Source organism: Anarhichas minor, unplaced genomic scaffold (assembly GCF_050575085.1).
Source record: "Anarhichas minor isolate MPS153535 unplaced genomic scaffold, ASM5057508v1 ptg000043l, whole genome shotgun sequence".
Lineage (NCBI taxonomy): Eukaryota > Metazoa > Chordata > Actinopteri > Perciformes > Anarhichadidae > Anarhichas > Anarhichas minor.
The window spans coordinates 7,909,907-7,960,672 of record NW_027466489.1 but is presented as its reverse complement, the minus strand read 5'-3'; the positions used below and the strand labels follow the sequence as shown (position 1 = coordinate 7,960,672).

The following is a 50,766-nucleotide window of genomic DNA, read 5'->3' as shown; positions in this document are numbered from 1 at the left end:
CTTTTAAATGTTGCACAAAAAAAATTTGCAAATTAGGCACGTTTCTATCAACTGGCTTGTGGCGAACAAACCCGGCTACAGCAGAGTCTGGTCACAAGTTGGCAGTATCGGCTGCGCATGGCTGGAATCCACCGGTAAACAGAATAGAAGGAGTAGAGAAAACAAATCGCCTTGGCCAATCCGTGAGAGAAAAATGGGGATGTCTTAAGGAATTTGCTTCAATTGGTCAGAGTTTTAATTGCTCTAAGCAACCTTTCTTTCTTTCCCAAATGTGATCATCAGAAAGGTACTCATGGCCACTTTCACATATTCAAGGGTCTCTTGCAGCACTTTGAAGCATATTGGCCTTAGTGTCTGAGCTGCTTCTGTCAAGACAGTTCCCAAACAAGGAGCGTAAACAATACCCTGCATACAATACTATGTATGCATACTGTATGGATTCCTTTTTACTGTAGCTGCTGAAGCCTCACGCAGCTGTTTGCCATTGTGTGTATGTGAGCGAGATAAAGAGCGGGAGAGAGAGAGAGAGAGAGAGAGAGAGAGAGAGAGAGAGAGAGAGAGAGAGAGAGAGAGTCTACAGCATCTGGTTCTGTTCACACGCTCCCTCGCCAAACTTCCACTTTTAGAAAAAGTAAACAGCATTTTTTAGAGAGGACAGAAAAAGAAAAAAAAGCGAGAGAAGGACAAGAAGGAATAGGGGATGTTAAGACTTGGGGATTGAGTAAAGGAGATATAGGAGTCACCAAAGTCAGAGCATGAGTTTTACAGGTTTCTAGGTTCAGTGTATTATGTGTGGATCTCCCCATTTAAATGCATTTGCATTGATTTGTCCCACTATGTAATTTGTGTAAAATGTGTAAATTGTTATTCAATGTTTTTTAGTTTTTTCATACCGGTAAGTAAAAAGTATAGTGGCCTCAGCCTAATGATATTTCACGCAACAAAAAAAGTAAATTTGAATTGACAACAAACTTACCACTGTCTTTACGCTCCTGAATCTCTGAGGCATGTGCCTCTAGTTAAATCTGTGTTTTCTAAGGGACCATTATCATGACAATGGACCCTGCCCATGGCTGCATGGACGGCACACAGAAGTGTTGCATGTGCTGAGAATGGGAGTTGCCTCTGTAAAAGGGGGTGTCATTAACTCTGGATAGCTTGGGCTTCCACACCATCAACAGCGACATAGCAAAACAACAACAAGGGGCTCTACTGACGTGGGCGTGTTGCAACAGGTAAACAGGATAAATTACCAACAAGTAATTTACCAACGCAAAATTAATCACAAGCGCCAAGGGAAGCAGCAAATCCTCGCAATAAAAGAAGGTGCACGTTTCAAGGGTTTTTGGGTATACTTTGTATGCATGCAAATATTAGATTGGGTAACATCATGCATTCCCAGATGACTGCAAAAACCGCCAACTGGTCCATTGAAAACGAACCCTGAGTTTATGGCCACCGCCAACAAGACTGTCGGGTTTTCACAATCTGCCCCGATGAGGCTGGTCCCGTCCGGACATCTCAATCCAAGCTCGATATTTCCATCAGCAGTCCTGGAAATCAGGAAGTGTGAGATATCCTCTGATGAAACTCGGTCTCCTTGGCAAAAGGCCACATCATATGACAATACAACTCACACATGGCGAGAGAGAGAGCTTCAGTGTAAAACGATGACGGAGATCTAAAAGAAATCCTGTGCTGCTGCTTTTGTATTCTTTTCCCAGCCACAGCTTTTCCACAGTCAGAAGCTTTCCCACTTCACTCAGTTGAGTCAATCTTTGTGACATTTTGTGAATGCGGCCTTATCAGCTATCAAGCGTCTCTATGGTCTTACAGTGTTGAAAGGGAGCCAGAACAGCTAATTCTGGTCCAACTCTCCCTCCGACCTCGATTTCACTGCACTGGCCACAGATCTCTGGAGGATCCGCCGAGCTCAGAGAACTAGCACACATAAAGACAGACTTGGCTTTGTATTGCCTCACGATGACCTATGTTTTATGATAAAGTTCAAACCACCACAAAGACAAATGATGGACAGACGGCTGCCACATGTATGCATGGAGAAAATGTAGAGCCGAAAAATAAGAAGAAACCACACCAAATGGGTTGAATCAGTTTTGCTGGGTTTAACAACCAATAAAATTGCTGAATAGGATAAATGGCTGCCAATAAATGCAGACTGGAGTCAACAGTGGTGGACGCACAGCAATAAATATCGCTTCCGATGCCTGGAAATGCCGAAAAATGGCAAAACAACATTGGTTTTGTGTGTCAGGGCCCCTTATAATATTGTCACTTACCCAGACGCCTCTCTCCCACTCTCTTTCTGACCATCGAATAGAAAGTTCTCGTTTGGTTAATTATCCACATTTTTGCTATTATTCCCACCAAGGCGCATCATTGTTGCCCCCCCCCCCCCCCCCCCCCCCTCTCTAACCATCTTACCAGCATGGCTCCCCTCCCTCTCCTTCCCCGCTTTCCCTGCATCGCTGTTCAGACTCCTGATGTTCCCTAATCTGATGCAGCCATAGATCTCCCTGTCTGATCACGCATGGCCACATTTTCCATTACATCTTCTACAGCATATTTATCTGATAGGGACTCGTCATATTCCAGGTCCATGTCTGTCTGGAGGACCGTTTACTGTAACAAAAAAAAAAAAAGACAAAAGAACGACTTAAAATTGGTCAAATGAGATGCTTCTCGGTAGCGATGAGGGCTAAAGGGAGGGCTATTTTCTCTTTGCAGGGTCAGATAAATGATAGGCCATATAGGCCAAAAGCGGTTTTACTGTATGTGTTGCCTCTGGACAGTGGACTTTAATAACCATTACTGGCGGATGGCGAGGGGGAAATATGAGGTTTCCTAGAACATGACCCACCCACACTTCTTCTTCATCGTTCTGAAATACCGACGTAAAAGTAACATTTAAATCAACTTTTATTCAAAGCGGCCTTGTGGAGTTCGCTTGTAAACAAACAAAAGTTGCTCACGATAAAACAAATTGGGAACCGCTCGTCAAAAAAAGAAAAAACAGCTCCGTAGAGCTACTGGAGGTCTAAAACTCCACAGGGAATCTTTTAAAAGCAGTCGGCAAACCACGAAATGGTTCTGGTAAGCAGTGTGGCTGAATGGATAAACAGATCTCACAAACATGCCTGGTGACACAGGCTTAGTTTTCAGGGCGAAGCCTCTAATTCTGGGCCTCTTTCTGTCGTCGCTTAGTCTGTGGTTCAAAGTAGCCAATCATGGGTGTGTTGAGAAATACGACAAGATGCATCTATGGCGCTGCATTAAATACATTTGCATTACCTTGTGTAATCCTGTGACGTAACAATAAACACAGACATGGATGGAGACGGCAGGAGGTTCGCTTCTTAAGGGAAATCCACACCGCCAGCGTTTTTTGTTTTGACATTGGTCTCTCGAAATAATTATGGAGAAAACACACCTGAGCGGTGGCGATGCGGCGGCCTGTGTTACAAAGAAATCCTTCCTATGAACACATGAACACGCCTCCAGACCGCAGAAAAATGTAATCATTGAGACAAGCCACACTTGGGCCGCTGCCTGTTGTGTATCAGTGTTACGCTTCCATTTCTGGCATTAGCTGATGTTCTAGCCAGTTATGTTGATGATGTTGAACAGATTGATGCTGATGGCTCACGTAGTGTGTGAGTTTTTGGGTAAAACATTTGCTATACTATTCTTTTGAATATTTAAGCTGTTGCCATTCCACATTTCTTGGCACATCAAAGCCACCAACTGTACAAATTATCTTTGCATCCTCATGCCCATGCAGCACAAGAACGAGAACAAAACAGGCTCATCAAAGCGCGAGTACTAGTCGTAAAAAAAGGTTACTTAGGTGACAGATGATAGTACGCCAGCCATGATTCCCTTTTTATGGCACATCCTACAGGACGCATGTTTTTGTTGCTCAACAACGCTTACGTAGTTAAGATGGAGGTCCATAAAGCAGGAAAAAACATTTAAATCATCTCCATAAGTTTGGACATGGCCTCAGTTCAAACCTTTACTAATTTCTTCAAGACTCCTTCACAACTCATTCTAAGGACAAAAACAAATGGGTGGCTGGCCAGAGGAGGGTCCCCACGGTGCTCTGACACAAAACAACCACTGACTGGTACTTTACCCCCCTCCTGACATCCCACAAGCCCAAACACGCCTCTCCCCTCCCCTCTTTCCCCACAGTCCACCGACCCGCCCTTGCCCCCCTCCGTCCATCCATTCCACGACTATTGTGCCCTCCTTTTCAGGCATCCTCATATCACCCAAAACAAACGGGTCCCGTCTTTTCCCTTCTCTCCTCCTCCTCCCCCTTTCGCTCTCGTATTTACTCCCTCTCGTTCTCTCCCTCACTCTGTGCCGATGAAAGGCAGGCATTGAGCCGGCGGTGGCATTCCAAAACCTCAGGCCTCGGCTCCAGTGTGTCTGGCTATTCAACACTGCTGGGAGCCATTAGTTTAAGCAAGGTCTGACCCGCCTACTCACCCACGGAAAAACCCTCAGATCTCCTGTTACACTCGGCGCACGGAGGGGAGACACACGGCTGCTCTCGGGGCGCAGCGAGTGTGTGTATGTGTGTAAACACAAGACAGGGACAAATAGAGACGGGTAAATATAAGAAGGAGAGAAGGAGAGAGAGATGCATGTGTGAGTGTGTGTTTATGAGCGAGAGGGAAAGTGAGTGTTAGTGTGTTGGTATGAGAGAGAGAGCGAGAGAGAGAGCGAGAGCGAGAGAGAGAGCGAGAGAGAGAGAGAGAGAGAGAGAGAGAGAGAGAGAGGCTGCATGTGTGCTTAAAATTTATGAGCAGTGGGTCTCATGCTCACTTGGCTGCATCTCCCTAAAGTTTCCACACAGGGAGGCCAAGTGCGTAGCCAGACGCCAAACCCTCCTCACCAATAACTCCCCTTAAACGATATTCAACAACCAACGCACTTTTCAAAGTCCCTCCAGCCGCTCTCTCTTGTTTAACTTATGTACCAGATACGCTGTAAGGGATATCCATCTGTGGCACTCACAGTTTAAACCTTAAATGCTGCAATTTCACTAATTGGAAAATGATGCCGCGGATCACAACTTGCCAGCCTCACCCGGTTGTTGGCACATAACAAATGGATAGTGCTCATAAACAACTCTATGTTTGGGAGAAGTTTTGTGTTAAAAGAGAGCGTGCTCGCTAAGATGTGGACAAGCCCACACGCATACAGTGAGTAACTACGCACTGGACATTCCTCTCAGTACAACAGGCTTTAATTTAATGACAGTAGGCCTACTGTGTATTGTTCCCAGCAGGCCAGTAAAAGAGTTGTGACTTTGCCACCTTTGTTATAGGGAATTAATCATAGTCCAAAACATGACATTTTAATTACATCACTTACATGTTATTCAAGTCTTGTTAGAGGGTGTCACCTTATGAAGACAAGCCATAGACTGCATAAGAAGTGGACGTTGTCACCCATTGGTTCGTTCGTTAACTACGGTTTTGAGTCCTTGAGTTCGGCATTTTGGCCGTCATCCTCTTGGTTTTTGGCCGTCGCCATATTGTTTTTTTGCAACCTGAAGCGAGGTGAGAGGATGGAGCTAAGTAGAATAAGACATTTTTAGGTGATCAAAATGTTACAATTAACTTTCATGAACTGACATGAAAGGGTTAAAGTTCTTCGTTGAAAACACGGAGAAAACCCAAACCGGACAACGCCGTGAAACCGACCTGTCAATCACAAGGTAGCCACGCCCCGGAGCATATCTTGCTTTATTGTCTATTTCACTCTAAATAGGATCATAATTTACTAAATGAACATCACGCTATATTGAAGAAGACTTGTGATTGAGACCATAAACTCACGTTTACAATGTGTATAAAGGTAATAAATGAAGTGAGAAAAAGAGTAATTATCTCATAAACTTTTATACAATCAGACTTCTTTTTGCAACCTTAGGAGTCGCCCCCTGATGGCAATTTGAAAGAATGCAAGTTTAATAAAGCACATCTGCATTGGCTTCACTTTTCATTACCAGAGAACTGCTCAATTTTAGCAGCTCGACTGCGTCTTGCACTTGTGGACAGAAAAGTCGAGCCTTAAAAGAGTGGACCCACAAAAATAAATCATAGAACGCAATAGCATGGATGTCTTTCTAATTTCAATTTAGCTATAATAACATGCTGTGTCAAGGTTCACAACAAAGCCCACTCTTGTCAAAGCCATCACACCGAGCTGCTTCAAGGAAAAGCACATGGCCAGCAGGCTAAGAGAGGGAAAGTCGTCTTCACTGAACGGCAGGCGATGACAACACCACCTACGATATAATGTAACTTTATACTTTGTACTTTTGCCTGTTGTGTGCGTGAAGCTTCATGCTACCAGCGGTTGGTTCTATATAAACCTTCCGAATCTCTTTGTTTTTCTCTCCCTGAGGCTGTAGGAGCAGCTGTGTTGTTCTCTTCCCTGACGATAGCCACACCTGTGATCTGCAGGTGGTTCATCTGGCAGCGGAGCCGGGAACACCTGGCCCGGCACAGTTAGAGCCTCCAGGCTTTACTTGCATGTGTGTGTTTATGTGTGCGTGTAATACTTTCTGAGGTTTCTGAAGGGCTCAATTAAAGCTGAAGGAAGATAACGGCTGGATCTGCTCACACACACACACACACACACACACACACACACACACACACACACACACACATACATTCAGAGGCATGTGTTGGCATTTCCCAAGGTGAAGCCTCAGGGATGTTTGGGCTTGTCAATGTTGCAATACAATCCTCAACCTGTGTGTGATGGAGAGGGGGTGTATTTACAGTTTCACTTGTTCTGGTTCTTTTTCCATTTCAAGACATAACAAACCGCCTCCTTTCTTCAAAATGGTCTCCGTCTGGTTTTTAGCGGACCAAATCGTACAAAACATCTCCAACCCGAACAACAGGAGACCGTGGCAGCACCTGCTTTGTTGTTGCTCTGCAGACCCACCACAGGCATGACATGCCGCTGCAGTCCTCTGCTGGAACAAACCAGGCAAAGACAACAAACAGAGACACCAGCTGAGGACAAGACACATAAACAACAGCACACAGAACACATTCCACCCTGGGAGCAAGAGCAGACGGGAGTGCACCACGAGTTTATGTGCGTAGCAAGAGAGCAGGTCCCGTTCTGTGACAGCACGAGGCCCAGCAGGAGTGAAATCAGAGACGGGACAGATGAGGTGAACATGACAAGAGCCATAAAAATCATAAAACTGACTCTTCAGAGCCCGGGACTGATATTGGCTCAGTCTGTCACAGTCACTGTGTGTTTGTGTTTGTGCTTGTCTGATAAAGCGAGACTATAGGCCAAGGCCACACATTATCTTCATTGTTATCCGTCTGGATGTGAAGCAGTCATTATCTGGGTCAGACTTTGCTGCTTGTTACATGTGCTTCACACAAACACGACATGTGTTTCGGCTCATAATTAGAGAAATATTACTGGCAAAAGAAAAGGCAAATGACATTTTCTTTCCTAACTTTAAAAACAAAATATAACAAATAAATATAGATATGAATTTACTGAATTGTTATTTATTATCAAACCAAAAATATGTTCACAAGCAACTTGGTAAAAAGTCTTCAAAGTTAACCGGGATTACAATTCAAGAGTAAACCTTTTCAATACATGTTATGAAACATTCTAAAAATAAGGGGGGGGGGGGGGGGAATGACAAACGGCATTTTTTAATAAGCGTGATATTGACTATATCTTGTTAAACCGTGAACTGAAACTCCTTTTACTGAGCCTTCGATAAGAGCTCACACGCAGCTGGATGTCAGCCATCCTCTGCGCGCTGACCGGCCGGCCAGCTGCAGTTGGACTCTCCGCGTGGCGGCCGAGGCGAGGTGAGCGGGGATGGAGAGAGAGGGTGTTCGGGGCGGATGAATGGAGACGGAAAAGGAACGAGGACGTGGGGGACAAAGAGGGATGGGCGGAGGGAGGCCGGACGTCAGACAGAAGCAGGAGGCCAGAAAGAAGCGCTTGAGAAACCGAAGGCGTGGAGAAAAGGGGGAACCAATGCTAACTCCTCTTTGTCTGAGCCAAGTGGGAAATGATGGAAGAGGGGGGTGAGGGGGTGAAAGGCCCTTTTTTTTTTTTTTGCCTGATCATTCTGATTCACTCTGAAGTGACTGGGCCCTTTTGTTCCCAGCCAATAACCCCTCCACTTAGAGTAGAAGACCGAATAAATGCCTGCACACAATCCTGGGACCTGCATGCCCCCATCCGGATAAAGGATACATGATTATTTATTTATTTTTTTACTTTCCCCGTGATGATTTAAATGAAACACAGAAGAGGCTTTTATCCCATTTGGCTGAATTTTTTCAAAAGCCATGTGACAAATATGCAAAACCACTCTCAAACCGTGCGAGACGTCTTTTTGGAATAGTCAAATGTGTCAAAGCGATGTTTACGCTACCAACTGACACCTGAATACAGGGGCCAATGGCGGTGGCTGGCAGTGGGACAAAATGACAGTGTTAACAGCGCCGGGGAGCCGAGACCTGCAATCACGAGTGAAAAGCGCCGAGCTGGGTTTATCTTTAAGAGGCGGAGAAGTGATGTTTTGTCAGGAGGTGGGCGAGCGCGGACACTCTAATAGCCCTCGTCTCCTGCACGGCTGGTATTTCTGAGGATTGCTTATTGGCGGGCGATCCTCAGCGCAAGATCACATCTGGATCCCATCCTCCCAGCCGCTGCGTGCAGTGCCGCACAGCAACAAGAAACAGCTGTGCAAAACTGGCTTCAATTAGCCTCACATTCTCCCTGACAGTTAATCCCTTTCTACTCCCCTTCTCCCCCCCCCCCCCCCCCTTCCTTGAACTGTTCGGTCACTCATCTCTTTTTTCTTTTTTTTTTTTTAAAGCTTTGCTTCAGGTTGCCACACTGTCTGCAGTAACAGACAGGGGAACACTGTGTGCTGAATTAGAAACAGACAATGGGACAGAAAGCTCAGATGTCTCACGAAACACGGAACATGACAAATCCTATCTGTTTGAAACGACTGATGATGCTGTTTGCAGTGGGTTTGGGCTTCAACACAAGGGAGCTTGATAATAGGATGCCGAGATAATATATTTCCTCTTCCCGTCATTGGGTAGTAAACGTTTCATTACAATTAAGGGTTCGTTTAAATCTCAGACTTTCACAGCATGCAATCCTCAACAGAAGATGTGCGGCACATGCAGGCTGTTTGAATAGCCTCTTGGGTCACACATTATTATTACTCGAACAGAAGATGCCGGATTCTTTGTTGTGGTTCTCACATGTGGAGCACGGCAACAAAGTGACCCCGTCAATTCGGCACTAAAAGATCTCCTTTCCCACTAAGACCACATTTTGCAAACTCTAAAGTGCTATCCATGCTATGCAATAAAAAAATGTTGTCGCTCCTGAGTCATAAATCAAACTCGGCTCAAACAAATTCATCGGCACACCGTCTTGACTCGGTTAAACTGCACCGAGGACGTTGGTCCTTGCGATGGGAAATGGGAGCCTGGATTGAGGTAACGGGAGCCGATCTTGATGAGCTTGATGAGCAAATCTGGAAGGTTCTGCAGTCATTGTGGCCCTTGGGCCCCGAGTAAAACACTAACAGGTTGTAGTGCTGGTGGAAAAGACCCACGCAAAGACCAGAGGGAGCGAGAAGAATACTGGGCGTGCAGCCTGACGCACATAAAAACACACACGAGCGCGCGCATATTACAAAAACACAGCCAAGCGCATGCATGACACGTATAGCTACGCACAGAGACAAGAAGAGAACTGTCAAACTGAGTACATTTTCAACAGACATACCTGAAACGACATTTGACATGCATACACACACATCCACGTACCCACACACACACACACACACACACACACACACACGCATCCAAACAGCCCACAAAGGCAAGAAACTGTGCCGGGATGACTCAGAGAAGATCTGTGGGCTCCTCTCATCTCTACCTCCAGCACGGGCACATTCTCCCACATGGCAAAACACAAAGGGCCCACGTCTGGCAGCGCTAACAGCCCACTCAAGCCAAAACCAATTAGATCTCTAATGCGAACCTGCAGGGCCCCTTTGTCGTTTATTTCCCCTTTTAATGTCAGAGGATTGGAATCTGACTCCATAACCCACCCCAAAGAAAAGACGGGAAAATGATCGGGGCTTCCAAATTATCCACATGTTTTCGAGTGGGGCTAATTGAATCAGTGGTGAATGGAAATGATTGACTAGTGTGAGTAATGTTGAGCCGACATGCTCTTTAACACATTTTCTCCCAGTGTGTGTACACACAGCATCTCAGCTTCCCAGAGGGCTATTTAGCTTTCTGCAAGGGCATCAAATTACCCCCGACTAAACAACGATTACGGTAAAAACAGAGGAGCGCACATATTCCTTTTGCGGGTTGAAGTCGGAACCAAGTTTCCCAAAACAGGAATTGCTTTCAAACCCAGAATCCATCATGTTTACAGTTTCATATTACAGTAACACACTCTGCTGCTCCCTGGTGGCAACTGCAGCCCAATCATCATCACCACTATCATCATCATCAGCATTACAGTCTTTTGTCATGCGATTATATATTTCTCCGTGGGGAATTGGGGACCGATTGGAGTCCCGAGGGGAGTCGCAGTGACACAGGGGGAGCCTGCAGTCATGCACCCGGGGCCCTGCTGACCCCACTTGTGTTGCAGGACTGTACTATTGAACCCCGATGTAAAGCAGGCAACAAAAACATGCAGACAAAAAGGGAGAAAACCTCCTCCTGGCATCAAGCAGCAGCTCCAGCCTGGTTTCACACCGCCTGGTGTTTTTGTCTTAAAAAAAAAGTCCAGATGGTGGAGAGAGAGAGAGAGAGAGAAAGAGAGAGAGAGAGAGAGAGAGAGATAAACTTTGCCTGGTGGATTAAGGGCTCCAAATCCTCTACTGAATAGACACACAAACCCGAAAGCTACTTTTCAATCAAATGGGAGCATAATAGCTGTCTTGTGGGGGCTATATAAGGGATAATGCATCCAATAGAGTGTGTGTTATGCATAGTTTATTCTCACTCTTCAATGGGTCCTAATGAGCGTAGGATCTAAGCGGACAAAGGGATGGCTGAGTTTTTGTTTGGTCATTATAATGATTGGATATGATCTGAAGTAACACATTCAAAAGGTCTTCTCTGGGAGAGGAACCTGAATGTAATGGGGTCCACATTATGTAGCCTACATATCTATAGGCTCATTACGAGCGCTTAACATTTAAAAACAAAAATGAGATCACGCGCATATGGTTTGTGTTGACTCGGCATGGTGCGTCGCTGCGCGCAGGTGCTACATAGCCCACCTGTGCATACATGATGTCAGGTAAAAGCAACTCAAGTCGCTGTGGTGCTTCATTTTACACATCGTGTTAAGGCAGAATTTAAAGTCTACTTACAATTTAATAAAGCACTGGGCATTCCGACCATGCACCTCGTATTTATGAGTCGTCTTCCCCTCTCTGCACAATAATGGCTGACACGATCAGTCTCTTTAATAACTCCTGCAGTTTCTCTCCGACAGGGTGGTTTGCAAGAAAAAACTAAAAACTTGTTAAAAACTCTTTAGAAATGAATAGAGTGGAACAGGAATCTGCCCGACACGATCGATCCGGTTCACCGCGAGGCATCCGGTAATCTATTCTCTTTAGCGCGAGCGTGAATATTTGAGTGGGCGGTACTAATTGTCAGCATTTAAAGCAGAAAGCCAATAACGCTCCGTGTACAGCAGGGAGACGTTGTCTCTGCGATGATTAACTCCGAGCGGCAACAATAGCTCAGCTCGCATAATCCTCACAGCAGACGCACTTCCATTTCCTTGAGCAAAGTCGTTTATGACCTCGACTTGTTGTCACCGTATTGATTTTGTTCCCCCCCCCCCCCCCGTAGCCTCAGTCTGAACGCCTCCTGCAATTGTCATTGCGACAAAGCAAAGACGGGGAGAGCCCGTGAAACTAAACAAATGATGGATTGAATTTGATAATTCGAGGCCAGGGGATACATTAGGATTTAAAATGTTGCACAATGTGACCACGCATGAAGTTAACAAAGAAAAGTTGAATATTTGGTGTGCGTCATCTGTTGAGCCCCCAGCCCCCCCCCCCACACACACACACACACACACACTCACACGTATCTGGACTCCATCCAGAGTCTCACGTGTTACTCTTCTTTACAAGCATCATATTTGGTCGCTGGTTGAGAAGATTGTGAGCTATACCACCCCCAACACACACACATCCGCCATCATCTCCCCCCCCCCACACACACACATACATGCCACACGCTCCTGTCAACCCCTCCCCCTCCAGCCCCCCCATCCTCCACTCCTGCCAGGCTGCCACCTGCTCTCTGCAGCATGCCGCACAGCTGCTCTGCTACAATAACAAATTAAGGTCCACCGTGGCAGGCAGGAGTCATTACCTACTGCTCCTGCTATAGAAGAGCCAAGGAGAGCCATCAGCTACCGCCTCTGTGCCTGTGGAGAACACGCCCCCCCCCCCCCCCCCCCCTTCACCCCATTTTTTTGGGGGTAAAGCTAGAGGACCAAGGGCCACTAATTGTTTTGATGTGGAGCACACGATCAGGGAGTGCTACAGTTTGAGTCACCACTTGCTGTGTCAGTGTCAGGAAGCAAGTCCCACGGTGCTGACTGTGCTGTTTTCACAATCAATGGACGAGGGAGATAATTAAACGATATTTCCAACAACACATGGTCAGGTACCTGCTTAAAACGGACTCATTTATTCATCATAATCCATTCTTGAGTGACTGTTTCAGCACTTAGAAACACCGATGCACTTCCTCAAATTTAATTTGACAAGCAACAAATGACTCAATAAATGCTAACCCTTCAAATTCATATTGTTTTCCTCTGGGTTAGTTATTTTGTCACATATGAAACGGAACTGGTTTTGAGGATTGAGCCCATCCCCGCTTTAATATCTTGCGATAAATGTGTCGTCTTGAGCATTAATTGAAATGCAAAGCGTTTTGATTCGTCAGTGACTAGACAAAAAGTGTGAAGGTGCAACCCAGAGATGAGGTATTAAAGTTAACGAGAAGTGCTAATGGAAGAAAAACATGTTACCGTTTTTTCTTTGGAGAAACATCCTAAAAATGCTGTATGCAGTGACACTAGGGCTACTCTCTCCATGAAAGGAGGAGACTCTGTAGTTCTGCAGATCAACCACCCACATAGTCTCCGGCAGGTGCAGGCAGTGCATTTACTGGCCGCACAGACACAACAAAGTGAAGGAGATAATGTTACTGCGATACCTTGAATACGCTGTAATGACAATGATAATGATAATAGAGGACACGCTACTTCATCAAGGTACCTTCAGAGCTTGGGACACAAAATGGTAAAATGAACAGAAAACATGCTGAAATCCCACATATTTAATGCAAGCGAAGGATAGGAGTGTGGGGGGGGGAGTTAAGGTAAGCACAACAACAAAGAACCAACAGGGATGTATGCATGAAGAACAAACACCAGAACCTATTTATATGGCTCACCTGGCTTGGAGTTACATTACGGTTTTACATAATTGGAAAGTGTATAGAACATGTGACTTTTAAATGACCTCTGTGGGCGCATAAACTACCAGCGCACTCTAATTCAGACCCAATTCTTAATTCAAATAACCATATTTTTTTGTATCACAGCATGATTTTTTTTTTATTTGTGTAAATCCATCAATCGGTGTAATTTAAATCTCCATGTATTCATCCAATCGCTGATACAATGAATCAATTCAGACCAAACCTTTGATTGTGACAACAATGTCCCATCTAACTCATCGTGTCAACAAGCTCGGTGACAGGTTAACAAAGAGACGACTAGTCAGTTAGGAGGCTGAAGTCAAAGAAGAAACGGGCTCAGACGGTGGTGGGATTTTGCCCTGGCTATTATGGTCTCTCTGTGTGACAGCTGGCCATTGCCCCCCCCCCTTCGTCGCCCTTCAGCATCTTTGTCATAGCTCCTTTAATCACACACCAGCAGGACTCTTACGCAGCAAATCAGCTGACCTGACCTACTGGCTGACTGACTGAACGTATAACCTACGCTGAGTTGCAGCAGAGTTTTATTACAAGATGTAACCCTCTCCCATAATCCTCCAAGAATTCGCACCATGACGTGCAAGCTTTGAGCCATTTTCAAGCAAAAGTTCCGGCCATAATAACGGAAGATGTCCCGTGTATATGGAAAGTCACTGGGCAACAGTATACTTCTTCAAGAGGACAAATGGAAGCAGTTTAATCCATTGTGAACCAGCTGCCCAGCACCGCACAGCCAGACAGACAAAGTTTGCAACTACGAAAACCAAAAACAGAGCTAAACAAAAAGTGAATATTGTATTTTGTTGTCTGCGGAGAACCTGCAGATCTTTCTACCCATCCGCCGTGGGACTCCCCAGCCTCAGGAGGAACTGGCTACTCCTCCTCTCTGCTCAGTGTGTTGAGTTAATCACTGCCTTGGAGAGATCCGCACGGTGCCAACAATACCGTGAAAAGATGCCATGAATACATGAGCCCACACATGTACCCTTTTGCGAGCTCGACGCGGCCCGCTTACCCTCTGCACCGTACCAGCGGTTTAACCCGACATATTCTTAATCCCCAGGAGGGAATGTTTTTCTCCGGTTATTTGCTCTTTCACTTCACTGTACCGAGTCAAGAGGGGGCAACTCATTAGCTGGGACTGTTTACCCTACTTTCCCAGCAGTCATGCCATCTGTGTGAGCTCTGTAGGTTGCATAAGGCCTGGCAGATACGACACCTCCACAAAACCTGTTCCCTTTTATCCATTGTTCCAGTCTGCTCATCTTGTGTGTCCGCTGTGCCTACCTTCGTATTCCCTCTGTTGGCTTTTCATGATTTCACTCTCCTCGCCAATTTTTTATTTTTTTTGATCATTTACTCCTCCTCACCTATCTCGTACATCTTCCTCGCCCTCTGTGCTACTACGTACATCTCTCCTCTGCTCTCCCCTCCTCTCCTCCTGTCATCCCCAACAGCTGACAGACCAGACACTGCCTGGTGGTGACACTTCACCCAGGCTGACCCGAGCCAGATCGCGAGTCCACGTGGGAGCCACAGCCAGGGCCAAGGCCAGGGTTTTCTGCATGAGAGGGGGGGGTGGGGGGGTGGCTGAGGCCAGCAAGATGGCCCTAGTCATCATAATCATTCATCGCCTGCTGGTCCTTCTGTCCTCGGCCTCCTCCTACTCCTCCTGCGTTTTTGTCCCCCTCATGTCGGGGCCACGCGGCACGCGTATCAGCTGAGCCCAGGATGGTCGGAGTCAACGGGGTCACGCGGCAGACGCCTGGTTAATTCTCCCGAGGCTGCAGAGTGCTCACGTCAGCTCATGCAAACGGACACTGACAATGCGCAGATAGAGACCAACACACGTGCATTCTCACTGATACACATTCACAGTCTTCCAAATGGGACGGGCTGTGCAGACTGTAGATAGATAATAGCGAGGGCAAAATTGTTTTGGGACGTTTTGACGATGGGGCATTGGGTCCGTCAGACAAACACATAGATTGGTATTAAGGAGGAGGAAGGGGAGATTATAGACACATGACCAGATGGAGGGAGAGATAGCCCTATTATGTAGATCCTTCCATCCCTCAGCCCCTGTGTCCTCTCCCTTCGCTCGGATCCCTCATGCATATATACCTTTACATTATTCAGTAGGTTATAATGAGAGTAACTGAACGTGGTGGGGGTGAAAACAAAAATGATCGCTGGGCGGTTTCGATGGCAGAAGGTGGGCCACAGGTGTACAAGCCTGGGACTTATTCCTCTGTTTGACCCCTCATTATCACCCCCCCAGAGTACTCATTCATTATTATCCTGTGTCCTCGGGTGTTTGGGGAGCATCGTGGTGTGTCTGTCTACCGCAGTCTGTTCGCTGCACAGTCTGTCATTCATATTTTGAGAATAAATTATTCCAAAAAATGTTTAATCCGGTATCGTCCGCTCATCTCTTTGTCTGTCAATGTGAAGTCTATCCGTCCGTGTTCATATCTTTTTGACCCCGATCTCCTTCTCCCCTATCTCATCATTTTGACCCCATTTCCGGGGACTCTTCTAATGGCTTGGCAGGTGCTTATCAATGATATGACTTGCAGCTGCTCGTCGCTCAATGTGACTGTCACGTTTGATTGAAATCTTTTCAAAACCCTACTGTCACATCTGCATATCTCTCCTCAGCTTCCTCTCAATCTATTTATCTTTTTTTATCCGCGGTCTGTTCATCCATCCATCCAGCAGCCTGTCCTGGACGGCCTGAAGTGGAGAGGGTCTGGTCTGTTGTTACAGAGGAACAGGTGGGGCAGACTAACAGTCAGGACAGGCTTGACACACACACACACACACACACATACACACATACACACATGCAAGCTGCAGGCAGTCAGCCGCTCAGACACTGGCCCATATGGTAGACCTCTGGAGCTGTTGCCCTTTGCAGAGTAGGGGAGGGATAGATGGAGGGATGCAGTGATGGTTGGAGGATGGCAGGAGGACGCAGAGGGAAGCGGGGGGGGGGGGGGGGGGGGGGGGTTGAAATTAATCAGCAGGCCACCCCAACTGTCCACTGTCTTTAGGGAGTTGAGACATGCATATATGTGGCTGATTGAACCCGGGGTGAGGACGACAAGTGGGGGTTGGAGTGTGTTCAGTTGTGTGAGTGTCTGTGAGTTACTGTTTATGGACCTTAACATAAGTGGGGTTTTTCACTTGATATAATTTAGTAGAATATAGAAATACAAAGACATTATTCTGATTTTTTTTACTTTTAAACACCCATTGCAATAACCTGAGCATATCCCGTTAACGCTATGTATTTCCACAAATAAAAATAAAGATCTTGTTTTTTTTTTATGGTAAAAGGCAAATAGATAAATATTAAATACATGTAATGTATAATGTTTTCTCGGGGAATCAAATTATTTGTTTCTAAACCTTATGATTATCCTTTGCATTCTTTGTCATCTGTTTTCTGTTATATTTCATTTACATTTTCATTTAATTCAATCATAGCTTTCTGCACTGGTGGAAGATGTATTCAGATGAAGTACCTCACTGGTGGAAGAAGTATTCAGATGAAGTACCTCACTGGTGGAAGAAGTATTCAGATGCAGTACCTCACTGGTGGAAGAAGTATTCAGATGAAGTACCTCACTGCAGAATATTCTGTTTCACGTAAAAGTCCTGCATTGAGTACTAAAAATACTTGGATAAAATTGTCCCAATAAGAATATCATATTATATGTTTTATATTATTGGATTAATATTATCAATGCAGTAATGTGTAAGTAGCATTTTAATGTTGTTATTTGTGGTGGAGGTCATTTTATAATGTCATATGCTGCTGGGTAGTCAAATGTCTAACTGTGCCTCATTTGATGAGATTCTGGTTTTGAATGTAAAATCTAGCGACAACATGTTTACAATACATTAAATGTGCTGGAGTAAAGCCCAAAACAAAGTATCACTGTGTCCACACACTTACGGTACATATGTTTCAATATGACAAGCAACCTTTCAGTGCATTACATCAACCCCAAACTCTAAATGTGTTACTGTGAGATGACATTCTATTCTTTTGTCTGTGAGAGATCCTTACAAATCCTGTTGTTCCATTCACTGAAGCTTTGAAAAAAAATATATATATATGACGGCCTGGTACTGTGAAAATTAGGCTGGCCACCTGCCATTCACATCACAAAGGAATAGACCGACAGATGTACAGACAGGAGGTCAGATGGTCAAACGCTTGGTCGTAATGCTAAACATCATTAGATGCACTGCTTAAGGCAAGCACCGTCGCTGAAGCCCTCGGGTTCATTACTGCTGAGCTGTTTGTTCGTCTTGTTCTACTGATATGCTAAATACTACATGCAAGTGGTTCTGTCTGAACAAAGAGTTTTACAACAATGGTGAAATTTTATGGGGAGACGTAAAACAAATGCATTTATATTGATTTGCCATCATGTTTAACGTCATTTGTACCCATCTTGCATATTTAAATGAGACGGTCTGCCTGAATCTTACATGTGCTTTTATGGCGCCAGGGGGCCACAAAACCTCCACAACTAGCTGTTATGTTGTTATTTTAGCAAAACCTTACCTGCCTACACATTGATTGTTTTTCTACCAACTCCCTATCTGGCTAGTTAGCTAAATGTCAGCTGGAAGTGAGTTGAATGCTTCACTGTGTTCACTAGCTGTCGCTATAACTTTTGTCTGCCGTTTTCTGCAGGGCAGGTAGCAAACAGTGGATTTACCGTTGGTGTTTTTTGTTGTTGTTGTTGCTGAAAACAGCCGCCTGCTGTGTCTGGGGAGAAGGTTGATAAGAGCGCTGAAACTAAACCATTCAGTACATTTGTGGATTAGAACTAAAATGCTGAGGTAAAACAGGCTCAGCAGGCAGGATCAAATAGATTATACATATATTACGCTTTATATCTTAATTTGAGTCTGAAAAAAAATTCCGTGTTCTCTTTGAAGCTGCTAGACAATATTCATCCCAACATTTTCATCCGAAGTGTTCTTTTTGTGTCTTGCCAAAGGGTTGAATATAGTCTATGAAGCATTATGAACAGTATCCCATGTGTAAACCTGCTTTTGGTGAAGAACATCATTGTTGTGGCTTGAGTAGATGTGTTCTGAATGTAAAAAAAAGGTTAATTAAAAACAAGGCCTCTGTAACTCATTGAGTAAAAAATGTTTTCATTTATGTTTTCAAAATGAATAATTCTTTAAGACCTACATGACATGACTTCTATGCAGAGCTGTTTGTTTAAAATGCATGCATTTTTCTCTGGACATATGGTTGAACGTATGAATGTAATAACTGTGGTGCATTTAATCCTGGAACAGATTACTGCGGTGCGATGTAGTTTTAGTTGATTGCAGAGTAATTGTATTTAAGCTATGCTTAAGAGATTAATCTATAAATGACGTGTATTAAAATCAGTGAGTGAAAAAGGCGTCTGCAAGGTCGGATAAATGGCAATCCTTCAGTCTGGTTTTAGAGAAAAGAGAATTGTTTTTGCCATTTAGCTGTTTTTTTTTAATTTCTATTGTTTTTTATTACAATAAAACAGGCATTACACAATAACTAACATATGCTCCTAAGAGATTTTCAAACAAAAAAAAGGCAGAAAATATTGAATATCCCTTTCCAAATTCAAAAAGATGCCCTTGTGTCGCATCAAGCCATTTTAATTTGTATCCGTCTTGAAGTAATGCAGCCATTCGACCACTAGAGGGAGACAAAGGATTTAGAAACAAAGCCTGTGCTGAGCAGGACATTCAGTTTGTCTGTGCAGTATCAACGGATGCATGAAATTCAGCTCAGAGAAATAAAACAACCTCTCAATATTAAAAGTAGCCACTTATAAATGGATGCAGAAGTTCTGATAGGAGCGTAGTGTGTCTGCTCAGCTGCTTTTATAAGGAGGTTTAGTTAATAGATGAGCATCTTCAAACCATCTGTGTGGGCTGAGAGCTATTTTCACTTACTTGTTTTCATTAAGGAAGCAATAGCCCCTGTGTTTTCTAAAATTGGATGCTGGAACTTCTTTGCTTTTTCACCTGCTGCGAAGCAGATGCATCACAGGCTGCCACACACACACACACACACACACACACACACACACACACACACACACACACACACACACACACACACACACACACACACACACACACACACACACACACACACACAGCTGATGGCTGCAGGCAGATGACTTGCAGATGCACTACTAGAGCATGGGGAATGTGGACTGCTTCATCAGCTTTTTTCGGTGACTCACGCATGTGTGTTAATGTCTACTTTGCGCAATTAAGTGCACCTCTGCTGAGTCACAGAAGCAGTGCAGTGCTTATCCGTGTTGAGTTGGAGTCAGGACCAAGACCAAATGGATTTGTCATCGCGTATTACTGCTGAAATCATTGGCTCACTACAAATTAGTTTCAAACCTATATATTAGACAGCATTTGCTGTGTTTTAAATATATATATCATTGTGGAAATCTCTAGTTGTAACCTTTCAGTTTTTCTTTCAAAGTTCATTCATGCATGAAAAAGAAATATTGCAAATTAAATTGTGGACTGAAAATAAATGGAATTGCTTGATAGATCAGACTGATGGAAGAAAATAAAGGAAATAAACAAATAAGAACTGGCTCGAGGAAGTTATTTAATGTGTATTTTTCAAATAATCACAAAATAATGCCATGTGATTTGGAGGACTTTTTTTTGTTGCCAAAGCTCTGTGCCGTGAGTTCGGCCTACATGCATGTGTTTCTCAGATGAGTAGCTCTGATGTGCACCAAACTACTGACCTAAACAGTGATGGCACCAATTCAAAGAGTACCAACAGCCAACTAACTTATTAGCCAATAACTACAAAGTATATGTATTGTTTTGTCTCTTGAAGTCTTTCTCCTTACTCTTATGCAACTCCGTCCGACACACCAGGTCCTTTTGGTTTGTGACTGTGGCCAGTATTGATTCAGGGCTCATACACTGCACTGCCAACTCATTTGGTCCCTATATGGAGGAAAGCTTTGGGGCTAACCACCCTTTAAAGAACACCATGCTTGACCTTTGGCTACCTTATATTAAGATGTTGCTGTGTGTTGGTTGGAGGGTTTACTTTCCACAAGCAGTTTAACTCAGGAGAAGTCTATGCCACAGCCCAGGATTGTCATGGTCCGTACATACGAGTTGTTTTCTTTACATGCTGAACAAGAACAACTAAAGCATGGCGTCCTGTCTTTCAAGATGAGAGATTTGTGGAGCAATGTGGTATAATTAGGTTAAGCATGTTTCCTGTCTGCACAGTTCGAACTGAAGATGAATGTGTGGATCTCATGCCTGATGTGAGCTCTATCTACTGGAGCAGTATATCTGGCTTTGGAAGCACTATTCATTTTATTTTTCCTCATGACAGACCGCCTGTATAGGCCTATATTTTATATATATATATATATATACAGTATATATCAGCAATTTTGTGTCTGTTGGGCACATTGCAAATTAGATCTGTGATCTGAGCCCGGGTGGTTCAATGCACTTAAATAAATAAATAATAAAAATTATCAAAACTTAATTATGTGCGACTCAACCGCACACAGTTCATTAATGGAGGGACTCAACAAGAAGCTCTTTGAACTTTGAGTGTGTGTGTCAACACCGTTGCTAATCGTATCACCCTCAATTAACTTTACTTCTTACTGCTGGATAAACCTCTTTGCAGTGGGACAAAGTCGGGGAAGAGAGAATTTGTGTGTGCGCGCGCGAGTGTGTGTTCCCCCTACTCCATCCCTCCACCCCCCCCTATCTCTTTACAGGACTGCCAGCCCGTCTCGAGTTATTCCAGGAATGCGTTGAACATGGCTGCCGCGATGAAGGCGCAGAAAACGGGACTGCTGGAACTCCGAGTGACCGTGGACCGCTGGATCCGGGTGTTGGCCACTCTTACCGAGGACACGCTCACGGTTAACCCCGGGGAGGGCGTCGAGCAGCCCGCCAAGCCCAGCCCGAGTCCCGCCGGCGCGATCAACGGAGACCCCCCGAACCTAAGCTCGTCCCCGGTCCCAGAAACCATCACCAACGTGAAGCGCACCGTGCGAGTTACCAAGCAAGATGTTGGGGGACTCGGAATCAGTATCAAAGGTAAGACACTTTCAAATAAAACCTTTCCAAGCGGCTAACTCCATGGACGGCGAGCCAGCGCCAGTTAGCACAAGTTACCGCTAGTTAGGAGTTTGAGTGCAGTTTGACAACGACGGCGAAAACACATCCGTCGCCTGTTAACGTTAGCTAACTTCAGACTGACCGTGGAGCTAAACCCTCACATACGTGCGATACATTTCACGTGTCTGTGACGTTTAGTCAAGACAAATATCTTATTAGTATGTTAGCTCAGCCGTAAGACAATTCAGGGCTGTTGTTTGCGCTGAGAAAAGTTGACAGCTGTGATTATCTCACGCTGTGACTCACCTGAACGGGGAACCATTTCAAGAGTCACCGCCGGAGATGGCATTTCAGCTGCTGTGGTGTAACGTCGGGTTTGGTCTTTGACAGCGTGGCTCCCCACACACACACACACACACAAACTAACAGAGAGTCATGTTGAAGTTGAGAAAAGACCTAAGCTAACTCCAACAGGGTCCCAAGACAAACACACATCAACTGCTTTGTGTTATAACACTTATAGTTTACATTTTCAGCCACATTTCTTAAGGGTGCTTACTTATTAAAGCACTATATGAAAGTGTAGTCACGGAAAAAAATAGAAAATACATCACTGTTTTTACAGAATATAAACTATTTCGGTTGCTTATTAACTTAGCCTGTCAACGAGCACAGATGCATCTGCCCCACACTGCCGCTGGGTCACAGTCAGACCAGCATTGCTTCTATTACCTCTCAATAGGAAAAGGTGGCGACCTCTCCATATCTTACAATCCAGGTTTACATACTTGCGCTATACTGTTCAGCAGCAGATTAAAGCCTTTTCCTTCGACTTGCAGCAACAGGCTGCTATCTCAGTGAAAATATACGTGTGAGGAAGACTAGGAGGGCTGAGCACAGGGAGCCATGCAAATAGATACAAAAGATAAAATGGACAGCACAGTGATAATGCAGTCTGAGCAATATAGTCTAACATTATTTTTGAGTATTGTGTATTGACGGGTTACCACTTGCCTTGCACACAGTCCATTTGATGGACAGCCTTGAACTAGCACCGTTGTCATGTTGCAAAGATGGTGACATGTTCATTTTTACCCCCCCCCCCCCACTCCCACTGCTGCCGCCAACAACAACAACAACAAAGCCAGCCCCTAATGACTTAAATGTTACGTCCATCTTTGTGGAAACGGGTGGCTTTTGAAAATCAGACAGCATGTTATTAAAACAAAATCATTGCTGGCACCCTGCCGGCTTGACATTGTTGTGATGCCCGTTGTTCAAAGGCAGTGAAGAAGAGAGAGGGTCTAGCAGAGGGAAAGAAGAAGAGAAAGGCACCAACAAAGCAAGCCATATCTGAAGAAAAATGAGCCTGAAGCAAGCCAGCGAGAGGTCAAATGAGTAGAAAGGAAGAAAACAATAAATAATGAACGGAGTAATAAATAGTACAGTGTCAAAGAGAAACGGGGTGAAGCAAATGAAAGAACAGGGCAAAGTTGTTGTGGGCTAGCTGACACCACATTGTGAACAGCTGAGAGGAGCTACCCGCACGCAGCAAGCAGTTGTCATTGGCCAAAGATGAAAGCTATATGGCTGGGAATGGACCACTCCACTCGTGTTAATTTTAGGGAGCCCACCCCGACGTGCAGAAAAAAGCATGGAGGCAGTCGACCTCTCCTCTCACATGTCTAAATTTAAGAGGAGAGGCCAGGAAGTGAGGCTCCAGATCTCTGTCGACAGGCCCACTGGTGAGAGTGAAGCAGAGCTGGGTGTAACACTTTGGTGTGAGTTTGGTGGGTTTTTACCGCAGCGACAGTACCCCCAAAACAGGATTTGGATTAAATAGCTTCCCTCACATTGTTTAAATAATCCCAGTGTGTTTTTTGTTTTCTAAATTTCAGATAGGTGTGACGTAATGACTTCAACTTCAAATCAATGCTAGGATTTTTAGGGCAAACATATTTTGATAACCTCTCTTGTCACAGAACACCTCAGATGTGCAAATAGACAACATTGGTGCATTGTTATGTAACAAATCTATTATTAAAAAAAGCTATTCTCCCTCTAAGTGGCTCTGCGCGCTCATCAAGAATACTTAACCACCGTATTGTGAAGGTTTGTAGTAGGTCTTTTTTGCTCATTAGCCCTGCACGCATATCAGCTGATGAAGTCTGTTGAAGTAAAGTGCTGAGCGTGCTGAATTCTTTGAAAGGAGCGTTATCACAACAAACCCATCGTTAGCACACAGAGTTACCTAATTGGGTACATGTCAGTGTACCGTTCATTTACCTGTCACAGGGAGCTCCGGTGGCTCCGCCCCTCCCCCGCCCGCCACCAGCTCCTGTCAGCGGAGTGACGGGCTGCCCAGCCGGAGGGTGCTGAACTGTGTTTGACACGAAAAAAGTTGTGAGGAAAAAAAGAAGAAAGGCAGGCATCATGGGTGGATTCAGGGCTGTGTAGCAGTGGCAGACGTGTTGACCGTGTTTTTTCCTACAGTATGTCAACAATGTTTATCCAGCTGCCTTGTCAGTACACGGTGTTTCAAGTAAACCTGAAGGTATGCCAAGAGAGGAAGACAACTAGAAAGGACATATATAGGTGGAAGAGGGGTACTGTGTGCAGTACTTGTCACTGGTGTTGGCCCTCTTTGGCAAAGCAGGAGGTGGAAAAAAAAAAATCAAGTCATTTAGTCTCCTCATTGATTTATTTATCTCCTATCTATGTGTCATGTTGGTGCCAATAGCGTCCTCTCGTCACTTTGACACCAATGTCACTATCGTCCTTTCAAATGACGAGACCGCTCTTTGGCCCGCTTGTCCGACCATTCACTTTAAATAGATCCTTCACATCAACTTCCACCTTTCATGGGTTTGCTACGTGAGGTATTAGCATGTCGTGTTTTAATGGGCACGTTCCTTCACTGGCACTGACTGTTCAAGTCGGCAAGACCCCACATCTACCCTGCATTTGTGAGCCTCACTTAACAGTAATGTACTGTAGTGTGTGCTGTAGTTTTTACTACAGATACTTTGTGTGGTTCACTACAGTGTCTGTTTACCACTTGAGTTTGAAAGTCTCTTTTGCTGACCTACTGGGAGATGATTTGCTCCAAAAGGCCCGCATGGCGTCACTGCATACGTCTACTTTATCCCCGGTAATGTAACTTGTTCCTCAGGGTGCATCGTGTTGACAGTATGTGGCCAAATCAGAAAACTTGAGTTTTCCTCACAGCTGCGGAATGTGTGATTTATCACCCATAAAAACATTTGGACTTTGCTTGTTTCACAGGATCAATTGCTGCTTCAGGATTTCAGAGAGCGCGGATCTGACCAACAGTTCCTCAGCAAAACAATTCCACAGGAAGTCCACAGTAGTAGAGTTGCAATTACTCCCCGAGGGCGTTGTAAATAAATACACAGTCTACCGCTTCTTCCTACAGAGCCAAATAGTTAAGCTCTGCTTACGAAGCGAACAAAACAATCTCCCTTTGTTACAAACAATTCTACAAGGTACCACAAGGCAACTTTATTTCTACAGCACATATAGTATAGTTCAAAGTGCTTTACCTAAGATATAGTGACGACAACAACAACGGACAAACAAATAACTTAATAACAACCACTAACATCTGGCTTTTGCCTTCAGTGGGAAAGGTTACAATCAGCTTTTATTCCAGAGAAAAAGGACTGCAGTAGTCACAGGTATTTATCGGCTAACGATCACCAACTTTTGCAGATCTGAAAATAGCCTAAAACTAAAATATATTATATATATATATATATAATATATATATAATATATTGCTCTATCCAAATGGAAGCCTCCTCACAAACCACTATGCCGCAGAATATAAAGGGAAATGTAGTTCATAGGATTGGTTAGCGGTGTTCTGGCTAGGGCTGCTTCATCTTAGTCGATCAGTCAACTAATCGGTTGTTTTGGTGTTTCTTCTGTCGATTAGTCGTTTTTTATGTTTTTGCTATGCTGACTTACTTTTTGGTGCATTTGTGTGATTCTTTGTGGAAAAAGTCAGTTTTACAGATCTTTCGATTAAACCAACTAATCGATTAGCGTCGGTCGACTCAGGATGTCTTTGGTAGAGGACCGCCCCAGCTGTGTCAAAAACGCTGTGCTCATTCCTTTTTGGTCCTTCTGCAGGTTCATCCATGCCGAGCAGTCAGAATCACAATGAGGTCCCTCTAGAGGGTTTCAGTTAGGCATGGCCAGACCTCTCTCCCTCACTGATTAGCAGTATTCAGTTTGGAGGTTCAGGTCCCTCTCGGGTGCTGAGCAGTTTCCAAAAATTGCTCTTTTTTAGTAGTTCAGTTCCCGTCCGACAGTTCCAGCTAACTGTGTGCTACGTTATTTGAACAGAGTCCGAATATTGGTGCTTGACAGATTGCAGTGAAGTATGCAATGTACGGACTACTGTCCATTGCAAGACATGTGCACTGTGCAGAACTTTATATGGTCGTATTCATCGTGGGACATTCTGCAGATCGCCCTCATGTCCCTGTGCCAAATTCCAGTACATCTACTGTATTTAATGATCCAGAACTGTTTTTCAAGTTCATGATTTTAGTCGATATTCTGATTCAAGTTTTGACGACATATATATTGGTGACCACCAATATTGCCGAAGGTCCCTTTCACCTCATCTCCACTTTAAAAACAACATCTGATGTCACAGAGCGGTGGAGTAGCTCGTAAATCCCTCTTTCTCTAACCTGATCAGCATAGTGACTGCCATGCATAATACGAGTGTGTGGTTTTAAAAAAAAAAATGTATGAAGAGCACCAGGCAGTGGCCTCCGAAAGAAGATACAATGAGTCAAATCCAAAGTAATCACCCGGAGGAAGCAACCTGTGGAAGATGTATTTCAAATTAATTAAACGTAATCCTCTTTCAGATCATTTCTCAGTAGCCTGAAGGCCGGAGTCCAACTGCCGGCTGACATTAATGGCGATATTTCTTATGGAGAGTGGAAGCCCACAGCAAAAGGCAGATCCATCAGCTTACCAGCTGACCTTCATGTAACGAGAGAGAGAGAGAGAAAGAGGGAGAGACGGGAAACTGCGGAAGTTAGTACCACGGGGTAATCGCTGCTGTCGGTGTTTGTCCTCTCTGTCGTCACTTGAGGATTGCAGTGGTTGGAATCAAAACAAGTGTGCAGTGTTCTCGCTGCAGAGCAACGTTGTGTATCTATGACGTGCAGTTACTGGACAACATGCACTGTATCTTTACATTACATTCAGCTGGTATCTTTGTCTTGGGCTTCACTGTCAGTCATTATTTCTGGTATCGTCTTCTTTGCTGCGAGTTGCAAACTCTGCACCGTCTAGTCTGAAGTTGGCGTTTCATCCCAGCGCCATGTTCCACAGACTTAAACATCATTTTTTTTTGTGAGTGAACCGGAGCTCTTAGCATAAGCACTTGCACTTTGCATGGATTGTGGAAGTAGAAAATAACTTAATTCCCAGCTGCTCTGGTAAAGCTGATCAGGGGTCAATAGCTGAGGTTTAGGGTTACACTTTTGCAAACGTGAATGTATGTATAATGTGCAGCTAAAGCAGCTTTTTTCCCCCTCTTGTCATGCAGGTGGGAAGGAGAACAAGATGCCAATCCTCATCTCCAAGATTTTCAAAGGCCTGGCCGCTGACCAGACTGAGGCGCTTTATGTCGGTGACGCCATATTGTCCGTCAACGGTTATGACTTACGGGAGGCCACTCACGACGAGGCTGTGCAGGCGCTGAAGAAAACTGGCAAAGAAGTCATCCTTGAAGGTAACATCAAACCCAGAATCTGTTCCGTCTTTGCCTGATGGAGCATTTCTGCCCTTGTCTCCTTTCTATTTTGTCCCTGCTTTGCCATTAAACGGTGAAATGTAACAGGAATCTAGGATTTAACTTTAAGATACACTTGGAAAATATGTCACAACCATCTCTTGTTGTATAACAAAGAAGTCCTTCATATTTCTGAAACAATACACTCCTCAGAGTGTGAAAGAACTAAATCCTCGTCTTTCATGAAGAAGTAGCACTTCCCCGTTGACGCTCCACTGCTCCAAATAGATACATGGGAGGAAACTTTTGATACCGTGTTATGTTTTCGCTGCATTTCTTCAGCACTTGGGGTCGATTTCTCCTTGAGGGCCATACATGATGAGCAGAGAGAGAGAGAGAGAGAGAGAGTTCAAAATAATGAGTTGAACTGAAACAGAAACCAGAGACTCCAAATTTGCCAATATTGTTGTGGCTCTCACCTCTGAGCATCTCAGCATGCTAATGATCAGCCTTCCCAAACCATCAAACACTGTTGACACTGACAGAAAGCACTTTGTTGCTGTTCATGTCAGATCTGAGCTCTGTGGAGGACTCACAGCGTGAGAGCTGCTCTGCATAGGAAGGTTCGCAGTGGAGTCGGCAGGTATTTACAGGCGATTTTCTTCCCTCATGCTAATGCACTGTATCTCTCTGTCCTTCCCTGTCTCGCTCTTACGGTTTCATCGTTTGCGGTACATGTTTGTGTATGCACAATTGTCTAAAGGAATTAGTCCACCATCAGGTGTGGAACAACACGGCTAGAGACAGAAGAAAAGGGGATTAAATACAATCTTTCGTCTTGCCAAGTGATTGCGTCACAGGAATTCTGCCTCTCCCACCCAAGCTCACTTCAAGTCACTGGGTTGAATCGCAAATTCGCTCGTTCCAAATGCACAGCGTCTAAAGGCGAAGTGTGATGTTTTATACAGGATGTTGCTATTCAAAAAGAATATCAAGAAGCATAAAAGTTGACACTTTGGAGCTTTGCTTTTATTATTCGTTCTATTGATCGCTACGTTCTCCTCATCTTTTAAGAGAGCGCTCACCCACAGAGTCCAAACAGAGGCTGACAGTCATGTTCAGCGATGTGAGCCGAGCTGACGCTTCAGACCCGATGTGCTCTCAACGTTCTTCCAGTTGAAAACCTTGTATGTCCAAAAAGTCTCTTTAGCAGCTGAGAGAAACAAACCCTAACACTTACTTTAAAAAACAGGTTCAGTAAACTTCAATGAGAATAAGTCGTGAAACATGACGTAATCTTTCCGTTTGAGAGAATGGATTTAAAGAAAGGAACACTAAGACCGGCGTTGCCGGCTTTCCATGTGACAGCGTTTTCTTTGGGTTAGCTGGCACAGTGGGCTGGCACCAGTAACTTCAGTCGGCGGAGCAGACACAGCGAGAGCTACAGCCGGGGGAAATCATTGCAAATCCCCCTGCCTTGCTTGTCCACAGTCAGGCAGAAAAGTGTTGATATCAGACGGCTCAACCAGCGCTGCTCTGTGATCCGTCGTGTCAGGAATCATTTCATGGGTTTCCCTTCCCCCTGAGGACCTGATAGTGAGGAAACGAAAGAGGCTTGAAGGCTCACTGAGGGGAGAAGGTTGTGTGTGTGTGTGTGTGTGTGTGTGTGTGTGTGTGTGTGTGTGTGTGTGTGTGTGTGTGTGTGTGTGTGTGTGTGTGTGTGTGTGTGTGTGTGTGTGTGTGTGTGTGTGTGTGTGTGTGTGTGTGTGTGTGTGTGTGTGTGAGAGAGTGAGTATATTTTGATATCCTTAGATGTCTGTGCGTCTCTGACCCGGCCACTGCAGGATTGCAGGACGCATATATCTGTAGTGAGAAGCTTTGGGGTATTTTAAGGGTATAAAGGAAGTAAAGAATTCAAATTTTGGGCTTGAGGGCTACGAGCTTTTCCAGCTGCAGTTTTTTTTAAGATTTAGATTTTTCTGTCAAGACTATTTGTGCATCACACAAATACTTCTGAGTTCATTTGACATGAAGTTTGAGTCCAAAGTTTATTTTGGTTTTGGCGTTTTATCAAGATACTCAGAAACACATTCAGAAACAAGCTCCTTCTTGGCACCTCTTCAGTGTTAAAGGTCGGGTAACAGTCTTCCTTACATGTGCACAGCAGCAAAACAAGCCACCACCAGGCTGCTGTGCTCAAGGCAGGTTTCATCGCTCGCACACGGCCTTGACTCAGATCAAGGAGAAACTGCCTCAATCACATTCAAACATCTGGAATACAGTAATATGTCGGATAAGCACTTTCACAACGTTCAAGGGAGTTACATTAGAAGCCCGATCGCGCATTCTGAGCTTGTGACTCTTTTGGAAGTGGAGAAGAAGAAGCAATATTTCGGACAGCCTGTATTAAACAGATTCCTGCCCACTTAGATCAGTGCAGCTGTTGCAGCAGCACATGCGAGGCGTCAACGCCGAGCTCTGCCTCGTAACTTTAGCGGTACAATCGAGGGGAAGGATGTTTCCAAGGACGCTGTGTATTTCTGTCAGTGAGTTGTGTGCTGGCTGAAAGGTTGACTTCAAAGTTGTCTAATGTGCATGAGATGAAAACATTAGAAAACAAGAAATGGACTGGTTTTGAGAAGGGTACAGAGTTGTTAGCTGCACAGATGTGACACAGCTTGTAAGAGTTTTAGCACTTCATTGATTTTTCATAAATCGTATGTGTGCATAGTCAATCCGTCTGTTTGAAAGAAAGAAAATAGCCTTTCTAAATGTTTCCAATCGGATGCCCTCTGCTAGCCTCCCTCTGTGTTCCTGTTGCACGTCTCATCTGAATGCTGACGGAATAATCAATGTGTGCCTGCGAGAGAGGAGCAGTGAACACCTGAGAGGGTCAGATAAAGACAACGAACCCGATGAAACCACAGAACCACAGGTGCCTTCATTTCCGCCCTGCGGCATTTACAGCCTGACTGTGTGTGTTTGAGTTTGGGCGTATGAGCACATGTGCTGTGTGTATTTCTGTATGTGTGTGTTTTTTTTAGTCTGCTGCAAGTGTGTGTGTGTGTGTGTGTTTCTGTGTGTACATGTGAGGAGAGAAAGGAAGTGGATGATGAGGAGAGGATTATAGGTCACCTCGACATTTTCCCGGGCAGGCCCACACACTTTATTATCACACCTGAATGTGCCGTTATTGTGGAGGCGCGGGTTGCTGTCACAATAGATTGGGAGATTTCTATATCAATTTTGCGAAAGGTTAAGCGTGAGAACAATTAAACAATGCTCCACGGAGCAAAGAAAAAAAAAAAAAGGAAGGAATTCAAATTGAGACTGAAAGTGGGACAGAAATAAAAGAGACTGAAGACCGATGAAGCAGCTGTTCAGGGATTGGATGAGCTACAGAATGTAGCGCTGGTCTCTGAACTGCCCCACTCTGTCTCTATTTTAATTTGGATTCTACTCTCAGTGAAAATACATCCATCATTGCCCCCAGCCTGCCAGCCGAGGCAAGGCACGTACCAGAGACACGCACCAAGTCAGTCGGCTACACAACCACATACTATACACATACTCGCATGCATGGTGTAAAGCAGGGACGGATAAATGGGCCACAAAAGACAGGTCAGGGCACCGAGGTAAGTGTGAATGTGGTGGGGCAGGTAGAGTGTGTGTGCATGTGGGTTTGTTCACAGGGAGCAGGCGTGTGTGTGTGTGTGTGCGTGTGCAAGTGCTGTTCGTGTATATAGGAGTCAAAGTGCAGGAGAAGAATGTAACGTTCTAACGATTGAGCTGGTGAGGCCTGTTGGGAGACCAATAGTCTGGACGATTGGCCGTTCAGAGCTGTTGTACAACTACCTCATTCATGTGCCAGTTTGGGTTACTGGCAGCATACTTGACCCTCTAGTTCAGTGGCTAAAGGCCGTGGTTTGTTCGAAACAAACTAGATTGTCCAACATGTCGTCAGACCACATCTGAATGCACAAAGTGTTTAGCAATTCCAATCTCCCACACTCAAGACCTGCCATCATAGAGAGGGGTGGAACGGGGATTCACATGGGGATAACATCGCACAGTCCTGGACAGTATCTCCTCGAATGCACTCATGGTGTTTGCACTAAGGATGTATCCGAATACGTTATTCAGGAAATCACAAGGGTGCGCTGGAAACAGATATTTCTACAACCCAAAGTTATGTGTTGTTTTTGGGAGGAAAAAAACAACGTGATTGAGGTTTCATGGAAAAGTCAGTTCAAAAATTCCAATTCCGACCTCAGGACTGGTTTCAGACACTCTTTTATTATCCCACAAACACATTGTACGCACACTGACCCCTTAAGGCTTCTGAAAGGGGCACAGAAGTTTGGTCATTAAAGGCTCACCAGTGACTTAACCAAAGAATGTCTCATTTAAACTGTTTAACAAATATGTTCAGTGGCCGTGTAAAATAATGGTCCCATACTTGATGACCAAAATGAAAAAAATACTGTGAAACATAAATGACTGAAATGGTAGAAGAATCATATTTTTTTGTACCATTAAAAGGTTTTGGCCTCGGTTTGACTGTTTCATGTGGTCAGGTCCATTTCTATACTTGGTGAGGGTAGCAGCATAATGTCAACCTGAATTTCAGGAGAATTTACTTGGATATCCGGAGGGACATCATTTTCTATGTGTCTGTGCGCGAGGCTCAGTGCACACACACATGGATTAAGTAAGCTTAGATATGGAAGCTCGACGGTTGCAGTCTTTCTATTGTCTATAACCTTTATCAGGACATGTCTTGTCTCCAAGACAAGTCTCCTGATTTTTGTTATCCCCATTGGGCTGTTGGCCAATGTGCATTATGCAAGCATGAACTGTTGAGCAACTTTGTACAAAGTCCAATGTGTTTGGGGAAAGGTATGTCACATTAAAGCAAAAAAATATGTATCTAGCAGTTTCGTAAAGATATGTGAATATCGGTAAATGTACAATTCCTCAACGATTTGGCTCATTGCAGTTGGCACCCCAATGAAGCAAAAGCATTTAATCTGCTGACAAATTAAATATCATTGTCTAATATGTGCAGAACGTTTTGCTTGATGCAGTTATAATTTAACCTCTTTTTTTTCAAGCTGTGTTTGAAAGATAGATGAGTGTTAATCACCCACATGCAATTTAATTCTATAGAAACACCAGTCATCCTGTGTGGCATAGAACAGGTGATTCAAGCTCACATGGCAATCACCATGAACGTAGACGTAGAGTACATATAATTTGTCTCCAGAACATATTTCTTAATTGGGAATGTTTTTAAATGTTGAAATGTTTGTTTTTCTGCTTTTCCTTTTGAATCTATGACTTTCTACTTTACTGGTTCCGGTATTGTGGACATATGGACATTGAAGGCCTTTTGGCAACAAACTCCTGCTCTATGTGATCTGTTTCTTTGTTCATGTTGATTGCTCAGTGATTTGAAACACCTGCTCTACACACTATATATGTCACTCAGAAATGGCCTGTCAGCTTCTCTTTTACATCAAGCCTTTCACGCAGGCTGCATTTTCAAGCTTCATTGTAGCTTTTAATTTGAAGTCACAGCGGTTGCGCTTTCGTATTTAATAAATGTGACTATGTTACATCGACTGCATCATTCCTCTGGAAGTGTGTAAATACTTCTTTAAAACGGCCAGAATGTGAAAATTCAATATGCACAAGTAGGAGTGTGTTTCAGGCTGAGGAGAGATTAGATTTGAAGAGGTTCATTTGTGTCTGAGATGAGCATTAGCTGAGAGATGCTTTGTCAGCACTCTCACCAAGAGCTAACCCCAAACCTAATCTCTCTCTCTTTGTGACTCACACACACACACACCCTCGTGCTCCTCTCTGCATCAAACACTTACTGCATCTGTATCGCATGCAATACAGAGGAGTTGTGTGATCTGCAGCACTTTGCTGTTCGACTGTAGATATCGTCCACGTGGTAGTTTTGGTTATGTAGGTAGTCGCTGAAGATCATGTTCATAATTTTACATGAATACAGTCTGGGTTATTAATACAAGGGCAGCCCTTCGGAAGAGTGCAGACCAGCAGTTTGACTTACAGTTTGCTTTGAGGGATATATATATATATATATATATATACATATACACAGCGGTCTGCTGGCTAAGACAGTCTGTACCGTTGATTCTTTGTCTAAAATGTATTCTTTACAAGTTCTGATACTGAAGCAATGTAAGCCTCAGTCTTGTTCACACATGATGTAATATGTGAATAGACCGGGTCGTGTATGCAATTTGAATTTATACACAAACGCACTACTTCTACCAGTACCGCTGACTCGGGAGAGTGGCCCCGTGTCTACTTATTGGACCGTGCCAGACAGGTAGCCAGGGAGGCAAGTGAGACTTTCCTAATTCACAGTTTCCAACTGCAAATTCTCAGGTGGTATCTTTGGGCCAAGCCGCCGCCTCAAACCCAGTCAGCGACGTGAGAGTTGGTGTTTCCGTGCAGCAGCTAATCTATTCATCTGGTGTGTGGCAGCAAGCATCTCCCTGTATGTTTGGTTGCTCTTACCAGTAGCCTCATTTCTCCAGGAGTTCATAGCCGCTTCTGAGAAATATCCACCAAAAAAGAATAGAGGTGCTCTAATATGTAAAGGCCGCTTTACACTGTGCGAAAAGTTTTGGCCGACAATCCAGAACCCGTGGGAGATGTCCACAGACGGCTAAATGTGAGCTTTGGTGGCTGTCAGAAATGTAGGGCTTTTTTTCTTTACATATTTGTAGCGCTCAGTCATCCCTTAATCGGACATTCCTCAATTTAATATCCCTTTGACGCGGCTTGCGACCAAGATTCTATTAGACCTATAAACTCACGCCATCATTGTTGTCGCTCACTCTATAGGCGACCTTAAGCATTACAAGATCTATTGTTGTTCTTGGTTCTACAATCGTTGGCTCTTGTGTTGGAGTCCTGTCCTTTTGTCTTCTCAGTCTGACCTGCAGAATGAATACATTTCTCTCCCTGTGCTCTGACGTTGCTTGGATAGCTTGTCATGCCGGATTGGGACAGTCAATGGCGTGTCCTTTGCCATGGTGGCTCTGTCTATTTCACATTCTTGGCTTTGCTGTCGTTTTAATGAAATATGTCTTTAAAAAAAACACGTGCACGGTAGTGTACATTAGACAACGTTGCAGCAGTATCTGTTGCCGATAAAACTTCTCTCATAACTAGAAGACCAATTTAGAGTTATGGATCGGACATTTATTTGATTTTTTTTTTTTTCTTGTCTTTTTCTCAATTTGACCTGCCCGTCAAATGTAATTGCCAGTTGAGAAGTACATCTACATGTGGCAATAGTCCAGAGTGGACCCTGTGAAATCAAACGGATGTTTTTCTGATTAGCCTGTGCACTATTAATCAACACGTGGTCGACTTGACTGAGATCAGATTCTCAACTAGATTCCGTTCGCTTAAAATCCACGCTTGATGAACGAAAGGATGTCAGTGGAAATATAAATGTATGAACCCTACCAGTGTTGACGCTGGAGCCGTACAGATATGCCGGTGACACGCATGTACTTATCCCCTAATTAAAACTTTCTGACTCGCGCTCCTGCGACAGTATAATTATTACTTTGAAAATAAACCTTTCCCTTGTAGCCTGACTGAATTCCTCCAGTTTCCTACTACCTATTGGATCTTTGTTCTCAGGGCTTCTCTTCAGCTCTGATGGATAAAAGTGAATTATTTAACTGTAAAGGGATCAAGGCCTTCTTTTTAATTTCAGATGTATCATTATCTAGATGTAGAATTGTTTCGTAGAGCAAGTCCATGCAGTCGGATCTTAATTGTCGACTAAATTTAAATTCTATTCAATTTGGTCTTTCAGTTAACCTTCACTGATCCAGAATAGTCTCGTTTAGAGCGTACACGTCTTTTTGTGTGAGATCAGTGAAGTTGTCTGTGGAACTGAGTGATGGGAGAGTAGTTTGTGAAAAGAAAATAATGTGGTTTTTACATGTTCCAGTGTGCAGTAGCTGACAGAATAAAAATAGCTGTCCAGTTATTTTCCTGATTCCATTTCACCACTGAACATTTGCCGCCAACACACAAGTGTGTGTGGTGTGCATCTCCAGCGGTGGAGCAGCCAGTAGGACATGTGGCGCCTTGTGTTTTCTTTACACTGACCTAGATACGTTGATGTCGTGGCCCTTCTTTTCCTGGTTGAAAAACCTTCGCTTTAGGATTCCTACATATCCGCCACATCTGGGTCTTCAAGCAGATGTTGTGCTGATACTGAACCTATTTGGCACTTTTCAGAGGAATGAATCCCACCCAGCTGGTGCTCCAATTCGTTCAGGTAAACAATCAGAAATGTAGCCATCGATCAGGGAAGTCAAACTTTTTTTGTTCTTTCTTGCTGCAAGTTATTTGGAGAAGAATCCACAGTAGTGGCACTTATATAGAATATTGTTGTATCGTGCCAGTATCCTTTTTCTGTCCTCTAGCTTCTTTCTTGTGGAGTGTTTGTGAGTGGAAAAAGTGACGTCAGCACACTCAGCATCATGTGCTTTGTTGTCATGAAAAGCAAATGGATATAAATACTTCATTTGCAATGTTGCAAACTGGTTGCCACTGTGTATTACTCTCTTAAAAACTTTGGATAGAAACAGCCGAGGAGGAGCAAAAAAAGTCCATTTTCAGTGTGTGAATTTAAGTGAATCGCCATGATACGTAATCGCAGATTAATTCATGAACACGTCTTCTCCTGCAGTCTGGGTTGCACTGTATGTTCTGTGATTCCGCCCTGAATGTCTCTGTGCAGTGAAACCTCAAACCCTCTGCACACAAAGCGTGGTTCCTTTTTCCTTTAGAGCTGCTGGACCGTGAGGACATTGTGCTTAGACTCAGCGAGGGAATGGATTAAGTCGCAATAACAAAGCTTTATTAAATCACAACTCTCTGTAAGGCTTTCTCTGCCTCTGTGGCGTCAAGTTTGCTTAACAGTCCCCCCTCTGAACCCCGCTGCCCTGGGTCGGGGCCCCTGATAAATTGGTGGCCCGGTCTTTGTGCCACTCTCTCACTTCATTCCAGGCTCAGTCTCCACTGAACCATCTCACAGTATTGTGCAGCATGTGCATGTGGGGGTGGGGGGGTAAGAGGCATGGGAGGGTGTGTATGCAGCCATTATTTAGAAAAATACATATATACACAAAGAAATGAACACAAAAAAATAAAAAAAGATGTGTGAAGGACTTTTCCGCAATTAAAAAAACTGCTAATGTACCAGACAATTTCAAAATGTATTTGACTTTTACTTCATTTTCAACAGACCTTCACAAGATTTCAGATACACTTGCACATAATAGCCCACTAGCTTTACTCATCATTCTTCTGTACATCATGTAACTTTGCAGTGACATTTATGAACTATTTCAGTTTTCTTCCAAAGCCCGCCGCTGTTTTGAAATTGGGAATCTCATGTTAACGGCTTTCATTTCTCTCATTACGAAGGAAACAAACTGGAAATGAGGTTCATGAGTCGCACAGCAAGTTACCGCTTTGAATCACGCCCAGCTAATATAACCTATCAATGGAAAATGTAGTTTCTTCGTGTTTATGCAGGAAACAGGTCTCCAGACACACACACACAGGCAAAAAAAACTGAAGTTGTAAGTGGAAATGTCTGCCGCTCAACCACCCTTTCACTCTGTTCTTGTCCTCTGCCAGATGCTGCTCAAGCTTCCTTCACTTTTACTTTGTTGAATTAGGATAATTAACTCTCCTGACACACGATGCAAAGTAATCAAATATGTGCTCTGGCAGTATGTGAATTAGTCTAAAAGTCTGATTCGGTGTGCTCTGCCCTCTCAGCCTCTCTGGTACCATACCTTACACCCCACCAAGGTGGGCATTTATCCATGACTTTAATGAGACGGGCTAAAGGAACAATGAACTTCTCTAAATCATTCAGAACAGCAGAAATGTTCGGCTGAATGGCGCCGCCACAAAGAGACACACATTAATCAGCGAACACATAAACCCAGCATTTATTAACTGTACATGAGATCACTGAATGGAGGCACAGACGTACACTTTTTTTAAAATCTGTACATGTGCACACATGCCTCAAAACAGACTTAAACACCACCGGAGGGTTCGGTAAGTCAGAGTAGAAAGCATGCATTTCTCTGCGCGATAAAGCCTGAATGACGATACATTTGTGAGACTGATGTGGATATTAACAAACCTGATTTGGTTTGAAACATAAACAAACATTGACAAACATAACAATCGCTTAAAGCTGCTTCGATCAGTATGTTGTGGTCAGTACTGCAAAGCTTCTTATCGGCCAACAATTGCTGATAACATTGTCCATGCTGTTGTATCTGTCGGGATCTACACACTCCTTTTTTCGTGCATAAATTTGTTTACAAAATCTATAATATTCAATATTTAATAATAATAATCTCATTTCTAATATTTAGTCTCTCCATCTTGACTGTCTCAAAACATAAAAATCCAACATTTTCTACACCATCTAATTTATGATTGGCTGCCTTTTTAAGTGGGCTCACTGGACTTTGTTTTTCTTTTACCTCGCCTGACCCCAATGTACTCAATGAAGACAGCGAGTGTTCCTGTTGTTTATGATGTTGTTTTGGACATCTTTCCTCGTTGGTGGTGTAACATCGGGACATTCTTCGTCTGACACGGTTTACAGAGCCAACAGCGTGCTTCTGAGGTCGCTGACTGGCCAGTGACATTCCTGCTGCTCCCACGGTAACCAGTGGCAGGGGGTTATTCAGCTGTAGCGCATTGTTTCGCCAGCGGCACAACGACTGCCAACTACATCAACTTACTGGTTTTCTGAGTAGACACCTGTAAAAGCAATTATTTAACCATCAAGTGTGTGTGTGTGTGTGTGTGTGTGTGTGTGTGTGTGTGTGTGTGTGTGTGTGTGTGTGTGTGTGTGTGTGTGTGTGTGTGTGTGTGTGTGTGTGTGTGTGTGTGTGTGTGTGTGTGTGTGTGTGTGTGTGTGCCAATTTGAACCACACTGGAGGAGGAAAAGGTTTCTCAAACCAGTTAAGTGAATTGTGTCAAAACTGAATTGGCTGAAAATGTCTGGTCAGGATTTGTGAGGTTCAATGTGAAGACTTGAGAAGGAAAAGCTCAGTGGCAGATTCTGCAGAAGAAGCAAAGAACACACACACACACACACACGGCACAAAAGTAGTCTCGCTGGCAGCCAGATAAGCTAAAGTAATAACAGTGCCATCTCAGCTAATTTTAGCTCTGTATTGAATGTGCCGCCACTGGTATTCATGGCAACATTTCTGGCTGAGCTTAACCATACGTTCGGTCTCTCTGTGTTGCCTGTCTCACTCTTTCTTATTCTCTCAATCTTGTTCTTCCCCTCGATTCTCCATCCCTCTCTCTCCTTTTCATTCATTCACCCCTCTGTTTGAAAGCCATCTCGTCCCATTTGTTATGTGGGGCCACAACTAATGCATGACATTTCTAATCTCCACATCGCATTTCCGGAAAAGATGTAAAAGCCTCTTTACAAAAGTAAATTTCTCTTTACACTTGCTATGATTGGTGTTTTTCCCCCAGCCTATTTCGTTCTGCAGTTTGTGCAGCACAAAACATAAACTCAGTCTTACATAATAGTCAATAATGACCACTGACAAAAACCTTTACGTGCCAAAAAGTAGCACCTAAGACACTCCTTGTTTTTGAGAAACTTTTATTCAAAGCTAGTTGCATGACTGAGACATTCTAATCGTGAACAGATAGCCGTCTCTGAAGTGTCTTAAACAGGTACAACCTCCAGTTTTGAAAGGTGAAACCAATGCAGAAGTGTCTTAAACGTGCATTCTCTTTGCTGGCCATCAGGGGGCGGCGACTGGTTGCAAAAAGAAGACTTGATTGTATAGAAGTCTATGAGAAAATGACTCTACTTCTCACTTGATTATTACCTCAGTTAACACCGTGAACATGCGTTTATGGTGTCAATCACCAGTTTCAAGTCTTCAATACAGCATGATGTTCATTTGGTAAGTTAACCTTACAGCAGGGTATGCTTAAGGGCGTGGCTACCTTGTGATTGACAGGTCGCTACCAGAACCATATACTGCCTCTTGTCCACCAGTCACTCCTCCGCAGTCCAAATATAGTAACTTCTGTTCACTGGCTGCAAAAAAGAAAAGATGGCGGCAACCAAAATCCAAGATGGTGATGGCCTAAGGCCGATCTCGAGACTTGAATAGAACAGTCCACACACCAATGGGTGACATCACAACGACTATGTCTACCTCTTATAAACAGTCTGTGGTCTTTACCTGGACCTTTACCCACAACAGGACTGAATTGAGAAATCCTGCAGCTCTTTCTTATTCGGGATAGCCACAGGCTTCAGGAGATCTGCTAACATGGCTTCCACTTGAAACAATAATGCAGGAAATCCCATTTCCATTGCCAGTCTTGTGGCCTCGCCTGCCATATTGAGATTGACCGCATCAATTTTGAATGGCCTCGGTCCAGCAACAAGGAAGCAGTTGGCGACCCCGTGGTACAAACATCAATGGGTTGGCAGGGGAACAAATGGACAGAAGCTCATTTACATGAAACATTACGTATGCAAGTTGACAGCTACTTCAAAGCGGTAGCTGGTACATATTGGTTGCTCACTGCTTCCGTGTTCCCAGTCGACACATCCCCAATGTGTCTGGTTCTGATTTTTCATGGGATGTTGAGCTGATTCTGCATAGTGTAAGTTAGGCAAGTAGACAAGTGAAATTGTCCTAGTGGAAACGGGAGAAATGCACTTTTATAGAGCCTTCAAATGTATTAAGATCATGTTAAGTGGGTCTCATTTAAGTCCATACACATAACGTAATGTCACAGAGGCATAGAACCAAAAACTGTGGTAAAGAAGAGTCTTTCTTACCCTACAGGGATACCTCTAAGGCTGGGTAACGTTTGCAATACCAAAACGATTTTTTTCCCCCTGTTACTTTGAAGAATACAAACCCATTTCTTGATTCTACCAAAATTTCAGGATTCTTAAATGTTATTTAAACACAAACCGCAATAATAGAAATGTGTCTTAATTACAAATACAGCTTTTAATTGGCAAAACAACCTGTCGGAGAACAAATCAAAAAAAAGAGAGCATGAATCTGAGCATTGGGGCTCGATACTGAGCCGTGGGGATTCCTCACCGTAAATGTGTTTTTGGATATGCATGCGTGTGTGAGCAAGTGTTTGCGTTCAACTCAAACTGTCTTTGTGTGTGTGTCGTAAATGTTTGTCTCAGGAAACCATCTTGGTAGACCAGAGAGTGTGAGTGAGAAAAGAGAGACAGGAAGAGACGAGGGGAGGCTTTTTCAGTGGTCTTAAACCAAAGTGGGGAAAAAAATCCTTCTTCTGCATGATTCTTTATAGATTTGAGAGAAAAAACTTTAACGGCAAGAGATTGTTATCTTACAGATATGGAAACAATCCCCAAACCAAACTGAAAATGGAACCGACCTCTTCTCTGAAGAGAGGGAAAGATTAGGGACACATTAGAGATCCAGGACAATATAATAGAGAACGGATAGTTTTCAAAGAAGAAGAGACAGGAAGACAACATTCTGTTGACTCAGAGGAGCTACAGTATGTTTATTGTTTTCAAAATGTAGGTCATTCTCTTTTCTGCAGCAAGTTCAGTCCCCTTCAAACATAAATTCAAATGTTGGCATCAGGTTTGAAATGTTTTTTGTTCTTTTCATGGATGCTGTTTTGGCAGTTTTCCTACTCAGGACCACGTAACATTTCTGCTCACATGTGAGTACATGCAGTTACCTCAAAAGCACAAAAAGTAACTTTTGACCCTCTCTTTGATCAGCGAGTTACTCTGCCACCTCCTGAAAATCTTGAGTGCAATGTTTGTAGTGAAATAAAACCACAAAAGAGAAGGAGCCACTACACACAGTCCTAGATATGATGTAAGGCTTGATGTTTCAGCAAAATCATTGTATGGCCGCCTGCCCGACTGACTGGCGGGCTCTTATTCTGGGAGCGGTGGAAGCCCCCTCTCTCACGATACCGTTGTCCTGTGCTGCGACTCTTCTGCTTGCCCTCTGGCTACATGCCTCTTCTACTGTGCGAGAAGAGCACTTCACACTTTCCCAGTGAAACCAGAGCTCTGCCTGCAGCCGTCAGCCTCATGCCATGTCCTCTGGGCTATTTTTACTCCAGCAGTGGCTACTTCTGCCAAACCCATACCACAGCGTACTGGACTGGAGCTGAGGCCATGTGTGTTTCTCTCTGTGTGTGTGTGTGTGTAGGTGTATGTAGGTGTGCGAGTGGTAAAACTGTGAATATAAAAACAGATGTGAGCAGAAAAGAGCTGGGCAATGTTCCAAAAACAAAAGGCAATGTTATTCTAATGATTATGGGTCTCAATATTACAGTTATTGGATAACGACACAAAAGGCTGTACTTTGAATAACTCGCAAAGTAATTATGGGCTTAGATATTGAATATGGTCATTTAAGGTGGAACAAGTATAATATGAAGATCTTGTAAATACTTTGGTAACAATTGGTCAAATTGCGCACTACTTATGAAGTAATATAGGACCAATTGTGTGGAAACAAACTAAGAAGAGCAGACATATTCTGTTTACACTTTTTATACAATGAAAATGTAATATCCGAAAAAAATATATATATTTTACATTGGAAAAATGGTGTGACCTCTGATTTCTATCCCACAGCGTGGTCATGTGCTCTTAAAGCTCCCGTTCCCTGTAGTACAGGAGTACAGAACAGTCAATAGTTGCATTGACCGTATTGACAAGTACCACTGTTGACCCTTGGTCATTATTGGCGATGATGAACTCATTTCAATGAATCACTTTATTTGTCCCCAAAGTGCAATTGGTTTGCATGAAACACAAGATTTAAAAAAAAAAACAACAACCTCAAAACACATGCATGCCAAAAAACCAAGTAAAAAATGTTTGCGTTAGATTATACATGTCATAGCACACAGTGTGAGTACAAAGCCGGAGGAGACCACACCCTCTCTGCCAACAGCTGGTGCTCAAGACAGGCCCACCCAATGCCAGAATGCCCCCAAACAAGAATACATTCAAGAAAATGTATGTTTACTAAATCACAAAAATCAACTACAGGCAATGAGATTTTTTTAAAGCAAATCCTACTCTTTAGGTGTTTCCGTTTTATGCCTCCACGCCGACGATAGCCGTGTCTTGGGGCATTATATTTTTCACACATATGTTTAATAGGATGAAATGATGCAGTGATGTTTCGGACAGACGTGGATGTAAAGTGCAACAGAGAGGTAATTCTAGTTTTAGGACAGAAGCATAGATTTGCCATGTTAGGAGTGTTTTTTTTCTTCTTCATGAAAAACCATGATGAGCACTAAAAGCTGAGAAATCTGAAGTGGCAGAGAATTTTCTCCGGTTGAATTTTCTTTTTAAGGCCGTAAAGTGCTGCTGCAGCTCTCAACTCATCTCCGAACCTGGAGGCTCTATCTTCACATCCCTAATTCTCTCCCTTCTCTGTCCTCATGTACTTCTTCTGCCTGTCCGCTTAATCTAATTCTCTCTCTCTCTCGTACTCTCACTCTGTTTCAGTGAAGTACATTAAGGAGATGTCGGCTTTCTTTAAGAACTCGGGGTCCCCCGGGGCCGGCCTCCCCTGGGACTCTCCCCCCTCCACACCTCAGTGGGGCACTGATCTCTCCCCTGCTGAGGTGAAGGAGCCCTGCAGCATCCCGCTGAAGATGTGCCAGGTGTCACGAAAACAGTGCCCCCCGGACACAGAGAACAGGTACAGCATGCTGGAAGTCTGACGCAATATTTGATCCATACATACATTCTGTCAGAAAAAAAAAAAAATTTGGACAGATCACAACCAGAAAATAACAAATTGGTTTAGAGAGAATAATGTAAAAGGGACTTCTTACCCCATCTTCTTCACACATTCTCTTTGTTAATATCTAAAACCTCCTCTTCACCCTGAAGCTTTTCTCTTTGCCTTTTGTCTTCTATTTCTCTAACTGCTCCTTCTCTCCATTTTCTCTGCCTCCCTCCTTGTGTCCCTCTCTCTCTCTCTCCCTCACATCTCGTCTGCCAGGTATTTCGAGGTGATTTCGTCCAGCAGAAGGAACTCTGTGTTCCTGCGGGCTAAAGACCCAGCCATGGCTCAGTCCTGGTACAACGCCATCCAGGCCGGCGCTGCCAGCCTTTTACCACGAGTGAAGGAGGACATGAAGAGCATGCAACCTGGCATGGAGGTCAAACATCTGGGCTGGATTACAGAGCAGGTATGCAAGAATGCAGATGTACAAACTGCAAGACCTGCCCTGTTTGTTCTATGTGTTTAATGCTTTTCTTATGCTTTTCTGCTTTCTTCATATCGTTCTGGGTTAAAGACGCTTTCTAGCGCAATAAGGTTCAATCCTATGTTAAAGCGCATGCAGCAACACTCAGATCCTTCATTCATATCAGCAGCCTACTGACGTCCCTGGGCGTTACTGTCAGAAATGTGCCATGTATGATAATTGTAATGCACCATACGAGTGAGTTTAAATGCTTTCTTCAACTCTGCTGCAAATGTGCAGGTGACCCAGGGTCCAGAGAAACCCGTACTGGCCATGCTGACCGACAGAGACCTGCTCCTGTATCCCTCCTTGCCTGAGAGCAAAGAGAGCCTCCGCAGCCCCACAAAGAGTCACCCGCTCATTGCTACCAGGTTCAAACACACAAATGCCTGCATCCGCATACAGTACTCGATATTCACTATCACACTTCGCACACGTGACATGTTTGGCATTTAATAAACGTCTGTCCTCCACCCTCAGCAGCCCACAAATGACTAAAGAGGCCTTTTTGGGCTTGTTTTGGCCCAGTCAGGAGAGCACAAGCTCACTCTTTCCATAACTGGACTATTGGACATTTTGCGTCACATTCATTTGGAAAACATGAGTGGAACCAGAGCCTATGACTCATGTGTTTTTCCTTCCCTTCCTTCTCTCCTGTGCACTCCACATCCCACAATTTGACATGCATACCCCTTCATTTGCCCTTTACGGTTCATCCTTTTCTATGAATCTTAATTTCCCTTCTTTCTCGCCCACGTTCCGCTCATGCTTTCTCCTCCCCCCCCTTCAGACTGGTCCACTCCGGCCCAGGGAAAAGCTCTCCTCTCCTGGACTCTGACCTCTCATTTGGCCTGCGTTCGGGCACTAAGCAAGGCGTGGAGACCCATGTGTTCAGGGTGGACTCTGCCAAGGAGCTGTCCACCTGGACTCATCTGCTGGTGGAGGGTTGCCATAATGCTGCCGAGCTCATCAAGGAGGTCACCGCGGGTACGGATGCAGAGATTTGTTTGACTCCCAGTTCTGGCTTCATTCTCGCTGCACATTTCCTCAGCCTACGAGTCTGAAAAATTTCAAATTTTGTCCTGAATGACGCAACCGAGGTTCAAGGTTTGACTCCCACTTGGGTCACCCTCTTCTCATGGCACTGAGCACAAGTTTCTTTTGATAACTTCACTGTTATGTGACACATCTTGAGAGGCATATCAGGTCTATAATATAGTGCATAAGAAAGACTTGTTGAGGTGTCAGCTATTCTAATTCAGGTTGCAGTTGCTGCCTCTATTAGTAGTTCAAAGTACGGGCCGGATAGTTTACGATGAATATCAGAAACAAAAGTAAATAATTGAGTCAGCATTAAATGTATTTAAATAACACTTGTACCAACAGTACATTTGATCAATACTGTAGCCAGACCATTGTTTCCCTATGAAATCCCCCCCAAAGAGACTGTTTAGCATGCATCAAAACGTTCTCTCCTTTAAGGCACAATCGCTCTAACTATGAATACAGTGGGAGTCCCTCTACCACAACACAACACTGCTGTCACTCTAAAAGTGATTGACAAGTCTTTCACACTGGCGAATGCAAGGCAAGTGGTTTAAGATGCGTTTGTCATGCAGTAAAACATGCCGATATTTTCCAATTCTGATCTGCCGGCAATCAAAAAAATGCTCAAAAAGCTGAAATCTATTTAATCCTTACAATTACTGCTCGGGCACAAGACGTGGTTTCTATTCAACAGACGCACAACCATCTCACCACGTAAAAGAGGCCGCTCTCACAAAGCAGGATTAGGAGTTACGATTAATTGTTTGTTGCACAATGATTTAGGGACTGTAGACTTTAGGCAAACATGTCCTCAATCTCTGGGGATTTCTTCTGGCTGCGTGTTTGTAAAAGACTTGAACTGGCTTCTTAGAAAGGGAAGCTTTTGATCATCAGATTTATGAAGAGCAAGTGCAGCATGTGTATATACATGGTGTCTTATAAGCCACGTCTGCACTGACTGCAGCTCTTTTCACTTCCACGATTCAGATTCTGCATTTTAGTCGTCAAAGTTCCTTCTGGAAACTTAAGTGAGTCCAACACCAGGTCGGTGCAGTAATGCTGTTACATCGCCCTCTGCTGGTAGCTTGAGGTGGTGCAAAAACCTTCAGCCTAAAACCTCAAATGATCTAATTTTAGAATCAGAATTAGGACGAGTGTTCCATTTAACTGAGGCCTATTATGTTTTCCTTAACAATAACCATTATTTGGATCATACTGTTCATTCATAGGATACAGCCAAGAATTCTGGGCTCTGTATCAACACTGTTCCACTGAGCTCACAACAAAAATGAGAAAGCAAGAAATATGCAATATAAATCCAGATTTATTTGACAAGAGCTACAGCTGCGTGCTGTAAAATCACGACATTGCCTTTTGTCCGCTCCTGTGAAAGCCATGTTTTTTCTTTTCTACCCTGGCAGCCTGTAGTTGGAATGGGAAGGAGTGCACCCTGGGAGTCCACATTGATGAGGGTTTCACACTATTCACAGACGAGATGGGTGTCAGGAAAAGTATTCTGCTCCAGCAGCCCTTCGAGCGCCTAAGAATGTCCTCAGACGACGGGGTTCGCATGATGTTCCTCGACTTTGGAGGCCCAGAGGCCGAGATTGTAAGTTGCTGTTTTCCATTGAACTCGCTCAGTATGCGGCACTTTAAATATAGAAAAATGTCTTAACTTTAGAGCGCTATCACAATGCCGCTGGATTGTTTAAATGATTATACAAACAAAGTTATTTTAACAAAATAATCTCAACACATTATCCACTCAGTCGCCTTTTGCAGAGCTTTCAGTCGCATTTCATGGTCCTCATTGGTGGATGGAGATTGCTCAGGTGTCATGGAGATGGCCAACTCTGAGACCATGACATGTGGTTGAAAGCTCCAGGAAGGTCAAGTTGCTTAATTCACAATTACTGACAATTTATTGATTTTGGAAATATTTTTTAACAGTATTTAAAAACTGAAGATTAAATTTAAGCAAACCATATTTTCACATTTGCACTTTTGTTGTAATTTCTTTCTAAATTCTCACTTCATTAAGGGATATCTTTTATTCTCTTTCATATTTCCTGCACTCCAAACTCTCTTTTTTTTCTTCAGCAACTGGACCTCCATTCTTGCCCCAAGACCATGGTCTTCATCATCCACTCTTTCCTGTCTGCCAAGGTTAAGCGACTGGGCCTCCTGGCATGATAATGGTCAACCATCCGGAACATCAACAATAGGATTATTCAATAAAACACACCGCCAGAAGACTCTGAAACACCAGAGGATGCAGCCCAGCGAAAGGTGCTGACTTGCCACTTTCTTTCAGCCCTCCTAGGCCTCTAAACGGCTCATCTCTGTTCAGACACCCGTTGGTCTTTCTAAGGGAATGAATAGAAGACTGCAACTGTTGATGGACCTTTGTTGAACTTGTAGTTGTAAGGTAAAGAGAGTTTTCACATTATGGCGCAAGTCAGCAGCCACTTAGGGGATCTGACATCTGTCAAATCCTTTTACGGTGGGCCATCAACACTTTATGATGGCAAACTGTGTGAAATGACAGCTTGCATCTTAACGTTTCTAAGCTTGAAGTCCCAACCATTTCATGTTTTTTGTGCCATTGTTGAGTTTTGTTTTGTTTCATTAGTCACGGCAGGCCTTTGTGCCGAGCGTCCTTTCATCTTTCAATCGTTGCTTTATGCGCTGTGAGCAGTCATAACAATACGGTGTTTCACAAATGTCCTGATTGATGTTGGACAAACTTTTTTTTCTTTTCTTTTTTTCTTTTCTTTTTTTACAAAGGCGCTTCAGTGGAGTGACAAAATGACGTGACTGATCACCACACGATCGATAATCTGAACTGAACAATGTGCACAATGCGATAATAACTATAACCACGTGCTTTTTATGTGAATGCTTAAGTTGCCTTTACCCTGAATTTTCATGAAAAAAAGACACATTTATTGAGGACAACTTCCAAATGTCAAATAAAATATCATTTTCATTGCAGCTCAACAACTTCTTATTTTATTCTCCTCTCTGTCTCTCTTCTTCCCCATTTTAAGTGTGCTCATCCATGGCCTCACAAACAGAAATGACTAACAGAGTATCTTATAAAAAGGCTTTTTTTTAAATAGTGTTTTAGCCTAACCAATAAATTAAGTGTAATTATCCTAACAAGAATGTGGATGGCCTTTCCTTTCACATCAGCCCGTGTGAAGTACAAAATAAGAGTTTAGAGTTCTACCGACGAAGGTTGTTTCATAATCATGTATTGAAAGAGTGCCGGTCTAGCCAAACCTCTCATCCTGTATGGTTCAACTTTCAAGTACAATACAAAGTACAGAGTTTTATAGGACAGGGTTTTATTTCATTTTTGATTTAATCATAAGAGAGGACAAACGGTCTTCATCAGAAAGCACTGATGGTCCGTTTTCTACACAAATTGTCCACATTTAAGAATGTTCTTTTACCACATAGAGTATGTTGAGTTGTTTACATCATGGAGTGTTTTTTGTATTTCTTATTTGTGTCGACTGAACATCCACAACTCGGGGCCTTCTTTCTGTGTCCAACACTAAACAGACTTGTATTAATATATATTTCAAAACTAAAACCTGTTTGCTTTCAAGAATAAAATGTATTGTATATTCTTATTTAAACAAAGGTGTGCCTTGCAGGGTTGTTTGTATATAAACATGTAATAAACTTTGTTAACTTTTATTCTTTACTTTGCTTTATTGATTACGTATTAATGTCACTCTTGATTATTTTATTCCTTTCATTTGCTTCTCTAAAGACTAAGGCTCTTTTCCATCTGTTTTAGCACACAAACACTACCTGTCCGCCGGAAAACAGACAAAGTAAGCGACTAGCTGGTGAAGTTAGTGCCGCATTTTGGCAAGTTTCCTCAAGAGCCGGTGGTGACCAAAAACGGAGCCAAAACTGCCAAAAGCACAGTGAATAAAGGACTCAAATTCATCAGGTGGCCAGAAACGCGACTCCAATTGAATGCTAACTTTCTGTGTCTGCTGTATGTGTAAATAGGTATCTGGTTACTAGCATGTTAGCCACAACAACCGTATACGGTCAATGTTGAGTTTTCAGTTTATTCTGCACCGCCACTTTGTTGTTATTGTGTTGGTTGCCTATGTCACTGTATTCGGAAAGGATTTGTTTGGGGATTCATTTGGATTTACTGCCCGCCATCATCAAAGAAAATCCAAATTCGGTCAAAGAGGTGGAAGTCATGGTGGAGGTGACACCTGTCTCCCAAGCACACACTCGCACATCATATTCCTAATTGTTTGTTGGCGCTTTAATCGCCTGATGATTCTCAAAAATGAAAAGAAGAAATGCCTTACAAGGAGTGAAATCAACTATTGGGACCCTGACCCTCCTTGTGAAAAAAGGATTGAATAAAAGTGTCTATCTATCCCCCTATCTATCTATCTATCCATCTATCTGCTGCAACAGCACTCTCAAACAGCCTTGTAGAGTCCTTTTTTAAATCGGTCCTAATCCCCTTTTCATATCCAGCTGCACGTTTTGATGTCATATCTCATGGTCTTTAACGATCTGTTCCACTGCTCATGCTTTCAGACAGCAGATCTAGTCTTCGGCGAGGTTTTCATTTAACAGTCCCAGTTCGTGGTCTGACAGTTTTATTAAGTCCAGACAGATCTGTAGAATGGGAAGAGCAGAGATGATGATGATGATGATGATGAGATGCTTAAGTCAGCGGGGTGTGTGATGGAGACAGTTAGGCCTGCTGCTAGCCATTGTAAAAGGAGCGAGCAAACAGTTCCCCTCTTATATGCTTTTACTGCCACGAGGCAGCGTTATCAGCGAGGCGCAGACGCCGTTTGTTGCCGTGTAAAGTGTGAGTCCGTGTGCGTGCGTATATATGCTGTTCAAACACACGTGAGCATTTGCATGTATGTGTGTACCTGAACAACAAATGGAAGTGGGAGAGAGTCGAGTAATAACAAACTGTGACTTGTACATCAGCCCGTCAAATCAGAATAGAGTGTTCACATTTGATCATATCTTCTCTCTCCTCTCTCCCCTTTGAGCCCCCCGCTCCTCTTGTTGAGGTGTTACCATGGTAACGGCAGGGAGCTCTCAGATTGGCCGCGTCCATCTCTTCCCCTGGACCACGGGTTTCGCTGCTGAAATTGCCAATCAGCCTCTCAGATCCGCTGGAGAGGAGGAGGAGATTTTCGTGAATATATTTTGATTAACAAAAAATGGAAGGGCACTTAGGACGGAGAGGAAGGGGGAGAACATTGTGGGGAAAATATGATGTTTGTGAGGAAAGGGGTCGAGGAGAAAATGTATGCACTCTGCAATCCCTTCTGTTGTGTTGAAGCAGAGCAAACACTATCACACACAAAGAGAGGGAATATTGACTCTGAATAAGATTGAATAGGCAATGTTTTTTGCCAATCAGGCATTATCGTCTTTGTTCAAATCCCAACAATAACCATTGTGTGAATGCAGACAAGAATGAACTGGAATGGACTGATCAAGGTTATGCACACTCCTTTTTAAAGGACTGTACTGGTGATGTTTTAGCCCAGATTGTATATTATTTGGTCAAATCAATTCTGTAGCATGATAATGCAAAACAGACATTTCAGATGAGCCAATACCTGATGACATTACCTGTTGTTCAGATTAATGGAAGTATTTAACAAATGTAGAAAACATACTTTGGCAAGTTGGCAAAAAGGGGTTGTGAATATAAATGGGCTAAAATGCA

General features: G+C 43.7%; 1 protein-coding gene across 1 annotated transcript; it reads left to right on the top strand.

Annotated features, from left to right (window-relative positions):
• Positions 1 to 21,496: 21,496 nt before the first annotated feature.
• snta1 (syntrophin, alpha 1) lies at positions 21,497 to 47,321 on the top strand. Its single transcript, XM_076110944.1, has 8 exons — positions 21,497 to 21,779; positions 27,396 to 27,581; positions 43,222 to 43,417; positions 43,724 to 43,913; positions 44,211 to 44,341; positions 44,761 to 44,957; positions 46,439 to 46,626; positions 47,118 to 47,321. The coding sequence occupies exons 1-8, from the start codon at positions 21,497 to 21,499 to the stop codon at positions 47,208 to 47,210; spliced, it is 1,464 nt and encodes a 487-aa protein (XP_075967059.1). The 3' UTR covers positions 47,211 to 47,321.
• Positions 47,322 to 50,766: the final 3,445 nt, after the last annotated feature.

Bases quoted from the DNA above. Each gene is read 5' to 3' on its own strand.
- snta1 (XM_076110944.1), top strand. From the start codon at position 21,497: ATGGCTGCCGCGATGAAGGCGCAGAAAACGGGACTGCTGGAACTCCGA. The intron at 43,914-44,210 runs GTATGCAAGAAT...GCAAATGTGCAG, and splicing joins TGGGCTGGATTACAGAGCAG to GTGACCCAGGGTCCAGAGAA. The intron at 44,342-44,760 runs GTTCAAACACAC...CCCCCCCTTCAG, and splicing joins CACCCGCTCATTGCTACCAG to ACTGGTCCACTCCGGCCCAG.